At 40.6% G+C, this 57883-nt stretch overlaps 2 protein-coding genes across 8 annotated transcripts; one reads left to right on the top strand and one right to left on the bottom strand.

Annotated features, from left to right (window-relative positions):
- Window positions 1–5788: 5788 nt before the first annotated feature.
- Window positions 5789–10840, bottom strand: sys1 (Sys1 golgi trafficking protein). 2 transcript variants are annotated; one of them, XM_012962964.3, is made up of 4 exons: window positions 10704–10840; window positions 8547–8688; window positions 8286–8327; window positions 5789–6872 (listed from the first exon to the last, which is right to left on the bottom strand). In XM_012962964.3, the coding sequence occupies exon 4, from the start codon at window positions 6819–6821 to the stop codon at window positions 6351–6353; it is 471 nt and encodes a 156-aa protein (XP_012818418.1). In that variant the 5' UTR covers window positions 6822–6872; window positions 8286–8327; window positions 8547–8688; window positions 10704–10840; the 3' UTR covers window positions 5789–6350. The 2 variants fall into 2 exon arrangements, with proteins under 2 accessions (XP_012818418.1, NP_001016050.1); NM_001016050.2 differs by lacking the exon at window positions 8547–8688 and having other exon boundaries at window positions 6033–6872; window positions 10704–10772.
- A 260-nt stretch (window positions 10841–11100) lies between these two features.
- aftph (aftiphilin) lies at window positions 11101–46037 on the top strand. Of its 6 annotated transcripts, none has more exons than XM_012962670.3 (10): window positions 11101–11526; window positions 24740–26511; window positions 28048–28196; window positions 28323–28452; window positions 30499–30555; window positions 31743–31865; window positions 32954–33014; window positions 36233–36316; window positions 43079–43202; window positions 44845–46037. In XM_012962670.3, exons 2-10 carry the CDS (start codon window positions 24775–24777, stop codon window positions 44987–44989), a joined length of 2610 nt encoding a protein of 869 aa, XP_012818124.1. In that variant the 5' UTR covers window positions 11101–11526; window positions 24740–24774; the 3' UTR covers window positions 44990–46037. The 6 variants fall into 6 exon arrangements, with proteins under 6 accessions (XP_012818124.1, XP_012818129.1, XP_012818127.1 ...); NM_001374739.1 differs by having other exon boundaries at window positions 11324–11526; window positions 28326–28452; window positions 44845–46030; XM_012962675.3 differs by lacking the exon at window positions 36233–36316 and having other exon boundaries at window positions 28326–28452.
- Window positions 46038–57883: the final 11846 nt, after the last annotated feature.

The following is a 57883-nucleotide window of genomic DNA, read 5'->3' as shown; positions in this document are numbered from 1 at the left end:
CTCGTTTCACATTCATAATATGGACTTAACACTGGCCGAAACTAGGGGTTGGCATGTAAAGAGGTACAGTGGATATTAAAAGTCTACACTGAAATCTTTTAGGTGGAGGGAAGAAAACCAAAAAAACTAAAATAATGTGGTTGCATAAGTGTGCACACCCTTAAACTAATACTTTGTTGAAGCACCTTTTGATTTTATTACACTCAGCCTTTTTGGGTATGAGTCTATCAGCATGGCACATTTTGACTTTGCAAGATTTGCCCACTTTTCTTTGCAGAAACACTCCAAATCTGTCAGATTGTGAGGGCATCTCCTGGGCACAGCCCTCTTCAGATCAACCCACAGATTTTCAATCAGATTCAGGTCTGGGCTCTGACTGGGCCATTCCAAAACTTTAATCTTCTTCCGGTGAAGCCATTCCTTTGTTGATTTGGATGTATGTTTTGGGTCGTTGTCATGCTGAAAGATGAAGTTCTTCCTCATGTTCAGCTTTCTAGCAGAAGCCTGAAGGTTTTGTGCCAATATTGACTGGTATTTGGAACTGTTCATAATTCCCTCTATCTTAACTAAGACCCCAGTTCCAGCTGAAGAAAAACCGCCCCAAAGCATTATGCTGCCACTGCCATGCTTCACTGTGGGTATGGTGTTCTTTTGGTGGTGTGCAGTATTGTTTTTGCGCCAAACATATTTTTTGGAATTATGGCCAAAAAGTTCAACCGTGGTTTCATCAGACCATAACTCCTTTCCCCACATGCTTTTGGGAGACTTCAGATGTGTTTTTGCAAAATGTAGCCTGGCTTGGATGTTTTTCTTCGTAAGAAAAGGCTTTCGTCTTGCCACCCTACCCCATAGCCCAGACATATGAAGAATACGGGAGATTGTTGTCACATGTACCACACAGCCAGTACTTGCCAGATATTCCTGCAGCTCCTTTAATGTTGCTGTAGGCCTCTTGGTAGCCTCCCTGACCAGTTTTCTTCTCGTCTTTTCATCAATTTTGGAGGGAGGTCCAGTTCTTGGTAATGTCACCGTTGTGCCATATTTTCTCCACTTGATGATGACTGTCTTTACTGTGTTCCATGGTATATCTAATGCCTTGGAAACTCTTTTGTACCCTTCTCCTGACTGATATCTTTTAACAATGAGATCCCTCTGATGCTTTGGAAGCTCTCTGGTGACCATGGCTTTTGCTGTGGGATGCGACTAAATAATGTAAGGAAAGACCAACTAGCAGCTGAACTTTATTTGGGGTTAATCAGAGGCACTTTAAATGATGGCAGGTGTATGCCGACTCCTATTTAACATGATTTTGAATGTGATTGCTTAATTCTGAACACAGCTACATACTCAGTTAGAAGAGGGTGTGCACACTTATGCAACCACATTATTTTAGTTTTTTTGGTTTTCTTCCCTCCACCTATAAGATTTCAGTTTGTTTTTCAATTGAGTGGTACAGTTTATAGGTCACATTAAAGGTGGGAAAATGTTCTGAAATGATTTATCTTTGTCTCATTTTCATACAGCACAGGAATCTGACATTTTATCAGGGGTGTGTAGATTTTTTAAATCCACTGTATGTGCCCAGCAACCCCCCCTTCTATTGCTCCCTAGGCACGTGCCTCTCCTGCCTACCCCTAGTTCTGGCCCTGTCTGTAGATGGGCAACCCTGGAGAGACAAATAATGGCTCTTTTGGGGCCCTGGAACTTTTAACCAGAGTAAATGTGGTGAGGCAAACAGGTTAGAGGTCAGGGCTATTGCCGAGAGTAGTGGTCAGAAAACAGACCAAATCCACCATTCAAGTGAATGAGAAGCTGCAGTCACTTTAAATTTTGCAAAAAAAAAAAAAAAAAGTGGAGAATGTGCCCATTGATCCATGAATGTATGTAGCATATATATGTGTAAACCTTCAGTTTATATACCTGTGCAATTATCCTCATATAATCTCTTTTAAGATGGAGATACCAAACTTCCATACTTTCCATTCCCCTGTACTTGCTATGTGTCTGTAGAGAAAGACAAGCAGACTGAGCAATGGGCTATAATCCAGCACTGTCATCAGCTCAGTAAATCCGTCGTGTTTCTAATTATGGTAGGCATTGCTCTGTCACTGCTATTATTTTATGAGAATTACTGGTGTCTGTAATTCCTCCCAGAGAGTCATTCTGTGGCTACTAAAGCAAATATTTTTTTGTTCTTGGCTCTGAATTCATAGGTGGAAGACACCTGATGAAGAATTAAAGTGAAACTCTTGATACACCTCTAAGCAGCCTGTCATTTCATTCATTTGAAAGGCAAGCTGCACAAAGTGTAAATAACAATAATCTCTGCCTCTGTTAAGGCCACACTCCGATCCATACCTGGGAGTGTTAGTGATGTGGCCGCAGGGCAAGCTGATAAACAAGTCTGTATATCTTTTTGGAAAACTATTGGGGGCTGTTATGGATTTTTATTTGGGCCAGAGCCAAAGTACTGCTGTACCATTAGCTACACACAGCAGCCTTAGAACAAAAGTAAAGTAGTTTAGTTACAGAAGCAACATTAGTTTTTAGCTAAAAGACAAGACACAAGGGGCATAATTCTATTGACACAACCAGTTACTGCTCTTAACCCTTTAGCTTGGCTCCTGAGATGCTGCTGGACCACAACTCCCAGAATGCTTTCACACACGGCTGTATGTTGAAGAATACTAGTTTTAGTCCTGCAATATCAAGGTTAGAAGAGCAGTTTCTATTGAATTAACTTTTAGTATGTTATAAAAAGGCAACTTTGTAACTTTACTTAATTGGCCATTTTAATAGTTTTTAAATTATTGGCCAGGTTGTAACTCTTTCCAGCTTTCAAAGGCAGCCATAAAACTATTGCTTTGTGAGGCTCCAATTTTGTTATTTTTATTATTAAATGGTGCATATAAAGTGCCAGTGCATTCTGCAGTACTTCTCTTTCTATTCAGGTCCTGTCCTATTCATATTAGTCTATTAGTCAAACCAATGGCTGTTTGCAAGGGGAAGGATATTTTAGAACTTAAAGTGACCGTATACACCTAAAAACACCTTTGCTAAAAAAAAAAAGAACTTGTGTTGAAATTACATTCTGCCTATTGTTTTAATTTTACAAATCCCCATTTTCCTATTTTTTGCCATTATAAAGGACTAATTTGAAAGGTGGATTGTCTACCAACCTCCACTTCCTTTTTAAACAGGGCAATTTGTTCAAAGCTCCCTATAAACAAACAAACCTCTCCTGCAGCAGCCTATGAACAGCTTATTATCATGGGGCTTCTCAGTGGACTGGTAATTCATTTCATTAGCTCCTTTGAAGTTCTTTGGGGCCTGAAGTGACAGGAAGTGTTAATGTGAAACTGCCTTCATATTCTTGTTCAGTGCAGAAAACCTAGGTATTTCTTATTTAAAACAATAGGCAAAAAAGTATGTTTAGCACATGCCCTATTTATTCAGCTCATGTTTTAAAGGGTTGTATACTGTCCCTTACATTTCAACTATGGCTTTAAGGCACACAGACAGGTGTTTAAATATCTTAGGGGAGTCCATGAAAAACCTTGGAAGTGCCTCCTACAGACACACTGGTTTCAGGGGAACATCCAAAGCCAGTGGTGTACAGTGTTTCAGTTGCTGTGCTTCAATTGGGGAGTATAAGGGTGGTGGGGAATATTCTGCCAGTGGCATGCATAGCTCGTGAGGAATGGTTAGATTGTTGTGGTTGAGCCCGAAAGTCACAATACACACTTGCTACACTGGTTACAGAATGACATACAAATATTTGTGATGCAGCCTTCTACGCAAAGGCTTCCCAACAAGGCTTTTCTGTTGCTGGCTTCTTATCATAGCATGAAACCGAGGCTAAAATAATCACTTCAGGCAAGATGTCACACTTTTACATAGAACCAGCCTTTCAGTAGCTTATTGTGTCCCTCTTACAATACATGAATACAAAGTTATGAGGACAAAACTTACTGGACAGAGGCATCCTCTATTAACCCCTAACGCACAATCTGAAGTTCAAGCATTGGCAGGCACCAATCCCCTATCTTTATCCAGGTACCACTATCATACTAGACATGCTTTGCAAAGCACAGACCTAAATTCAATGCTGTAAAATTTTTATTCACATTTTGATCCACCGGGAACTTTTTGATTCTAATCCCTGGCGAATCAAAACACATATTTAGAATTTACTTTGCAAAACGTAAACTCTATATAATACATACACACACTGCAAATAAACTGAGAAGGAATGATCTATTCACCCAATATACTCTGCCCCCATTGCTCATTATTTTTAAAGTAAAACAAATTAAGGACAAACATAAATTAGGTGGCTTTTATAATTAATCAAAATGCCAGCTACCACAAAATATAGTTTATATATATATATATATATATATATATATATATTATATAAACCTAAAATCCTAGCTGACCCTTTTATTATACTGCAGTTTATGATTTAGAGTGGTATTATGCTGAAGGCCTGCACACTAAACTAAAGAGCCATATATTTACATTGCACGGTTGCCTGAGATGAAATATGCCAGACTAGGCACTGTCTTCCTTTTAAAATAATCTGTAACAAATTAACATGCATTTTCAAAATCACAGTGCTCTCCCTGACATCTGCATTGGCCAATACAGCAATTCTGGAATCAAATACATAAGGGAGCTTTCTGCATCCCCTTCTCTGGTGGGAAGGCCATCTCACATAGTTAGTTTTAAGCAAATAATCCTAATTTATAATCTTTTTTTTAATCTCTATAATAAAACAGTAGCTTGTACTTGATGTAAACTAAGCTGTGCAGATCCATACTGGTGGCAAAACAATTCTTTTGGGTTTATTTCATATTTAAATAATTTTTTAGCAGACTTATGGTATGGTGACCCAAATAAAAGAAAGATCCCTTATTGAGAAAAACCCAGGCTCCCGAAGGAACTTTAGATAATACATACACATTATGCCCCCAAAATTTTACAATGAAAATACTATAAGGAAAAGGTGCATGATTTTTTTTTTAAAGTGCAAACTAAGTGAGTATTATAAATAAAAGCCTACTGGGCATTTTCATTTCCTTGTGTTTGACCTTTTAAATAAAAAGCTGGTGTCAGTACCCAAAGACAGAATTTTTTTACTATACGATTCCTCCGCAAATCTTGTTCCACCCTTTCGGAGAAGCAAATAATTAACAGACCACTACAGAGATCCCCAAGCTGTAGAGATCCAAACGTTAATGGAAAATGTATATTGAAAGGAAAATATATCCTATTTAGAAATATTTTTCTATGAAGTTCAGTAAAGCATGTGGACATAGAATATTTAAAAGAAGGATTATTTATCAGAGCTGCAATATTGCCTCCTTACAATAAGGCTTTATCCCCAAGCTCCAGTGAAACAGATACCCAATGAATATAATGAAAAATGGCAGTATGTTTGCCTATATGGAGTCATAAGCGTTGAATGACGCACCCCACACACAGTGGACCCTCTTTTATTCTCCTCCTGCATTCTGTAAGCAGGCAGAGAAAAGCAGATCCTCTGTAATGCACTCTTTCCTGCAGCTAAACTGGCTGGCATGGCTTTGGCCTGCATGTATCTTCACTAAGCGGACATGGGCAGGGAAATGCAAAAACCATGCATTATTTTTTCCCAATACCTGCTTAGTGTAGCAACTCACATGCTGGCATGTGGTGTGCCATTGCCCTTATTGTAACCTGTATTTCAGGGCTAGCTGGAGAGCCACAATTTAGGGGTCCATACACATATGTAGGTACACATGCACACAGTCAAACACATATTTACTTTCTGAAATGATTCAAAGTGCAAGAAAAGGAATAAAAAGTAAAGCTTCCACCCCCAAATTATCCCCACATGGGTAAAAATTCAGTTCTCTTTTCCCATCCTGATTCCGCTTTATTTAATTTTTTTAAAATCCCTGCAAATTAGGTGTGCATTGGCTCATCTATATTTCTGTCACTGCCAGATATGAAACATGTCTTAGTTCAATAAATTAGCTTAAACAGAAATATATTAATCCTTTAAGGAAATATATAGACCAAAATGAATATTTCTGTAAATGGGTGGAAAAATATAAGAGGCATACAGAAACAAAGTCTGTAACTGTGTGTGCAAAGTAAGCAGGGAACACTCAGGAACCTGTGTCGTACTGACATGCCCTTTGGGCAGCTGCCATTAGCAACCCTCCCTGCACATCTAGAGCTAAAAAACTCCAGACACCAGTTTAAAAAGCCGACGATGTCAACCAATGGAAAAAAATGTAAGAATACTGAAGTACTGAAGATTTTGGAGAGGTATGCTGTAAACGTCCAGTGGGTTAAAAAGTCTACACATTGGATTTGGGTGCTGAATTAAGAGGAATCTCGCGGAGTTCAGTTCGCATGCACAGATACTCCCCTATCACTGCCATTAAAGCAATGCAGACAACGTTAAGAAGCCACCAGGTGAATGAACTGGGGAGCTGGGAGGTATAAATCCAACAACCAAACAGGTGGAACAGGTGGACTGTTACAGTAAAGTCCAAGCATTGCTTTCCTCTGCGGATAAAGTACAATAGACCCAGAGCACATGTCAACGAATTCAGGATAAAAGCCATCATAGAGACACGCCCGGGAACTGATGAGAATCCCAAAATTCCACAATTAAATATCTGGTCAAGGGAAGGGCTGTAGTGAACGACCAAGTCCAGCACTGCAATCCAAAGTCCTAAGCAGCTGTAGTAGATTAATTGCATTAATAAAATCTGGGAGATGATAAGGACTGGATCCCATATGTAGCTTCGGAATTGTCCAGCCATCTTTAATGTACACACAAACACTGTGAAATTTGTTCACAGGAGCAAGCCTTTCTGTGGGTGAATAAAAAGGAGAGGCATCTATTAGTATACTGTAAGCATACCAGTTTTCTACTGACACACATATATATATATATTTTACAGAATGCATCAGTGCAGGGTCAGACAGGACAGTCTGCACTTGGAGCCTTACTATCTACATATTTGTATTTACACTTAAGCATTCTCTGCACACACTGCAATCAAACAGTGCTTGAAGTGGTCAGAATATATAACAAATAAGAATATGTGCTTGGCTACAAAACAATAACTATTAAAGTTAGCATGTCTCTTTTGTGGATTCATCCTTATTTTACTTAGAAAGAAAAGCAATAAAAACTATAAAATGCTATTAAAACCCATTATGGTGCATTTCCTTACTGAATACGCCTCTGTATAAAGGATTCCAACTGCCCAAGAATTATAACTTTTGCTAACTGTCCCTTTCCTCCTGAGGGATGTAGGATATATAAGGCAGCTTTAAGCAACAATTATATGTTTTATTTATTGCTTTCAGTCGCATCTGTCAAAGTGTTTCATAAGGAGCAAGGCAAAAGCTCAAAGCACCTTTAAGCACATATCCCCTTTAAGATCTATCTAACACTATGTGGCTGCAGGGCATGTGCTAAACCATGATGTTCCATACAGAGATTTATGGCTTTACTAGTTTGGTGAGCAACTATCTGCAGAAAATTGTTAAAAAGAATAAAATGTTCTTGTTTGGCTTTATCCAATCCCATCCCCCAGCTGCTGTGAGGATCCTGATGATGCTCCTAAATCTTTATTGAAAACTCAAGGACAGGGCAGTAAAATAACAATGTTAAACCTATGTCCAAATAGCTGGCTATTACGCATGTAATTTCATCATTTGTTGATAAGCACAAGTGCACAAGTGGTACAATCCTGCTTGTGAGGCCAAAATCAGGTTCCTAAAATCTTGCCTGAAAAAAATGCAGCACGTACCCATGACTTTCATGTAATACCATACATATGAATGGGGATGCATCAGTAGCTGTTGAGTTCAGATCCTACACACCATGTGTTCTGCTGACAAGAACAAGTGGTATTGTTCAAGCTGCAAGCAGCAGCAGTTCTCTATACTGAAACTCCAGGGCCCAAAGGCCCTAACAATCACGTAAGTCAGAGGCTCCACTGATAGAGGCTTTCCCCTATCCATATTGGTGATTTAGCTACATATGGGATCCAGTCCTTATCATCTCCCAGATCACCAATATGGATAGGGAAAGCCTTCTAAGGGGTTTTTATACAATACTGGCTTATATCGATCAAAAACATGCATTCTATTTATAAACATTTTGGAATTGGGTTAAAAAGTAAGTTATCAAATCATGATACAACTGACACGGGTATTGCTTGAATATTTAAATTTATAAAAAAAAAATAAAATGTAATATGTTCACTTATTACCTCAGAATATCAGCATTTCCTTAAATGTAATGTATTGTAATCCTGAAAGAAAAAAACACTATGTTTAGTGCACACCAATAAATTAAAATAAATAAAGCCATATTAAACTGCATTTGTAGAGTGGGGTTTCACATTCAGATCACTGATGAGAAATCTGTACCCAAGTAGAACCTATATATTCTTAAAGGAGAAGGAAAGTCACAATTGTTGGGGGGGGGGGGTACAAAAATGTAGGCACCCCAAGTGACTGTATTCACTTACCTGACACTATTCCTGTGACCGCCAAGGAGCGATCCTCTTACTGCTTCTTCATTCTTTGCACAAGTATCAGGTAAGTGAATATAAAAATGATGAAGACAGCAGCACACCGGTTATTTGGCAACATTTCGGGCTTCAACCCAGTCTATTAGTACAAATACAATCCAGTGTTAAGGTAAGTGAATACAATCACTAAGGGGTCCCTAGCATTTGGCAATCTCCAGCCATTAAGACTTTCCTTCTCCTTTAACAAAAACTAGCTCAGGAGTTGTTAAGCAAAGATTAGCAAAGTGTGGGGCTGATTCCAGACGAGCCCCACCTAGACTAGGGTTTATTTGCAATGCTGACTTGCTCTCCTAGCCATTCCTTACAAGTTAGGGCAGAAGTTGCTTTGAACCCATATTTGTTGTCCCAGATGTTTGCAGAGGAATGATCTTTAAAATAAAAGCAATTACCGTATATACTCGAGTATAAGCCGAGTTTTTCAGCACTAAAAATGTGCTTAAAAAGTGAACCTCGGCTTATACTCGCGCTTATACTCGCATATATACGGTAGATGTATTTGCTGTGAAATGCGAGCCTAACGTGCGCGTGGCTTCTTACGTGCAGCATTGTTGACAAGCAGCGGCTGTATCGGTGCGCATCGGCGTGGCATCTTACATGGCATGTACGTGCGGCATTGTTCACAATGGGCTTCTCTTCACAGGTATGCTCATCGCCAGGGCACCGATGCGATGCGCATCGGCGGCGGCATCTTACATGGTGGCATCTTATGTGGCGCTTCATGGGGTAGGGGATAAATGAATATTGCGGCCATGAGCTGTGTAACGGTGCGCTGTGTGTGGATTGTGAAAGGCGGCACAGAGAGGATGGGGGGGGGGCTCAGTGTCCCGTCCCCTCCTTCTCTATACACAGACAAATAGGATTCCTAGCCATTTAGTTTAAATCTGTCAAACTGATCTATTGGCCCAATAGAGTTTATAGGCCAATTAATATATGATTAAAAAAAGCAGCATGAGCCTGGAAATGCCTTCAATATTTCAAAACAGGAATTGTGCCTGTGTCACAGTGAGCAGTGCTAATAATGGATGAGGCATATATCTAATGAACAGGTTGGAGTGCCACAGAAAGCAGTAGGTGTGTGGCACGGCGGCCTTTGAAGTGGGAGACCCAGGCTGGAGATTGTGTACTAGATGCTGCCAAGCACTTTCTCACACAACCCAAAGTAAATTTTAAAGGAATACTGTCATGATTTTTATGGTATACTTTTAGTTCTAAATTACACTGTTTACATAGCAAATAAAATTGTGTTCTTGAACCAACAAATGTATATATACTGGGAGCTGCTATCTTGATGCTTTCACATTGTTCTGCTAATTGGCTGCTGGGATGGAGGTGATATCACTTCAACTTGCAGTAGCGGCTGCATTTCCCTCGGCTTATACTCGAGTCAATACGTTTTTCCAGTTTTCTTAGGTAAAATTAGGTATCTCGGCTTATATTCGGATCGGCTTATACTCGAGTATATACGGTAATAGTCCAAATGTAAGCAATTTTGAACTACTTTTTAATGTTTTGGCTGTTTAGGTCGCTGAGCCCATTAAATAAAAAAGAAAAATGGACTGAAACCAGCGTTGTATTTCTTTCTTTTCCCTGCAGTCCCTCCATTATTTCTGTTCCATTGTAACTACATAGTTACTACATCATTGCTTGGGTAATAAGCTCTAGCAACCAGCAGTTTTTAATTTCAAGACCAAGCGATGCAGAACAAACACAAATGTAAAGGATGAAGACCAAATCAATGCTAAGTAACTTGTCCCAGAACACTGCAATAAAGGGTGAAGTGCCATTTATCTCAAGGTTGGCCTGCTTGCCAGACAGCCCTAACACATACTCAGGGGTCACACAGTTAACTAAGGGCCACGGCCAGCCCTGCTTGCTCTGCTACATTTAGCCTGGAATCAAGTGTGTATGTAATAATATGATACGCAGTGGGAAGTACAGAGAGCAATTCAGGTTGGACAGACACCACCGGGCAAGTTGTCGGTAACCGAGATGTTTAACCTGTAGCTGGGCTACAACCCGCCTCCTCCAACATCCCGGAAGTTGCCGCTTAATGACAACCGGTACTTATGAACTGAATGAGAAATTAGCCCTCACCGCATCGTAACTACTCTCCAGGCCGCTCCGCAAACACAGCTTCCGAACCAACTCCATTACCAGTTCCAGCGTCTCCACTCTCCAGCCTTCGCCATCACAGCTGCTTAGGGATGACGACACTTCCGGTGCAAGGCCGGAATGCCAATACACGCACAGGAAGTGACGTCAAAGAATGACTAGCATGCGTCACCTTTGTACACATTTATCGCGTGTAAGCGGCTTATGTCACGTCACCCAGCCTGCTGTACATTATACAGGCCGCAGCTGCTCTATGTGGCCTAACTCACAAGGGCTTTTATAGTGTAATAGGTCGTATGTTTAACTACAAATTGCTGCGGCAGTATGAATATCGGGGCACGGTGGGACTTGTAGTCCAGCAACTAGCAGCTTCACAGAAAGTATGAACTACATTGAATGTGAAGTCTGCTTCCTAATTACATTGGTAGATTGTGCCCGTTCCGATTTTGACGTACTGACCCTAGAGGAGGTTACGTATAACCTGGCACACACATTCTAACGATCGGAATTGACAGTGAGCTTTTCCGCCCTCATTTGCGGTGCACTTCCGCTGCCGCTTGCGCAGAGCTTTCTTACTCCTCTCGCTGCTGGCCGCGGTGTGAGTCGGGAAGGCGGATCCAGGGAGGGGGAGGAGGTTACAGTGTTTATGTGTATCTCGGTGCTTCCTCAAACCGGTATAACCTGGGGGATCCCGCCCTGAAGGGGTCTCACACGCACGGTGACATTACCTGAGCAGCTGGCGGCTGAGCTGGGACCGGCCATGAGCTGCACCGCCGAGCTCTGCGGCCCCGGGGAAGGCGACATGGTAAGTGGGAGGCGGTGTGACGTGGGGGATTGGCGAGTCCAGCGGAGACTGTCAACCTGTTGCTCACCAGCTGTTTAATGACTACAACTCCCAGCAGCCCCTCGTAGCTATCACAGAAGTAATACAGGTGTAGTACAATAGCAGTTAGAGCTAGCTTGTCAGACTTCGCTATACAGTGACAGGTGCTTACAGAAAGCTAGAGTGACCATGGCACCTCCAGCCTGAGGCCCTGCAACACCCCAGGGGTGGGACCCAGGTAACATGCAGCACTTCTAGCGAGAGCTGGCCTCACTGGCAATGTTACACCCTTATTGTATATTGGCTTGTGTTTGCTCAGCAAATGTCAAGTTGGCTTTGATATTGTCTGATTCCCCAGAACAAATACATTGACCTCCATTGTAAAGGTATGGGACCTGTTATCCAGAATGTTTGGGACCTGGAGTTTACCAGATAAGGGCTCTTTCCCTAATATGGATCATCATATTTTAGTCTAAAGTCCTCTAACAGGGATTAATTATATCTTAGTTATGATCAAGCATGAGCTTTTGTCTTATTATTACAGAGGAAAAGGAAATCATTTTTAAAAATATTTGATTAAAATGGAGTCTAGGGAGACAGCCTTTCCTCTGTAATTCTACGCTTCCTGGATAACAGATTTTCCAATAACGAATCGCAAACCTGCAGGGTAAGCCATATTTCTGTATATAGTGCATTTTTCAGCGTCCTTTCTTTTCTTCATACACTTATATGTACTGGCATGAATGTACATTTTTATATATATTTTGTATATGAAATGTTTGGGGGTCAGAGAAATTAGATAATTAGTAACAAAGAATCTGGATGTGCTGCTCTTTAATTATTAGTAATCTGATATGAAAATGGAATGCATTGTGAGCTGGAATTCTACTGCTCAGCTGTACCAACTGTATAATACTGAGGCTAAATGCTAATAATGTAGATTGAATGCTTATATTATAATGGATTGTTATCACATTCTTCCATATACATATCGTGAAACATATAGAGGGGAGGTTGTTTGACATGCTTAGTGACCATATTGCTTTTTGGGACAAGTTCAACAGCACAATATACACTTAGAAGTGGTTATTTTGGCATGAGAGACTTTATTATTTACATTTGTATGTTATTCCCATTGACAGGGTGGCTGCCATTGCATATCATTTGTATTGACACTTATTTATATTACACCAACATATTACACGGTGCTGTACTACAAATGGGCGTATATTAAATGTTGCCGTTAATTTAGTACGCCCACTGGATCTGATTTGTTGGCATACAGCAAATTCAGACACATTTTAGCACTTCTTGCAGGATTGGGATTTGGCAGAATCCTTAGTTCTTATCCCAACCAAATTCTAATTATTGAAGTCATGTGACTTTTAGGCAATGGGCAACTTTTTTTTGAAGATTTCACAGTATATACAGAGGATCAGGTTTGTTGAAAAGATTCACAGCATAGTTTTGTAAAATAAACCGGTGGTTGATAACCAATTTTTGTGTTCTGAGTCTCTTTATTGATGAAGTGCTTATGGGTAGGCTGGATTCTTTCCTTTTTGGATTCTGAAAGGTTTTTTTTTTTTTTTACTGATCATATTGTCCTCACACTTGAATGTGCAAATTAGAGTGTAGATTTGGATTAGTATTTAGCCAAGTACTTGGTGTAGGATTCTACATTTGGTGCATGTTTGGGTGTAGGATTCTACATTTGGTGCATGTTTGGTTGTGATTATATAAGTGTATGTTCTGATTTGGAATATTTCTGATCTGTATATTCTGCATATGCTACTGTATATACTCGAGTATAAGCCGAGTTTTTCAGCACCAAAAATGTGTTGAAAAAGTCACCCTCGGCTTATACTCGAGTATATGGATTTAAAGATGTCACTCGCACCCCCCATGCTCCTGTGCCCACGTGTGAGCGCTAGCACAATTTCATTGGAATGGAAGCGCATACAGCGCTACTATTATGGGAGCGGACACAATTCATGCTGTGGGCTTCATTCAGGGACGGCTACATTCATGTGCTGGGGAGCACACACAACATGGCTTCATAGGATGTGAGTGGTCACTGCACAAATGCGATTGATGGCTTTTCCATGGCTGCATAAGGCCCCTGTGAACCTGCACAAACTGTAAGTCTACCAAACAAGTCCAGTTGCTTTAAATTTATTTATACTAGATGTAAGTCTACCCTGATGCACTCTCACAAATAGAATCTTTGCTGTCAGTTGTGCTGGGAGACATGCTGCAATGCAATGGGAGGGCACACAGCAGGATGACAAGTACTTGATACTTAGTATGGCAGCTTCCTTAGCCTTCCCAAACTTGCCTGACAGTTAAAAAAAAAACTTAGCAGTAGCCGCTGCATTTCCCACCCATGGCCCTCTAATCTATACCTGGCTTGCTTGTTGCAGGTGCCTAGGTGTGTATCCTTAGTCTAAGTACTGTGACGTTATTTAAATACTACATCCATTGTACTGGTTAGCAGTTTGCCAAGAACTGTATAATGTAATCCCTAACTTCCTCCAAACATACTCTGTATGTCTAATATCTTGCCCCCTGGCATTTAATAGGCCTTGGGATTTCTGGCAAATCTGTCAGAACTACTCAATTGTTACTTTTCAGCACTCCCATACCCAAGTAAATTTGCAATATTTTAACTGTTGCCAAACCGCTTGATCTGTTGTGTTTAATGCACCCTTGGGTCATACATATGTATTAATTGCCCCAAAAAAGTCATTTTTTTCTGGACATTTTCATTTTCTGATGTTACTCACTCTTTAATTCTTTTCACTAAAATTAGTTACTTTAAAGGGGTGGTTCACCTTTGTTACAGTTTGGAAATATAAATTGATAGTTGTTCACCTTTGAGTTAACTTTTAGTGTGATGTAAAGAGTGCTATTCTGAGAGTTTGCAGTTGGTCTTTTTTTTTTCATTTGTAGTTTATTAGATATTGGGTCCAAATTACCTTAGCGACCAGGGAGTGGTTTAAATGAGAGACATATAGATATATAAATAGTAACAATAAAACTGTAGCCATTTCTGCTATTCATTGATCTGGTTGGAAGTAGTGATCTGTGGCTGCACTTCCTCCACTCCTTACTCCACTGCTTGTAATTCTGAAATGGACAGTACAGCCAGGGTGTTGGTGATTTGGGCAGAGAGGAGACACCTAAAGGTGGCCATGCATGTTAAAATAACACTTTCCTGCAACCATTGTTTGACGAGATGACTAAAGGTCCCCATACACGGGCCGATTTATAGCTGCTGGTATCGGTCCCTTGGACCAATTTGGCAGCTTGTCGGCCCGTGCAGGGGCAGAACCGAGGGGCCTGGCCGACCAATATCTGGCCTGAAAATGGGCAGATATCGATCGGCCAGGTTAGAAAATCCAGTCGGATCGGGGACTGCATTGGCTCGTTGATGCGGTCCCTGAACCAACTGCCCCATTGCCGCGTGCAGAATTAGATCGTTTGGCCCCAGGGCCAAACGATCGAATTCGCCTACATGCCTCCCCGATATCGCCACCCGTAGGTGGGGATATTGGGTGAAGATCCGCTCGCTTGGCGACATCGCCAAGCGAGCAGATCTGCCCGTGTATGGCCAGCTTTATATCCAAGGCTTTTGCTGATATCTGTCGCCTTCTCAACCCACCACACACCTACCGAATATTACATGAAATCTCTTTCGTACAGTAATATTGGTGTGTGTATGGGCCCCTTAAGCATCTATGCAGCACTGCCTTTGCAGGTAGCTATTTTGAAAATGATTCTTTCAAATGAAACTAAATTGCAAGTATGATTTAAATGACTGTATTTATATTTCCAAACTGTAATAAAGTGTAACCACCCCTTTAACTTATATGCATATCATATCAACAGAGCCAGTATTACACAAGGCATTACCTACCCTCTCTTAAAAAGTTACATTAGTATAGCGCTACAAGAGAGTCTTTGGTGCATGTCTTTCAGTGTATGGTGTGTCACATGCACCCTCAGTTTTTAATTATTGCTTTTACTCAGAAACACAGTTGGTTTTGCTTTTATTTTAAAATTAATGATTGGCCAGTAGAATGTTCTTTTAATCACATCTCAAGACAGAATAGAATTTGAGTTTGTCTGAGAATGCCATTACATTGGGAAGCAGCCAGCTTTTAAGGGAACACAAATGTGACAAAGCTAGAAGCTACAGTCTACACATTTGAAGGGGCCAGAGACTAAAAATAGCTTATATATATTGATATGTAAAACTTTCCAGATGTTAAGTAACCACCCCAATAAACCCTGTCATGTTTAGCAGTTCTAACAATAGTGAATATTATTTTTTGAGATCTCAGTTAGTCTGGGAGAGGAAGTGTGGTGAGGTAGGCTGCGAAGCAGTGAACTAAAGGAGGAACACACTCAAGAGGTTGCAGAGAGATGGAACAGTCTTAGGGGAACTGGGTGGTGGTGGCAGAAGGGCCAGGCAGTATTGCCCTTGGTGCCATTGGCATTAAAGAAACAGTGACACCAAAACTGGTATGGTTTAAAGTAATTACAATATAATGTACTTCTGCCCTGCACTAATAAAAACTGTGTTTGCCTCAGGAAGATTACTATAGTTGATATAAACAAAGCTTCTGTGTTGCCATGGGGGCAGCTATTCGAACTGAAATAGGGCTAAAAGGTTACATAGCACATAATACTTGTAACGGTGGGGACTGTTACATTGTCCCCACTCTTCTTTTTGGGATCTGTTTTCATCTAGATGGGCTTTCTAAAAACCTCTTGCCTCTGGATTTTTTTCACCTTTATAAAACTTAACCTGCGCTCTTCTACCCTGTTGTGTAAACTGGTCTCTTACAGTGTCACTGGAATGACGTAACACTTGTATCTTAGGGCTCTGGCACACGGGGAGATTAGTCGCCCGCGACAAAACTCCCTGTTTGCGGGCGACTAATCTCCCCGAGTTGCCTTCCCCTGCCATCCCACCGGCGATGGCAGGGGATGGCACACCCGGCGGCGCAATTTCGCGCAAATCGCCGAAAAAGCCTCGCGAGGCACAATCGCACCGCCGCGTGTGCCATCCCACCGGCGACTTACATTTTCGCCGGTGGGATGGCAGGGGAAGGCAACTCGGGGAGATTAGTCGCCCGCGAACAGGGAGTTTTGTCGCGGGCAACTAATCTCCCCGTGTACCAGAGCCCTTAAGCCAAAAAGAGATGATAGGGCTGATTTGCTAACATAGATGGCAATTTGCACTAGTGCCTGTGCCAGTACATAATTTGTACATAAGGTATGGAGTTACAAATTACGGAAAGACCCCTTATCTGGATAACCCCAGGTCCCGAGCATTCTGGATAACGGGTCCCATACCTGTATTATTCAATTTATAATCAAGTCCTGATGTTTTTTAAGCAGAAGTTATTGGCCAATAAATTCACACTAAGGATCCATGTGAACATGTGGCTTTTAGCAGTTTGTTTTGTTTTAAAGCAGAATTTCTTCTTTTAAATTTTGCATAGGCATGTAAAGGGTTGATATATATTATCCCTTGCAGTCTTTGTTTATGAGAGCTTTTTTTTAATCAGGTGGAAATTTGCAGTTGGTAGGAGGTAACTGAGCTTTCTCCATGAAATATTCAATAGGACTTGTATTTGCTCTTCATTGTCTTTCTCTTTGGAAAACTATAGTAACAGTTCCTTTACAAGAGACTGATGCATTATAATGTACCATAGTCCCCTCTGTTTTTTTACTCCATTCTAACCTAGGCCATACAAACATTCTTCAGCTTATTGGCTCCCTTCTTTAACATTTTATTTATTCAGTATCATACCAATGTGGAGGCAGCTAATTAGTTTGTTGACTCTTGGTTAATAAGGCTTGATGTATGAGTACTGGGCAAAAAATGCCTTCAGTTTATGGCCAGGGCAGCAGCCAACTTTGTATATACTGAGATGGCTGCTCTGTATATCCCTGGTGGGTGGCAAATGCCAAGGCAGGACAGTAGGACATCAATCTCTGACGTTTAGTTACATACTGTTGATGTTGCATTATTTTCAGACCTGTTATTTCATCTGCAAGGCCAATATAGGCTGATCCAATGGTTTGTCTACTGTACAAATATATTGATCATATTATGAACCAGCCCATCAGGTCAGCACTGCTTTCATGGGCCTGTGCAATCCTCATTCAGTGTTATTTTGCAGCAACCCTGATTAATATCTGCTGGAGACCCAACTATATATCGTGGGGAAGGCTGCTGTTTTGGCTCCATGCATTAGCTGATAAGCTGCTGACCTAGCCAGGAGTGGCCAACTTTGCTTACAATACTGGCACATGTCTAGTCACCTGTCATTGAGCACATTGGGTGGATTGTGGCCCAAAAATGCTATGTGTAAACCCTGAGGTGGTTGAGGGCAATCCAGCAGTTTATCTACTGGCATTTTTCTAATGGCTGTGTGACATTAGCTTTTGACCTTTTACCTTCTGTAGTGAAATATACATTTGTGCATAAATCTGGTCGTAGGGCCCATGTGCTGCAGCAACTTCTGCACCTCCACTAGTTTGCTCTTGTATGTAGCTTTCCAATAGCAAAACAACTCTAATTGCTATATGGCCTCAGGTTTGTAGATTTGTGCATTTTAAAGCATAACGTGTGGTGAAGAACAGTGCCGGTCGTTGAAGCTTGCTGCAAGAGACAATAAAAAAAGATAACAGTAGCCACGTATATGAAAAAGAAAATTGTATACCTTATGCTATTTTAGTATTAAAATTGCAGTTCTGCACGACCTTGCCATGTATGTTGTGAAGGTGAACCTTTGGGTCTCCAGCAGGGGATATAAGTGAGTATGGGTATGCATTTACAAACACACGGCTGACATTTATCAATCTCGCAACTAAAAACCTCACAGTAATATGTTCCTGCTTTGCACATTGTTTAGAAGTTTTATTGGCCCATTGTACAGGGTAGGTTATTCTACTAATGTTTTTGAAGCTCAGCTTTCACTTAGGGCCACAGGTTTTTAGCTGGATTAAGATCAGGGCTGTGGATGGCTATACTAGGACAGTAACCTTTAGACACGGAGCCACTCCAAAGTTACTTTGACCTTGGTTTAGAAGCATTTTGCCCAAGTTTCTTTAGAAGAATGAAACAGGTTCTCTTGCAGTATTTTTGCCACTGTAGGAATGGGTCATCTGTATGATCTCTTCATACTACGGCCATGTTTGTGTTGGTGGTAATAAAGAAGGCCAGAAAAGCATGTCTGGGTTTTAAGTTTTAGTGGCCCACTAGCTAGTGCTTTTTGGACACGTTAAAAGCAATATTTGTGGTGCAAATCTAACACTTCAGCACCACTAAAATTCACTTATTCATTTATCATTCACTACTGTGAACAATAAGCAGTCTCTGCAAGGACATACTAAATATGTTGGAGCAGAATAAATAAAGAATAATCTGAGTGTCTAATGAATATAACAGGTCCTGGCTCTGTATCCCTGTTGCAAGCGTTTTGACTAAAAGGGATTGTTCATGTTAACGTTTAGTATATTCTAGAATGGCAAATTCTTAGCAACATTTCAATTGGTCTTCATTATTTATTTTTATAGTTTTTTAATTATTTGGCGGCTTCTTCAAATAGGGGTCACTGACCCCATAAACTATTGCTCGGTGAGGCTACAATTTTATTGGTATTGTCATTTTTTATTACTTCTTTTTATTCAGGTGCTCTCCTGTTCATATTCTAGTCTTTCATTCTAGCCAGTGCCTGGAAGCTGGAGCTGGGGTAACTTGAGCAACCAGATAGCTGCCAAAATTCTAAACTGGAGAGCTGCTGAAAAGAAAGCGATTATAGTTTAAGAACTAAAAACAATAAAAATGAAGACCTGTTGAAAATTGTCTCAGAACATCTACATCATACTAAACGTTAATTTAAAGGTAAACAACCCATTTAATACCAGTGAGTATTTACTTGTACACTTGCCATGCAGTGCACCACAGTGTATTGAGCCTCAAAAGGAAAATGGCAAAACCGTGCCGTCAGGCTGCCTGCAACATGAGCTGCTGTTTTCCACCTGCCTTATTCATGTAGCTGTGCATGATAGCCTCGTTGTCTCACGTGTATGCTGCACCTTCACTCCCATGGCTGCTTTGGGCAGAGGCTCCTAACTGCTTACTGTGCACCCTTGGTTACAAGAAGAATGTTACTCATTTATAGACTATGAAATCAGAAGAAGCTCTTTCTTTTTCAGGTGATTTCTCTTTTATTACAGTTTTTTTACATGATTTAATAGGAACTATTAAGTATTCAAAAAGAAGGAAGGAAGACGGTATTTCCCTACAGGAGGATACTGAACTGGTGTTAAGATTTTTATTTAGAAAACCTTCTAAATTATATACAGTATGTTTCTTTCCGTTTCTTGACTAAAATATTAAATTTAGTAGCGTTACAATATAGCCAGTTTGGGACCTGACCTGATTTTTCAGACAAGGGGTTTTTCCATTATTATTTTATCTTTATGGGAGATGAGCTTTCTAGATATCTGGTTTACATATAAGAGATCCAGAGTGTGTGTTTGTGTGTGTGTGTGGGGGGGGGGTATTCTGTGCATGGGCATTCGGAAAAGTAGTAACTTAGTATATATTTCAAGGTGTTTTGTCATTTAAAGGACTAATTCACCTTTCAAACAATTCAGTTCAGTTTTAATGAGCTGCTTCTTGGAAACATGAGAGGGTGGTGGAAAATTAAACTTTAATAACACACAAAATCAATTTTTTTGTACCTGTTTCCAGCAGAAAACATTGTTGGTCAGTGAAACATTAACTGCCCCTCTCTCGGGTAACCAATCCTTATGTACTACAATGACAAGCGCTCACTCTGTGTTTATGAGCCCACAGGGCAACCTTGGGCTTCCTCACTCTATGGGTTTAAGAGCCCACGGGGCAACCTTGGGCTTACTCACTCTATGGGTTTAAGAGCCCACGGGGCAACCATGGGCTTACTCACTCTATGGGTTTAAAGGAACAGTAACACCAAAAAATGAAAGAGCTTTAAAGTAATAAAAATATAATGCACTGTTGCCCTGCACTGGTAAAACTGGTGTGTTTGCTACAGTAACACTACTATAATTTATATAATAAGCTGCTGGGTAGCCACGGGGGCAGCCATTCAAGCTGGAAAAAAGGAGAAAAGGCACAGGTTACATGCCAGATAACAGATAAGCTCTGTAGAATACAATAGTGTTTTATCTGTTATCTGCTATGTGCCTGTGCCTTTTCTCCTTTGAATGGCTGCCCCCATGGCTACACAGCAGCTTATTTATATAAATTATAGTAGACTTTCTGAAGTAAACACACAACTTTTACCAGTGCAGGGCAGCAGCACATTATATTTTAGTTAGATTTATACACTTTCATTTTTTGGTGTTACTGTTCCTTTAAGAGCCTACAGGGCAACCATGGGCTTAATCACTATGGGCTTATGAGCCCACGGGGCAACCATGGGCTTACTCACTCTATGGGCCCATGGTTGCCCCATGGGCTTTCTCACTCTATGACCAACTGCTTAGTTGGGTCATTTCTGCATCTACGTGCACGTATACTGAAGATTTTGACTAGTTAAAGGAAGAGAGAAAATTTGAATTTCTTTAGACACCATGCTTTTTACCTGGGGAGTTCTTTTTTAGCTAAAGTGCAGAAATATCATTTCATAGCAGAATATTTGAATTTTCCCCTTCCTGTAACAAATAATGTGTAGCTGGTTTGCATTTTTGCAAAGCTATAACACCCAAGATTAGCAGCTTTATGTAAAAAACGCAAGAATTTACAAGTGAGTCATTTGTACCCTGTGGGTGGATTTGCTCCAGTGCAGCAGCTCACAACAAACACTCAGCATTTTGCATGGTAGCAGTAAAGTTTGAACTGTAGATACAGAACATTTTTATTTGATCCCTTTCACTTATGGACCCACTTTTAATGAGTTACTGAGCCCCACCTCATTTTAGATTATTGAAAGCATTAAATTTGTGACATGTAAGCATGTCTACTGGAACTAAAGAGTTAATGGAGAATTTTATTTCCATCTGTAAGTGCAGGGCCTCTGGGGTTTGTTCATTGTGAACTTCTTATAAATGTTTTTACGTATGACCTTGAAGCTGGCATTAAAGGCAGTGTCTCTGTTGTCTGGCGCCATGTGATTGGACAAGGTAATAAGCTCAGAGCAGAATGGTTCTTATCTACAGAATAATTAAAAAAAAAAAAGAAAAAAGATTGGCCAGGTAAATGTCACATTTACCACTAAATGCAAGAGAAATCTGTATACAAAGGACAACGTTGGCTCCAGTTTTCTGAAAACAATACATGCATTATTAGATCCTAGTTTAATATATACAGATGTAAACACTTTCATTGATGCAAGATCAGTTTGCAGTTCATAGTACTATGAATCTATACCGTGCCCACCATAGAATCCAGAATCCCAGAATCCATCAATTTAGTGTAGCACAAAGTAGTATGTGGTTGTATGACCCTGCCAGCTTGAGCCTAAATCTCCCTGTAGGTCACAGGCAGACTGTCATGGTCAGCCTCGGCTTATACTAGAGTATATAAGGTAATCCCCCCCCACCCCGTGCGAGCGGTCGTGCCGCCTGCAGCTACAGGCGCGGGGGCGGCTGGCTTTCCCTGGCTTAGATTTGCCACACGATTCCCTGGATGGGGCAAGAGGGAGCAGGTTACAGATGAGCCTCCAAGGATTGGAAGCAATGAGGCATATGCTGAAGATTTACTCAATTTCTTTAAAGAGAAACAAAGGTAAGGGAGAGTCGTAGTAAACAGTCTTTTATGAGGATTATCTTCAGCATCTGTAGGCAAATGTCATCTCCTCCTGAGCCTTTCTGGTTCATAGAAGTTAAGAAGTCAATTGTCATGGATGTGACCACTTTACACTCAGCCCAATCTGTCCTACTCTTTTGTTTTTAAGGCCATTTCTCTCTAGTAGAAGATTATTCATTGTGCATACACTGGTTGTGATGAGGGGCTAAAAGTTATATCTGACTAAGAATTGTATTAAATGGTGCTGTATGTGCTTTTGATGAGAATAAATCAAATTAAGAACACATAATTGAAGTAGTTCTGGAACGCCTGTCTTGAATGATATACAGGGAGATGCACAATTGTGGCAAAGTTCTCCAAACAATTTAAAAAATTCATCTTCTGTGAGGGTGGCTGCGTGAGGGTTTCCATAGGGGGCATGGGGGGGTTGAAGAGAGCCATGGTTGCTGTCAGGCTTTGATGCAGATCAAGCAGCCGACAGGACTGATGTGTATACTGGTATGTTTATATATGTCAGTTGGTTTCTTTTATTTGGCAAGAATAACCCCCCTGAACGTTCATAATTCCATACCTATGGTGTGCATTGGGGTCCCCTCTCCTGCTGCAAGGTCCAGACAGGAAATCCAAAAATAACCCCACTTACCAAAATAAATAGTGATTGTCTGTTCATCATACAGCAGCCCCTCTGGCATTTGCTGTAATCTACAGATTGGTGGTTGCCAAGGCTCTGCCCTATATGTATGCTTCTTTGCATGCCTGCTACCCAGTGCTGCTACAGAATATGTGTTGGGTGTTCTAGGCTGTTGTGCAGGGTGTATGGAAAAGGTTTCCCTTTTGTTTGCTGGGCTGTTGTGCATAGTAGGCCCCGGCAGTTGTGCTGGGAGACATGCTGCATTGCGATGGGAGCACACACAGCAGGATGGCAAGTACTTGATACTTAGTATGGCAGCTTCCTTAGCCTTCCCAAACTTGCCTGACAGTTAAAAAAAAACCAAACTTAGCAGTAGCTGCTGCATTTCCAACCCTAGGCTTATACTCGAGTCAATAAGTTTTTCCAGTTAAAATTAGGTACCTCGGCTTATATTCGGATCGGCTTATACTCGAGTATATACGGTATATAATATAAATACGTTTGTCCATTAACATATGGGCAGAAGCTCAGGTCTCCGCTCCAGATAATGTTGTTATATCTAAAGGTGGCCATACCCCTTAAGATCCGCTTGCTTGGCGCCAAGCGAGCAGATCTTCTCCCGATATCCCCCACCTAAGGGTAGATGATATCAGTCGAATCCAGGCTAATTCGATTGTTTGGCCCTGGGGCCAAACAATTGAATTATAATGACGGGTATAGGAAAAGTCGCTCCGGGGACCGCATCAATGAGCCGATGTGGTCTCCGACACGACTAGATTTTTAAACCTACCCGATCGAAATCTGGCTGATTTGAGGCCAGATATCGGTTGGGCAGTCCCATTGGTAGTGCTCATACACGGGCCGATTAGCTGCCGAATCGGTCTAAGGGAACCTTAACACTGATTTGTCAGAGAAATCTGAAAAAATGTAAAATGGTAGTTAACCTTGAAATTTTAGTTTGATGCTGACAGTGACAATTGCAGCCAGTCTTTATTGGTTACCCTGAAGAAGATCCCTCACGGGGTGGAACACACTAGAAAATTTATATGACAGTTGTTTCAAGCACACTGGGCAATTTATATTGTTTATAAATCACTTCAACTTTTTCTGTGAGTGTGGTGTGCAGTTCCCTTTTGTTGCTGCTTAATGGGTTACCCTCTGTGACATTACACCTCGCGATCAGTGCATTTTTTCAGAAAATTACAAATTTGTCATTTAGGAACATTTAGCATTTCCTTTAAAGCAGAGGATATGTGTGGACTGACAAAGTGGTCTATTCTTTTAATGGGTTAAGGGGTGGTTAGCTTATCGGGAGAATGATCCTCTCATTTGGCAGATTGTAACATATATGGCCACCTTACGGGCAGGGGTACACAGGGAGATTAGTCTCACTGCGACAAATCTCCCCGCAATGCCATCCCACTGGCATTAGAGAGGAAACTTCGGCAAATCACAGCGCGACTAATCTCCCGATCAACACTCAGGGCAGTGAAACACGGGGAGATTAGTTGCCGCGCCCATAGCCCCACCTGACCTAGCAGTTCAGCCATTTATAAACCTAAAAACATTTTATAATTATAAAATTATAGAATTATATTTAATGTTTTGCTGATGTGTATAATTTATTAGGCATTTGCATCTGCAAATGAGATAAATAGGTTATGAAGGGTGAAAAGGGTACAAAACGTTCCACTGGCTATGTATTCTATCATTCTGCATCATTCTAAACCTTGCATTTTTTTTTTCCGTAGGTGTAAACTGTTTTCACTAAGGAAGCTATTACACTATGGAGCCTGAAATTATCCGAATGTATTCATCTTCCCCTCCTCCTCTTGACTGTGTGGCAGACGATGATGACGAAGATGAGTTTGGAGAATTTGGGGGTTTCTCTGGAGTCAGTAACTCTGGAATGGGTTTTGGTGAATTTGAAACTGTTAATTGTTCCAAAACCCAAGAGGAGTTTATTTCAGCTAAACATGTTTTGCCTATTCAGGACTACTCTGACAGTTTGAACAACTTCACTAGCCTTACTGCTGTCAAAGACACTGATAACATCTTGGAGTCTGGTTCTAAGAAAGTACAACTTGGAGAAGTAGACACAGACGCAAGTTATGAAACAAATCTGTTCAATGTTGCTGCGTTTGATAATAAAGAAAACTCAGGAGAGAAAATAAAAAAGGCTGATTTGTATACGAACTCTGTAAGTCCAGCATCTTCTGGTGATGATACGGAGTTCACAAGCAGAAGCCTCGATCCACTAGATGTAACTTGTAATGGTGAGAAGCTGCACTGTGAAGAGAGCCTTACAAATGGCTTTGCAGCGAGTGATTTTGTTAATCCTCAGGGAATAGAAGATCTGGACAGCATTGATGAATCTAAGGGATTTAATACCGTTGCTGCTCATAGTGCTGATCCAAGCAGTAACTTTTTAACCAGTACTGGAGTGGACTTTGCAGATTTTTCCACGTTTTCAACAAAAGACTCCATACATTTAGGGGACACAGAGCTCAAGTCACATAAGGGTATAAATGAAGGGCAAGCTTTAAGTATTACAAGTAGTAGTCCATTAAGTAGTGTAGAGAATGGTAACCTACAAATAAAGGAAGTTGTTGCACATATCTCTGAAAATGGGGATGGAATTAATAGTTTAGCTCTTTCTAATTGCACTTCAGAAGGAGGCCTAACCGTGACCAACAGTGTTGCACCCCTTGACAATGTTGCTATTGCAACAGATATTAATACTGCTGAAAAAGTTCCAGTACCATTAGCAGCTACAGAAGAAACCATTGGCAAACTTGCAGACAGGGGAGTGAATGAAGAAGTGTTAGAAACCATTGATGACAATGGTTGTACTCCTCACAGTAATGCAGCAGGGAGCACAGAGAATGTTGAACATATACCCCAGAGCAACATAGATAATGGTGAGCATAGTTTGGCATTTGATAGTAGCATGTCTGAAGCTCCTTTTGCAAATTCACCTCCATGTCTAACAGACTTCAGTGACTCCAATAATACTTCTAATGGAATGTGGGATGATAAAGAAAATGATATGAGTGATGATTTTGGGGATTTTAACGAGACCAATGCAACCCCCTTCCAAGAGGAGATAAAACCAGTCGTTGACGAACAGTTGACTTTTTCAGGCCTTAGTGTTAAATGTTCTGAGGCAGATAAAGAGGAGGAGTTCAGTGAGTTTGAAGACTTTGGTTCACTGGCAAAAGATGATGAGTCAAAAAATTTGCCAGACTTTGATGATTTTGCAGACTTTAGCTCAGCCAGTAATCTTAAGCCTCATTCTGGCTGGAATGCTTTCGAGGGTGACCACTCAGAAGGGCCTTCATGGGCAGTGTTTGCGGATGAAAAAGATTCTTCACCTCCAGACTCTGAGACCTGGCCTTCATATAGGACAGACATACCATCTGGCTCTGAAGACCATGACGTAAAAACAGAAAACATCAATTTACCTGTATTTCAAGAGTCTGGTTTATCTTCTGTTAGTGATCAATCAACAGATGCCTGTCAGGTGATACAAATATTCCTTTACACTTCACTAAATGATAATTTGAATGAAAATCATGGTAATCATTAAAAGCCTTAAGATCTATGTTTAATTATGCAGCAGGGGTGGCTGTAACCAGACATCTGGTTGTTTGGAAAGCTGTTAGGCTTGCAAGCGTACTGCTGTATCTTATGCATATATTGCTGGCATCCAAAAATGTCTAGTCCAGTTTTTTCTCTTGGCATCAGATTATGGTGACTGGCTGCAATCAGAGTATAAACTCTACAGGCAGGTGCTCATTTCATGTACTTGTACAACCACTTCCACAGACTTCTAAAATGCATAAGGGCTCTGGCACATGGGGAGATTAGTTGCCCGCGGCAAAACTCCCTGTTCGCGGGTGACTAATCTCCCCGAGTTGCCTTCCCCCTGCCATCCCACCGGCGAACATGTAAGTCTCGCAAATCTTTTTCGGCGATTTCCCGAAATCACCTCGCCGCATCTGCCATCCCAGATCTGCCATCATCAGATCCGCCACACACCGTCAGGGCTGAAAAAGCAGATAAGGAGGTAGAAGCAATAGGATTTCTACCTCCTTCTGCCGATTCAGCCCTTACGGCATATTTTGGTCAGGCGCCTTCTATGGCGCCCGATCAAAATTTTCTAACCTGGCCGATCGGCGAGTCGTCCGATATCAGCAGCTTCCTGCGATATCGGTCGACTCGCCGACATGCCATACACGCACCGAATATAGGACGAAACAAGGTTTCCCACAATAGTATCGGTGCGTGTATGGCCAGCTTTAGGTGCCAGTAACAAAAACTCGTAGGAATTTATATACAATTAAGGCTAATACCAACAGGCGGATTCTCAGCCTGTGGATAAATGCAGACTAACAATCAGCCCCTCTGCTCGCATCAGCCCTCTCATTTGTCTGCACCCTGAGCCAGTGCATTGGCCATGATACAGGCAATTAATCATTTCTATTATGTATATACATAAGCTCCTCTGTGGCAGTGTAGGCAAGCCATTCAGTTTCTGCAGGACTGTCACATGTTATTTCCCTAGCAGATAGCAAATAACCTATTTTGAGTAAGGGGTTAAGAAGTTCAAATGCCATGGATAGCTCCCTATACACCCAATAGGGTGAAAACTTTACATATAGGACAAACAGATATAATGTATAAAAGTATATTCTAACATTGTTGGTGTTATTGGTTATTAAAGGAGAAGCAAGGTAAACAATCATTGGGCTTAAAGGTAGGCATCCCCCAATGATTGTATTTATTTACCTGATACCTCAGGCCGGTGCCCCTATCAGCAGAAAACTGCACTGGCCTGGGGTTTTTCCAGCTAGCACAACTGAGCGTTTCTCTTTCTCTTTTCTGCTTCTTTTTTTCTTTGTGCTGGGTTCTGGAGCGACCCCTGAATCTCATTTAATAGTATTGCATTCTTAACTTGTCATGAGTAGGCATAGGATTAAAAAGATAAACTATTAAGTTCAGTCACGGTACAGATACTATATGACAATCCTAATTCATTTTTTTTTCCCTTTCATAGCAATCATTACAGAATTGTCTTGAGCGAGTTATCCAGGTTTGTTTTCCTCTTCCTCCTCTCTTTCTGGAAGAAGAAAATATATCATGCTTGGATCGCTGGCTTAAAGCCGAGGCACATGAAGAAGCTGCAAAACCCATGCCAAGCATAAGGTAAGAAAACACGCTACTGGATTTATTATTGCACTGTTGGAATGGCTTGCTATATTTGAGTTTGTAGAGAATTTAGACTTTCTAGAGCTGCTGCTTAAAAGATCTTTAATGTTTTTCTGTCCCAAGCAGAGAAGTGCTGGACATCTGGACTGAGCTGCAAAAGATCCATGATGCTTATGGACTAAAGTACCAGTGGGGTGGCTCTCACAGCAACAAGAAGCTCCTTAGCTCGCTTGGAATTGACACAAGGAACATAGTATGTTTTTTACTACACATTTGTTTTCATTTAAGGCTTGAAAGCACACAGAGCATTGGCTCCGCTGCTCTTAGCCTGCCTTTTTTCTGGCAGAGAGAAGTGGGTCAACTCCATTCCCCAGCTCAGATGATATGCACTTAAAGGGCATGGAAAGGCAAAGTCACTTGGGGGTGCCAAAATGTTAGGCACCCCCAAGTGACTTTAATCGCCTACCTTTTACCCCGGGCTGGTGCCCCTGTTGGGAGAGAACAGCACCAGCCCGGGGTAGCTGCGAGCGCTTCCTTCTTCCTGTATCGCCACGCGCATGCACAGTAGAGTGAAAAGCCGAACTTTAACAGAGAAGTCTGGTTTTCACTCTACCGCGCATGCGCTTGACTCACAGTCACGGCTTAACGCAACAGGAAGGAGGAAGCGCATCGCCCCAGGGGCCCCGGGCTGGTGCTGTTTTCTCCTAACAGGGGCACCAGCCCGGGGTACAACGTAAGCGATTGAAGTCACTTGGAGGTGCCTAACATTTTGGCACCCCCAATTGACTTAGCCTTTCCTTCTCCTTCTCTTCTGTTCCTTTGAACAGAAGTCGGTCTGAAAATACAGACTTTCACTCCACTGTTTGTGCCTGCAGGACAGGAAGTAGAATTGCAATTTACTTTTATTTTCAGGTTGTACCCTGTTCAAGGCAAGAAATAACAAAAAGCATACATATTTCCTAATTGGAACAACAGGCATAATAGTATAGGATAAGCTAGCCCTAGTCACTGAACTCCTGTTGAAAAGGTGCTGTACTGCCCATTACAATTACTGGAGACACTTTATTTACAACTGCACAGAAAAATTTATGAGAATGTTTTATTATTAGCATTAAAATTTCCCACATATTCCAGCAGTGCTTTTCAGACATTATACATCATACTTATCAGCCCCAGCACTAGAAGAGCTTACTGTCTAAGGTCCCTGTTGTAGTCACACATACACACTAATTGTCTTCTGATGAAATCAACCATAAACTGCCTGTATGTTTTTGTATTGTGGGTGGAAACTGTAGTACCTGGAGAAAACCCCAACAAGTGCACAGGGAGAATATAAATGTATAATCTTAATTTACAGGCAGTTTGTGGATGTTTTACAGCTATTTTTAATTAAATGAGATGGAATACTACTAATTCTGTGTACAATCTCATGGTGTATGCTGGGAAGGGTTGTGGTACCTCATGGTTGATACAGTACAATAACACATGCCCTAGGGTATGGCCAACCAGTTGCCCACTTAGACTGTTTATACTGCAAGGTGCAGATTCATTTTACAGAACTGTCAGTAAAGTTATCAAGTCATTATTGCAAATGAAAACATAGCAACAGCATTGCAACTCCCAGTAGATATCAGAATAGCACTAAGTTGTAAGAAATCCAAATCGGGCTACATGGGAGTAGGAGAAACAATAGGTTACTTGAAAGCAGTTCTAATGTGTAGCACTGGCTCCTTCTGAAAGCTCAGACTCAGGCACAAGGCACTGAGATGGAGCCTACACACTAATATTGCAGCACAAAAAAATACATTTTTGTTTCCAGAGTAAATTGGAAGAGTGAATTATTTGCAATGTAAACAGTGTAATTTAGAAATAAAAAGTATACCATAAAAATTGTGACAGTACCGCTTTAAAGAAAATGTAAAAGCTACTGTTTTTTAAGCTGTATAAGTCTACATAGATAAAGAACACACACCAAGCAATGGAGCAGGCCACAGAGCAGTTCCAAATAATATACCAGAGCAGTTGCTAAATCATTTGCAGTGAAAGACTGCTAGAGTGGGATTTCTTCTATTTAACATCAGCAATCTGTAGACACTGCAACACTGTCCAAGGGGCATTTTTTACAGGTGTGTAAAGTTGTGGTGGGATGGTTACCAAGAAGGGTTCTTCAGGGGAAGATGTGGGGGAAAAACTTCTGATGGATTTGCATATGTAGAAATATAATTCTGGCACCAAAATAAATGAATAAACGCAATTGAATGTGCTAATCTGCATACAAGTAATTAAGATGTTTCTATAGCTTTTTACAGGCAACAAAAAGCAGCCAGTCATTGTACCCATGTATGCAGCCAGCCTGGTAAGCTCTCTATATATCCTATAAGCATACACTTGTAGTTGCATGCATCTTTCACTCAAAAAAAATTTACATGCCAGAAAAAACCATGAATCACTTCTCATTGAGCCTATAAGTAGAAGTGCAGTGAGCAGGCCTCAGGTGCAGTATAGAAAATCATGGAAAGTAGTTTAAGATTCAAAATATAATGTCATGTTGTATTATGTATTAAACTTGTTTGCCACTGCTTAGTGCAAACAATTTAGAACAGCATCACTCTTTTTCTTTTGGAAAATAAAATGACTTTATTGCACACTCACGGCATTACAGCAACTTTTTAGGCCTTGTGTAGCCTTTTATCAAGCTTGATAAAGAGCCACACAAGGCCTGAAACATTGCTGTAATGCCCTAAGAGTCAGAAAAGAAATCTGGGTGGAGCTTTACGCTAGGCTAGGATGTAGTGGAGAGAGCTAAAGTTGAGCTGCTCGTGCTACAGAATTTACATGGAACTGATTGCAGGGAGAAAGGTATGTTTATCTGGGAACAGTATATAGCTTGCTGAATCCCTGTTCATTTTTTTTTTGTAAGGTTTTCTTGGTTTTTTACAAACAAACCAAAATAAAATTGGGGTAGGAAAAGGTAGAAGAAGGATAGAAAGAGGATGGTTGGATCCCTGTTCTTTAAAGAATACCCGCACCTGATTGTCATCCCATTGACTGAAAACACCAGACTCTGATTTCACCTTCAAATTATATGATAATACTAAGGATTCACTTATTTTTGCCACACGCAGAAATTATAATTGGCTCATTTTGTTCAATAAATACATGATGAAATATAATCATTTTTGTTTAATTTGTTTAACTTAGTAACCAAAAAGCATTGTTGTTGCGTGTTGCATTCTATTAAGGCCCTCCCCTATTTAGTTGCCTGTGACTATGACCCTAAAAATCCAATAGCAATACTAATTTTCCAGCTAGAAAGCTGCTGGATGATCTTTAATTTAAAAGCCAGAGCAAACTACTGCATAAGGTTTTTGAATAGCATTATGTTTAATTAGGCTAGCTTCCCCTTTTAAAATGCTGTCAAACCACAAGTTTGATATGTAGGATAACATAAAAAAGTACCTTAGTTTTTATTAAATACCTTTTTTTTTTTTTTTTTACTGTAAAATCATTATTCTAACAAAATTGTGTGCTGTGCTTGTGCAGGGTATGCTAGAACCAACGAAGGAGCCATTGAAGCCTTTATCTGCTGCTGAAAAGATTGCATCAATAGGGCAATCTTCTCCTGTTCCTCCAGAAGAAATTATTTGTACTACTGATCAAATGCAGGTAAGCAGTAATTGCACACAGTTTAACTGAAAGAAAGTGTAATTCTTAGCAGCTGTTCAGCAAACATTAAGGGTAATGTCCCACGCAGAGATTAGTCGCCTGTGATACATTTCTGCTACTGCAGGCAACTTAATCTCCCTGAAAAGCCTTTTCACTGGCAATAAAGAGAATCGCCAGTGGAAAGGCCTACAAATTGCTTTGGTTTTCCAAAATTGCACAAAGTTGCCGGCAGGGAGAAGCTCTGCGTGACTTTGGAAAACTGAATTGATGTGTAGGCCTTTCCACCTGTGATTCTATCTATTACTGGTGGAAAGGCTTTTCTGGGGGATTAGTTGCGTGTATTAGCAGATTTATCACAGGCAAATCTTTTTGTGGGACATTACTCTAAAGGGGTTGTAAAGACCACCATCTACGTTGAAGTATTTTAAAAACCCCTTAAAATCTGCAACTTTGCATTAGAGACTTTATTCAGTATATTTCCAGCTTCAGTGTCTGCTATGCTGTCTTCTCTTTGCTCCAGGAGCCAGTCGGATACAAGTATACATGGCACTAACCAAATGCACTTGTTTATGATTTGCTCCTAATCCAGAGAGAAAACAGAATTGCTAATCCTAATGAGTCTGCATCATCTTTCAGTCCTATTCAGCGTGGCATACATCTCATGCAGTTTGGGTGCAGACTGCTTCAAGCGCTCACGCTCCTTATAGGTCATATGTGTTGCCATTCATTGGACTGCATCGGCGCTTGAAGCTTGCTGTACCCAAACTGTGTGAAGTATGCTAGGCTGAAGAGGACTGAGAAATGGTGTAGAAAATCTCCTGCATCAGAACAATCTCAGAAATACTTATTGCAGTTAACTGGAAAATAGCTTGTTAAGTATCTCCTGAGCCCTATATTTTTGGTTATTAATATATATTGCAGAATGCTTCTTTTAGTGCAGAGAATGGAATAAATATGTACTTTTTATTATGAAGGTAAACTGCCTCTTTCATGAAAGACTACATGGAAATGTGGGCATTTAGCAAGCAGTGGAGAACCAAGGTAATAGGCTAGAGGTGTAATTAATGTTCTTTCCTTGACTTCTGTAGGAATCCCTCCCACCTGTCCAGTTCGACTGGAGTAGCAGCGGCCTTACCAACCCTCTAGATGGTACGTCTCTCCGTAGACCTGCTAGCACCAGAGATAGACATAAGAAACCTCCAGAGTTCAAACAAACATCTGTTTGCTGACCTTTCCTTTATCTTTTTAGTGTTACCTTTGAATCTACAGGCTTTTTTTTCCTCCTTTCCTTTTTGGCACAATACAGCTTATAAAAGAGCCAATACATACTAATGTTCAGTATGAGCCCATTAAATAGATCTCGTCCTGACTAGAGAGGAAAGCTAATAATGTGCACTTTTTCACATCACTCACTTAGCCCCATCTGCTGTTTGTGGGTGGGAAAAGACCAGTTTATTACCCAGTATATTTATTTACTGTTTTTGGGAGTAATGGCACCACAGAGGTTGGACTCACAGTATTAAGCTCACTATTCCTTCTTGCTCTTGAGGTGAAGCTGGTATTAAATCGGCCCCTCTTTCCTACCTCACTATGTCTGCAGTCACGGTGGTGTAACAACATATAACAAGATTTTGTGAGATTGTGCACAAGTGTATAGTGGAAAAATAATAGCAAGCTATATAATGGTCTTCTTTTATAAGTGTGGGATCTGTCATCCAGAATTCTTGGGACTTTGGTTTCTTGGATCACCATACCTTAAATCTACAATTAAGAAATTTATATTGTTTAGCACAATATGTATTTATGCAGCTTAGTCACTATCAAATGCAATATACTGTTTTATTACTATAGAGAAAAAACAAATCATTTAAAATATCTTGTGGATAACTGATTTCCCAGGAATGGATCCCATGCTTGTATTTAAAGTTATAAGAGCACACATTTTCTACAACTATTTATGAGCTCATATTAAGGCAAATTGAAGCAAATGTTTTTTTTGTTTCCCTGACCTTTTACTGTCTTGGGCTTATGGTGCACTGATTTTCTCCAGGTGGATACATCGGGATTTTCTCAGCATATTTTCTCGGCATATTTACTCCACAAGTAAGAACACACAGTGTGCCATAAATGGCCTAACACAGTACAATGTCAAGGGAAACCATCAAAACATCTAAGATGCTCCAGTGGGCTGATTTTAAGCTTGTTTCATGTTTATTTATGTTCATGTTATCAGAGTATTTCATCTATTATCATGTACAATGTGTAAGGTTTCGTTTTTAGTTCATTTTATTGCTTTTTGTTTTTGCACCGTTAAAATCAATAATGACTCACTTGAAATTTGATATGTGGTTTGGTCAGTATTCTATGTTAAAAACTATTATTTTGGTTATATTTATTTTCTTTTTACTTTATCCATTCCAGAGCCAGGTAGGTTTTACAAGTTTGACTTCTTTTCATTTTGTTCTTCCCCAAGTATTAACCTCTGAAGTTTTATTTTTCTTCTTGCACTAGGATATTATATTGTTATATTGGCCATATCTATTCACTTTACATTGATGATGCCCGCATCTGTTACACACTGGATTCTATATTGGCCTGCAGATACATATACTTATCCCTTAACCCTGCTAATAAATGTAGATTTACTGTATTTGCTAGTCTTGCATACCAACATTAATAGTTTAGTGTTATTTTAATTAGAAACCACATACATACACACGCACACGCACATATGCACACGCATACATAACTATGTAGGATTAAGGAAGGCAAGCCTGGATGGTTTGATATGTTGTTGTCTGATGATGTGCTTCTTTAGCCCATCTTGTTTCGAAATTGTGGTTGCTTTTCTTAATGGGGAACAGTTTTATGTATTTATCTGTATGTGGTATGTGCTACCAATGCCATTTCATTTATGTATATAAAAGAAATGTTTTATTTCTATTATTGTTAATGCTCTAGTTTTATAACTCACTGGTTAGTAGAAGCACTTTCAGTTAAAAAAAAAAAGAAAAGCCCCCCTTCCCTACCCATAAATTCATTAATGGAAACCTGTTCCCCAGATTTGGTCAAAGTATAACCTTTTTCATTCTCATCCTTTCACAGGGGCGTCCCACACTTGCATCCCCAGAACATGTATGTGCTGTAATTTTTTTGCTGCCTGAAAAGCATACAGGCAGTTTAGCCCTGAGTAGTAGAGCAAACATCTGGATGAGGGATGAAAAAAAGACCTGTATTTCAATGTTTGCCACTCAGGGACTAAAGTTTGGACTTTACAGTAGAGACGGATAGGAGATAGTGACTGGGGGCAGAATCAGACAGAGCAGTTTGTTGCAAGAGAATGCATATAGAGACCTAGATGCTAGACAGGTGGTTATGCCCTGGAAGTCCTCCCAACATTAACAGATTTTTGGTATGACCAGTCCTTTTAATGGATTCAGCAGAGACAAAAGAAGAAATCTCTTAATTATGGAGATTTAACTCTATGGGGCTGATTTACTAACCCACGAATCCGACCCGAATTGGAAAAGTTCCGACTTGAAAACGAACATTTTGCGACTTTTTCGTATGTTTTGCGATTTTTTCGGATTCTTTACGAATTTTTCGTTACCAATACGATTTTTGCGTAAAAACGCGAGTTTTTCGTATCCATTACGAAAGTTGCGTAAAAAGTTGCGCATTTTTCGTAGCGTTAAAACTTACGCGAAAAGTTGCGCATTTTTCGCGTAAGTTTTAACGCTACGAAAAATGCGCAACTTTTTACGCAACTTTCGTAATGGATACGAAAACTCGCGTTTTTACGCAAAAATCGTATTGGTAACGAAAAATTCGTAAAGAATCCGAAAAAATCGCAAAACATACGAAAAAATCGCAAAATACCGATCATTACGAAAAAAACGCAATCGGACTCCATTCGACCCGTTCGTGGGTAAGTAAATCAGCCCCTATATGTTTGGGATGATACAAGATGCATTTTTCTATTGCATTTTAGATTTAGCAGCACTTAACTAAAATTCTGAAGTTGCCACTTAAAAAAGTCGGAGTATTTTTATTTAACTCTTCAACTTTTAACTGTTTCCCATTAACAGCAGACTGTTCTAATTTCTTCTATATAACCATTGGCAAATATACATTGCTATCTACATGAGTATATTTGCTGAACTTATTTACTTTATATATCTTTGCTTTTGTTTAACCTTTCACAGTAAGAGTATTGTACGCTATTGAGTATTCTCTAACTCTGGTTTGTAAACTACTTGAAAAACATGCATGTTTAAGTGTGTGTCTTACTCCCTTTTTGCACACAAACTCCTTCTTTTGGCTAACCTTCTTTCGGCTGATTTCCACCATGGTCACTGAATTTCAAGCTAGCGGAGGTTCCACTGTCCTAAACCTCGATTTCTTTGGGCCCGTGGATGACAGTGGTTCTAATGCCGCCACCACAATCCCAGGTAGCTGAGTGTGTAATGGTTTGCTTAGAAGGCATGGACACTCTTTTATGGCTTTCCTATAAACAAGCAAATTTGCTGTGAGGCACTTTTAAGCAAGATTGTCTCTTATTTGTAATACTAATGTAAATCCATCATGTTTCGGGAACTTTTAGACAACTCCAAAAAGCTCCATTTATCAGAGCTGCATGAAATGCTATATTAGCTCTTTTTTTGTCTTGCCCAATGTTGTTTGTTTTTCTACTTTGTTAAAAGTAGATGCTTTTGCTGTAAAATGTTTGCAATGGCGAGCAATAATTGTTTACAGAAATGTTTTGCCAAATGCATTCCATCTGTTCCAAAAAAATATATTTTTATTGAACAATAAACCATGCTAACAAGTGCACCATAACTGTTATACTGTAATTTTTACTGGTGTGACACTAATTATTCAGTTGTCTACAATTCCATATATGTACAATATAACAATATTACAGGGAGTAGTAATGGAAGCAATGTCAAAATATTATCCGGTAAACAAATATTCAAACAAATGAATGACAAGAGCTGAAAGCACTTTCACATTTTCCAGGCCCCCATGTTTTTGTTACGGAACATTTAGCCAGTTTCACGTAAAGTTGAGTGTTATCGGTCACAAAGGATAACATCATAACCAATATAGACACATAAAATAGTTTCTGGATTGTTTTCTCAATCCTTTCATTTTGAGATAAAAATAACAAAGCAAACCCAAATGACATTTTTTCACATACTGAATGAATCCACGGTGTGGATTGTGTGTTGTCATGTCATTATTAAAAGGCAAAAGTGAAATAGCTTTCACAGGTTTGCTAAGGTTCCATGCAATGTACTTGTTTCTAGGAAAGTCATGCATTTGTCAGCTTGTTGATCATTTGGTTGTGGGTTTAATTACTTGTGTAAAAATGATTGGTAGCTAACACATTATCTTAAAGGGATACTGTCACCACAGTTTACACTCCTTCTTTAGAAATTCTACAATCAGTTATGTATTTTCTATAATATATTCTACTGTTAACTCATCAATTAAAAATTCGTCTGCTGCTGTTTATTTTGTTGTCACTACAGCGGAAGGGGGTTCAGAAAGAAGTAGACTGATTGATTGAGGTTTCACTCATCCATAAATGCATACATTTTCTAGATCTTCTAGATCTTTTTTCCCTCACAAGCCTAAGGACAGCACAGGAAAGATATGCTTGCACCCTGTAGGTACAATTATCTAATTCAATTTAAAGGGAGCCATAAAAACCTTCATACTTCTTTCATGTACCAGTGTTTTTTTTGCTGTGCAATCCATAACCATTTTTTCGGTTTTGCCTGGCTTGCCCTAGGGGGAAGCATTTAACTGCAGGGCACAATTGGGGAGAAGCAACATAGACTCCTCTGTGCCTGTGATTTGGCAGTCTTTGGGATGCACCCTTATAACTGAGACCTGTATTTTAAGGTTGCACTGGGCAGTTTTTGGTGTTTTACTTTCTGCAGTGCTTCTCTGCATGCTTCAGGAATGGCTGGTGGATGTAATAACTAACACAACTCCCAGCATAAAATAACACTGTGATCCCAGCATTAAATGACACAGTGACTCACAGCGCTTTTGACTTCTAGCATAAAATGACACTGTTATCTCAGTTGGAAGCTTAAGAGCCCTCAGATGGGCCTATCCGTCCGGTATCTGCCCAATAATTGGGCAGGTTTAAAAATCCCATCGGGCTGAGGAACACATTTACAGAGTCCTTGTCCTGATTGCCTGAATCCCATCAATGTGATCCAGTCATTTGGCCTGAGGGCCGAATGATCAGATCAATTCAATATAGCCCCTTCAGGGTGGGCATATTGGGGAAAGTCTGCTTGATTGGTGACCACTCCAAAATAGTGTATGTTTACCTTTAGAAAAGACTGTGTGGTTTACTGCTCTTGAGTGAAGTGTAGTAGTGTAGTGAGAAAATACCCAGTGCTCCTATTTCAAGGACATTAATTTTTCTTTATCTGGGTGATGGAGCTATGTTACATACCTTGGATACCTTAAAGAGCTGTATTCTGCCCCACACAAGTGTCCTCTGTTATAAGATGAAAACCTTTTGAGAATGTGGAAGGGCAGAGGTGGCAAGGTATCTTCCAGCCTTAGAATTTTGTCAGGCATGGACAGAGACTCCTACAGAATTCCTTCAGGCACTAAGATAACCCATAAGGATTAAAAGTAGGGTGTATTGTAGAATACTTCCCTTAGATTGAATGAGACAAGTAAATACTGAAATATTTGCCAAAAGTTTTGGAACCCTGTTTCTGTTAAAATCTAAGGAGCCAGAAATTGATCCTTTTGTGGTGCATACAGTAAATACTGCCACTTAAAGTCTCCTTGGAATGGAAGGATCCAGTTTATAGAAATACAGGCTACCCTAAGGAAAAGCCCTATAAAACAGCCACAACAGACTAAACCTGCTATAGCAATGACTTTTAGTACTGAGATCTCTTGGTAGGAACTGGCAGCTCTGGCCTCTATTGATGCACTAGCTACATTATCTTGCTTTGAAGAAGGAGAAGCTTATTGGACCTTAATTAAAACTTGTTGGAGAGAAAATGTATTGAAAAAACTGGAGTCATCCGCAAAAATAAAGTCTTCACGGTGATAGATCTTCATTCACATCAAGAATGGAAATGCAATACATTCTCTAGGGGGGGAATCTCTAGTAGTTACAGTGAAAAGCTAAGAACCTTTTCCAGATTGGCAGATTGACACATTACTTTTAGAATTCCAGGAGATCTAAAATAACAGCACTCTGAAAGGTGTGCCTTCCCTGTAGTGCAAATGAACTATCATTTTTCACTCCTGTTTTTTCCAAGTACATGCCAGTATAGTAGTGTGTACACTTTATGGCGGGATATGTGCTTGTACAGCACTTCAGGATATCATATGCAGCTTTTGGCACATCAGAATTAAACCTCCAAATGTTATTTGCGGTAATACTAAAGGGAAAGCTGTCTCAAAGACACTAGGCAGGTGGATTAAACAAGCTGTATCAACTGCATACCAAGTGACAGAGAAAGCAAAGGTTTCTCATTTTATTTAACCAGAGTATTGTTGACCTCCTGGGCTGAGTGGATACATGATGGTCTGTAATTTTGCTAACCACTACAAACAAGAAATTCAGCATCTGGATTTCATGAAGGTGGCTCTAAAGTCTGAGTTAGTTTAATCCCACCTATTCATACTGCTTTCTAAACGCTCTGCCGGAAGGGACATCAGGGAAGGACAGTTTATACTTGCTATAAATGTTTATCCTTCATTCCTGAATGCAGCACAAGTATTTCCCACAGTTAATACTTCTTGCTAGATATTAAACCTTGGAAGCAGCGTGTGTTGGTCTCTTTATTGCTTGCTACAATACTGATGTTTTTAGGGTTTATATGGTGGAACTCTCTTGAACTGGAATTTTCTAATCTTGCCTACAGGGAGAGAGCCTCTCTCATGTCTATGCTGCCTTCAGGGCTGAGGGAAAGGGAATTTATCAGTATAAATGCACTTTTGTCAGTGTTACAGTCACAATATATGGCATTGTGGTCAGGCTTAAAAAAGTTTTATTATGATGACAGTATCCCTTTAACTTAATAATAAGGAATATTTAAACATTAAGAAATATGTTATGTTTTCTTCAGTTTCTGAGGTCTTGAGCTGCATTTTGACATCTTTGGTGATGGAACCCCTTCAAAAGATTTCTATTAGTTAGAATTTGTATCTGCAAAGTTTAATTTAGACTGTTGTTATCGGCGCCAGTTCTGTATGTATCTGCTAGATTGCCTGTGCTGCTATAAATATTGCTAGAGCAAAACCCACATTACAGGTTCAGCCTATTGCCTAATTCTAAATATATAATAAATATAAAACCTTTTTTAGAAATCTGTCTGACTGTGTACACAGTCAGCTTTGTATTGAGCAAACAGACTATCTGGATGCAAACATTATTACCCCCTTGAGCAATATCTATATAAAAACATATAGACATATAAGCAGGATAAGAAATATAGTCTACACATCAGTAGACATTACATTCAACTGGAGTTATGTAATAAAGCTTGTTGTAAAGTTTGCACCAGGTTAATTAATCCATAGCAACCAATTGGATCAACTGGCCTGGTGACCGACTGATGCTGCTTGCTGACCGGTTACTGTAGGTGTCTAAAATGTTGCAACATGTATTACATTACTTCCAACTTATCATTCTACAAAGTTCACAGAAGATATTGGCAGACAATATTCTGCACAGGGAGCTCCCCTTTCATATTTGTGGGATGAGATGAACTTCAGTTAAAAAAAAAAGTCACCCCCTTTGACCAGGTTTTCAGAAAAAGAAATGGCGTATTAATAAATTAATACATTTTACTTGGCAAAGTATGCATTAGGATTTTTATAAAAATGCATAACTGGTATTAGGCATCATAAAGGGGACATAATGGCACTAGACATAAAACACACAAATTAAGATTGATTTATTTATTTTTTTAATCTGTACTGTTTAGTTTCAGTATTTCTCTCCTTCCAAAACAGTTTTTTTTTATTATCAGTGTTGTGTGGTACTTTCTAGATAATTTATGTCCCCTTTAGCAATGCCAGTTAGTGCAAATGTGAGAAATAGAGCTCTGTCCATCAGCACAATAGAAGCTGAGCCTTCTTTCCCATTGGAGCTGTGGGGCAGTTGCACATTTCCATGCTTTTAAGTTAAATTACACATAGTGCTGCTTTTTAAAAACTGAAGTAAGAATGATAACATGATTCTATCCAAAGCAAGATGTTATTGCTAAGGAAGTTTTGGCATGGAGTGTATGTATTCATTGTGCCATTGTTTATTGCAAGTCATGTGAATGGGGTGCTGCTGAGTGTTCATGATATTTCTTTAAATATCTGAGTGATAGTATTTATATAGCACATCAGTAAATAAGGTAAATCACTTTAAAAGTTGTTTCTGAACAATTTTTTTGGAATATGTGATCTGTACAGAATCCTGCACCTTTCATTCTATTGTATGTATAAAGCATGCCAGGGAGGGAGGCACTGATCAACTCAAGAACTTACAGTTTGGCAGAAAATTTCAAGTGTTCTTTTTTGTTTGGCCAACTTTACATGGTTAGACTCCCCTTCTGCAGTAGTTTAACTGCACATTGAGCAAAGGGTTTCTGCACCGCGCATATTATCTCAAGGACTTGGCATCTGAATACTAAATATCATCAGTCCTTGTGTGAGATTGTGGCATTATACCACAGGAATTCCACCAGTCACATGTTTGTAACACCAACCTACTTATAATCCATTCAGCTGTTCATTAGTCACAATCCAAGCCTTTACAGAGGCACTTTCCATAGGAAAAATAGCAGACACTGTTAGAACCCTGGGAATCACCATCATTCCTTTTCCACTGGGTGTGACACTGCTCTTGTAGTACCCACTGGAACATAACTAGTGCTTTGCTCCACGTTAGCATGAATATCACAGGCTTTGTGCTGGACTGTGTGAGTCCATTATTTGGGCTTTGATACATGGAGGTTAATTCTGATAGTAAAGACCTTTGAGAAGTCTCTGGTGCTCCAAAATTAATATCTGCCAAATGAACAATGTATGTTCTGTTAGATGTCCAACACGTTCCAACATTTTTATTTACAAAGCCTATATATTTAAAAGCAACATTTAAAAAAAAAATATTTTCAGAATATATACCTGTATTTATAGTGTTATTTTATTTCTGTGGTTTTCTTTTAGAATTTTGTCATGTAGGGTTGTTTTTTCCATGAATGTAAACAATACCCCAGTTAAAAGCTAAATAAGGCCAAACAGAATGCAAATGGCATGACTTAAACTATTAGCCTTCTTTTCCCAAAGAAAATTCCAATGTTAATGGATATTAAAGGGTATTTACATCAATTAAATACTGTAATTAAATAATTAAATCCATGATAGAAAAAAAGTGGTTAGTGTCCCTTTAGGGCTGTGACAGACGGTGAGATTAGTCGCGGCGCAACAAATCTCCCCGATATGCCACCCCACCGGCTAGAATGTAAATCGCCGGTGCGATGGCATACATGGCGACAAAATCGCCGAAGTTTCCTCTCAAGGCAACTTCATCGATTTTGGCAAATCGCTGTGCCGCGTATGCCATCCCACCAGCGATTTACATTCTAGCTGGTGGGATGGCAAATCAGGGAGATTAGTCGCCTGCGACAAGGGAGATTTGTTGCATGGCGACTAATCTTCCGTCTGTCAGAGCCCTTAGGGACTGAATCTACAATTTAAATGTGTTTTGGCCAAGTTGGCAGCCCACCTAAATGTCTCAGATGTTTAAAGAAGTGTGTGTTCTGCCTCTATGTGATGTGTGTGAGCAGTAACATGGTGCTCCCTCTGCGTGAGGTGTGTGAGCAGTAACATGGCGCTCCCTCTGCGTGAGGTGTGTGAGCAGTAACATGGCGCTCCCTCTGCGTGAGGTGTGTGAGCAGTAACATGGCGCTCCCTCTGCGTGAGGTGTGTGAGCAGTAACATGGCGCTCCCTCTGCGTGAGGTGTGTGAGCAGTAACATGGCGCTCCCTCTGCGTGAGGTGTGTGAGCAGTAACATGGCGCTCCCTCTGCGTGAGGTGTGTGAGCAGTAACATGGCGCTCCCTCTGCGTGAGGTGTGTGAGCAGTAACATGGCGCTCCCTCTATGTGATGTGTGTGAGCAGTAACATGGCGCTTGGCGATTACTGATTATAATTTTATACCATAAGGTGTGGATCCAGAGTTATATGAATTGACAACATCAAAACTGGAAAGTGTTGGCGTCGGCAACAGAGTAACAGATGCATTTGCAAGGCTCATGTCCACGGCAGAGACCACAAGCACATCCGCAAGGTAAATGGATTGTTCCAACCTAGTGGCAATACTCAGGGCCTCAGCGGCATTATACCGCGTGCTTCCTACCTGATTCATTACACCCTACTGACCCTATATCATAGCCATGCTTAGTTTTATAGTCAGGGAACAGACAGCTGACAAATAGCTGCATCCTCCTCCCTCCCAGTCTATGAAATACACTCAGTCTGTGCATGATGATGCAAATGTTGCCCTTATACTGTGCACCACCCTGGCATCCCTGCCTGTATTTCACAGTAATAAATGTGGGCTACCCCTACCTTAAAGAGAGAAATCTTACACCAGGGAATTGCCAATTGTCAGTAATGGAATTATGTGGGACCCCTTTGTGCTGTAAGGGGAATCACTGGCTGTATGTGGGGTACATTTCCTACATAGCAGTTGAGGATTGCCAGCACACTGTGCCACTGCATCTTGTGATATTACCAGTGTTCCTATTGGCAAGCAATGATAGCTTCCTTCCAAGCAGCACAGCAAGTTACAGTTGGACCAATCCACATCCAAGCATGTGACACACAGAACAATTTTTAAACTTCATCTAAATTCTTACCCAGATATAAAATATTAGATACGGTTCTGTGTTTATAAAGTTCCTATGTTTCACCTTCAGGTTAGCTTTTAGTATGTTCTACTAGGCCTATTCTTAGAAACCTTTTAGTTGTTCTTCATTTTTTGTTATTTATAGTGTAATTATTTGCCTTCCTCGTTTGGCTCTTTCCATATTTCAAATGGGGGTCACTGACCCCAGCAACCAAAAAACTATTGCTCTTTGAGGCTAAAATTTTATTGTCATTGTTATTTTTTATACTTATCTTTCTATTTAGGCCTTCCTTATATTTCTTTATATTTCAAATTTACTGCCTGGTTGCTAGTTTAACTTGAGCCCTAGCAACCAGATAACTGCTGAAATTCCAGGCTGGAGAGTTGCTGAGCAAGGAGCTAAATAATTCAAAAATTACAAATGATAAAACATGAAGAACAATTGCAAATTGTCTCAGAATAGAACTCTCAGTTTTGGGACCTGTTATTCAGAATTCTCAGGACCTAGGGGTTTCTGGATAAGGTATCTTTCCATAATTTGGATCTCCAAACCATGTCTATTGAAAAACCATTTAAACATGAAATAAACCCCATAGGATTGTTTTGCCTAAATGTTCATTTATAGGTTATAAGTCCCCTTTAAGCTGTTTCTTTGGTTTAGCCTTCCTGAACTTGCCTGCCCCAAAATTCACTTTCTGTTAAATGCCCCCCTTGCCCCAGCAGTGCATACAGGGGGAAACCTTTGCCTTTCATGGAATCGTTGCCCTTTCTTTAAGTAGCACTGCATTATTATAAATATATTGGCAATGTTGGATCAACTATGTATGAAAACCTTTTATACTTGGGTTACAATTATACAATTAGGCCTCAGTGGGCACAAATTGAGATCAGTCGGGACTGGCAGGCCCATATATGTCCCAGTAATCATGGGAAACCAGTTGGTATGTGTCTCACCAACGAAGCTCTTATTTGCACCATTGCTGTTCTTTGCTGGCTTGTTCTCCTCTCAGTCATTGTTCTGTCCTGTTTCTGTGTGCGACAAGAGTAACGCACCATTGTTTTCTGTGCTCCCTCCCTGCAGGAAGCCTCGGCGGGATGAGAACCTAAGTGAGGAGGCCGCTAAGGTCATTGCCAGCCTCCCCGATTTATCCTTCATGCATGCCAAGGTGTTAATGTTTCCTGCCACGCTGACACCTTCCTCAAGTGCTCCAGTCAAGGCTGAGTGAGAGGAGGAGAATGTCGGCACGGGAGGATTTTCCAGAACCATTTGGATGTTTTATATCCAAACTTTTTAAGAGATTTAAAATAAATCAATAAAAAGCGTTGTTGCTTTTTCCTAAAAAATGAAATATTCAGAGGAAATGTTGGAGAGCAGCACTAAAGGGTATATACATTTTCATGTATACTTAAACACTGAATTCTACGTTTCTATACGAAATCAAACGAGCATTTGTATATAATGGCAAAGGGTGAACTTTTTTTTTTTTCGATGTTAGGTAAATACACTGATTGATTCTTTCTTATAAAATGAAAAACAGACAAAATGTGAACCTAGCCACCATACATTCACTGCCTGTGCCGTCTCACATCTAACGGATGCTTTGCAAGCTCTCCCCGGCTCTATTGATGTTAATGTACTGTTACATTTGCAGCGTCCAGTGTTTTGTGTGTTAATTTAACAGGTATGGAGCATAGGGGTCTAAAGAGTGGGACCCTCCCACTGCAAAAGGGACATGCCTTGCATTGAATGCCAGTGCATTATGGGAGCAGCAGGGGGCTTTGTGGGTAGGACATATACATATGTTTTGTTTCTTTTGCTGCTGTATTTTATTATTCAGAGCATATCTTACCCACCCCCCACACCGTGTCTCTGTCCTGTTCTGTTTCTGTGTTAAAAATGAAGATCCTTATAGTGATCAGTTGATTAGGGGGGTTCTAAACTGATTGTGGGTATAGCCAGCTTGATTTTGGGTGAAGAGGGACCAAACTAATATGAATGTCTTTGCAAGGAATACTCCTGTTTTGTGTCTGTTGTACCACTATCTTTCTGATTTGCACAGTGTAAAGAAGCATAATCATAGGTCGCTATGGTTTTAGGCTGTACATACGTACGGAAGAATTTGGGATGTGTTCGTCTGGGGAAAATTCCTATGGAAAAAATATATTTGATCTGTAACGACAAGGTCTAAGCGCATGCCCAGGTTCTTTTCAAATGTAAGCGTGTACATTTTCTTTTAGCTTACACACAAATAAAATTATTTTAAAAACATCTGACCTTTGTGTGGCTTCTTGTAATGGCAGCCAGCCTTCATTTGCTCACATTATTCTACTGTCATTTTTAGTTTTCCTTAAAGGACAAGGAAAGTCAAAAGCTATTAAGCACACTATTAAATAGTACTACTATTGCTGAGTAAAAACGCTATATTCCTGGCTTGCCTAATGAAAGATTTACAGAGAAACACATACTAGAACCTACACACTTGTTTCAGTGAACGGCGCCGCCATTTTGTCCAGCATGTCTGAATGGGCTGAAAAGTACAAGCCAGCCGGCTCACAACCCCCCCCCCCCCCCTGCTCCAATCACAGGAAAGGGTTAAATAATAGGGATCCCAGCAGCACCCCCCCCCCCTCGCTCCTAGCGCTCCTGACGGCTGCGTCGCCATGGCAACTAGATGCTCCTGCTGTGTGCGTAGTGTTTGTGCAGGAGTGAGGCATTATGGGAATCTTCTCTACTGCTCTGCGTTTTCTTCCTGTTTGGCTTCAGATCTTCTGAACAGGAGAAATATGGGGAGACTTAAGGGCACTACTGAGAGAACTGAAGGTATGCCTGCAGCTTGGGATTAACTCTTTATTAGCCTTTCCTTCTCCTTTAAAGGGGTAGTTCACTTATGACATAGAGAGTGCTTTTCTAAAAATAATTTGCAATTGGTCTTCTTTTTGTGTGTTTTTAAATTATTTAGCATTTTGTTTAGCAGGTTCTCAGTTTGGAATTTTTGCAGCTATCTGGTTGCTAGAGTGCAATTTAACTTGGCAACCAGGCAGGGGTTTGAAAGAGAAATAGGAATATGAATAGAGGAAGGCCTGAATAGAAATTTAAGTAATAAAAGAACAATAACAAAATTGTAGTCTCATGGAGCAATAGTTTTTTGGCTGCTGGGGTCATTTGAAAGCTAGAAAGAGGTTGAGGCGGAGGGCAAATAATTCAAAAACTATATAAAAAATTAAGACCAATTGAAAAGCTGCTAAGAATAGGCCATTCTATAACATACCAAAGTTACCCTGAAGGTGAACCATCCCTGTAAGTTTCCTTTGTTTTTCACACTTCTCTCTTTTCCTGGAGCCTTGGCTTGGATGTCCTTCTGTTATGGGGTATGGCCAGTGAAAGGTAATTATTTGCCAAGGCCATGGCAGCACTGCCACATTTAAAAACCCATATGTGCCATTGCCCTTTACATTTCCGTCCTTTTTTTTTTTCAACTAATATTAAACATGAATTTAATCAAGCAATAAGTGGGTTTCATACATTGGACATACAGAGTAACATATAAAGCAATCAATACCCGATACAAGAGGTGAAGAGGGCCCTGCCCAAAAGAGCTTACAATCTACAAGGAGAAAGGGTTGAGACACAAGGTGTGGGAATGGGCATGACCAGAGTTGTGAGAAGTGGGGCACAGGGTATTGCTAAGCTAGATTGGGGTAAGCTTCTCTAAATAAATGTGTTTTTAGAGATCTCTTGAAGGCAGAGAGATTGGGAGAAAGTCTGACAGTTTGTGGGAGCGAATTCCAGAGAAGGGGGGCAGCCCTTGCATAGTCTTGAATGCGAACGTGTGAGGAGGGAATGAGAGAGGAGTTGAGGAGCAGGTCAGTAGGGAGCGTAACAAGCGGGTTGGATGGTACCTAGAGATGAGTTCAGAGATGTAGGGTGGGGCAGAGTTATGGACTGCTTTAAATGTGAGGGTCAATAGTTTGAATTAGACTTGGCAACAGAGCTGACCCCCCCAGACCATCGTTGTCCTGTCCTTGAATTTTAGTTGGAACTATGGCACCTTTACCTTTTGCCCTTCTCTTCAAAGGGGAGCAGTTATATCCAAGTTGTCGGATGTGCACGGACGGGGGAAACTAGTGCTTGTCAAAGGGGCCATGGGGGGCTGTCTGTCCATCCATTAAAAACATAGCGGGGATGGATTATAAATGAGAGCGGGGCACAGGGATAGAATGGAAAAGTGAGAAGGAACAGAGGTGTGACACTGGTAGGGAGAGAAAAAAGGTACAAAGGAGAGAATACATAATGAACACTGGCAGGCACGGCAGCTGAAGGAGCTTGTATACTCCGTACCCCACAGTAAAATCGTTTTAGGGCCCCCAATAAGTATTTTTTCATAAACATATATTGACTCTTCCTATTGGTCAATTATTCACTGGGCCCCCTACATTTCCCAGGCCCCCATCGGGTGCAGGGGCTGCTATGTAATTAAGCCTTGAGCCTGGTTATTGCTTAACATCAGAGTATCTCTGAGGTCAGAATAGACATTTTAGAGCCAAGAGCAGTGAAATAGTAGACCTTACCATGCTTGGCCACTAGGTGGCGATACAACATCTGATTTGCACTAAGATACAACAAGCCGGTTATAACACAGACTTTGTGAGCAGTTACATGAGTGACATTACAGGGAACTGGTACTGGTAAAGCGCATGTTACTACACTTGCCCTGAGGTGACCTAACATAATAGACTGGACAATAATTATTTAAAGTTCTATTTGTGCTGATATACATCTGTGCAGTTGGTAGGTTTTACAAATATGACATTACCAAGAGCAGTGTTCCATTGGACACATATTCAACATATTAAAGGAACAGTAACACCAAAAAATTAAAGAGTTGTAGTAAAAATTAAAGTAAATGAAAATATAATATACTGTTGCCCTGCACTGGTAAAAGTTGTGTGTTTGCTACAGTAACACTACTATAGTTTATATATAATAAGCTGCTGTTTAGCCCCAGGGGCAGCCATTCAAGCTGGAAAAAAGGAGAAAAGGCACAGGTTACATAGCAGATAACAGATAAGTTCTGTAGAATACAATAGTGTTTTATCTGTTATCTGCTATGTGCCTGTGCCTTTTCTCCTTTGAATGGCTGCCCCCATGGCTACATAGCTGCATTCTTTATATAAACCATAGTAGTGTTTCTGAGGCAAACACACCAGTTGTACCAGTGCAGGGCAGCAGTACATTATATTGGAATTTCTTTTATACACTTGAATTTTTTGGTGTTACTGTTCCTTTAACCTACCTGCAAATGAGAGAGCTGCGGAAGCTGCGCTACACGGTCATTTATCACTTCCTATAACCTTGGTGCCACTGACGCACAGAAACCCAATTGAAAAATGATAAAATCAGTCTGAGGTTTGCAACCTGGAACATCTGATAATCTCATTGCCTTCAGCTTTCCTGTACTCCTGTCTCGGCAGTATCAATCACCTCCAATCAGAAGACTTAGATTGAAGCATTAACCTCCTCCCATATGGCAGATATCAGATTTCCCCTTGGATCAATAAATATATTGATAATATAAAGTAGTATGTGCCATTGGGTAATCCAGACAAGCCAAGGCACACATACCCGCTAGGCCCCATCAGCCAATTAATGGACGTCTTACTTCCACACTTCTTCCTGTTACAAATAGAGCTGCTTTATTTCCTGTCAGCTGATCTCTGAGGGAGCACACAGCCCATCAGGGGAAAGGATGTAAAAGGGCAATATTTACTATTATATATATGTTTAAGAATATGTTATTGAATGTTTAGTAACATTCTTTAATAAACAACCTAATATGAGGTCAGGACTGGGATCTAAAACATGCTCAAAACATTTCAACTACACAGAGGACCAAACCCGGGGCCGGGCCCCCCCCCCCCAGCCCTGTGGACGCGTGCATGCGCAAACAAGCACTCGCATAGGGCAGTGGAGTTGCTGGGGCCACTGCAGTGGGGGGGAAGGGTCTGGAACTAGAGGTAGGTGAAAGAAGAGGTACCTGGCGCTTACCCCCCCCCCCCACTGTTGCGCCCTAGGCAGGTGCCTCTTCTGCCTACCCCTAGTACCGGCCCTGCCCAAACCCGTACAGCCCCCACCAGCCCAATAAATAGTGACTGTCTATGGCATGTTACAGCAGCCCCTCTGGCATTTGCCAGAACCCACAGATTGCCAGTCCAGGTCTGACCACAGCACAAGATTTTGTGGGATGCTACAGAATTTGTTCCGCAATTCCCAGTTGTCAGTCAGACAAGCAAGATGCCCCTACAGCAGAAGAACACACTGCCCATACAGCTAATAACTGCAGTACAAAGTGCCGCAAAGCTGAATATAGAGCCAACAGGAGCCCAGCTTGATCCTGTGCCTGAAAGGAACCTGATTTGATCAGAGTGGGAGTTTTATATCTCTGATTTAATGGGAGGCTGGAAATTGGACAGATGTTATACATGCATGATAAAATCTTCTCTGGCATTCACTTGAGACAGGGATGCCTAGTTATATCATTGGCTTATGTGCCAATAAGAATTGCAACTAATTTTCTGCAGAGGTTGCACATCTGTGGGCCTGGGGGTGAGTGGGGCCTATTATACCCCACGTTTTAACATTAGCCCAATCAGTTCAGCTTATTTAAAAAAGGTGAAAACATCTGAACTTCCAGATATAAATGTATATTATTTTTACCCAAACATATCCAATGTCACAGACTGAAAGGAAACCATGATAGTCTACTGTATTTATGACTTACAAGAACCATATGCACACCCCATTTAGGCTGACAGAATGATCCAACCCCTGCATTGTTCTTTTGTGAAGTGATGGATTCTGCTATAAGTCTCTCTGCTTTGTAAAGAAAATGGTGTCTGTACAGTGTCGGAGAGGGCCCATGAGAAACCTCACCTCAAGAGAACCCACCCCTGATGCCAAGGTCGCCTGTACCTGTCATGAAACTGCTCCCATCACAAACCCACAGCTGATGTCCCCACCTCCTTAGCGAACCCGCAATCGAGGCCCCTAAGCCCCCGCAACCCTGCATACCTTCTATGTACCTCTTTCCATATTGGCATTCACACACAAAAAAAATATTCCCCATACCCGGCATATATTGTGCTAGGAATGGGGCCCAAGTGACCCGGTCCAACCCTGTATCTGTACATAACATATTCATGGCAAATATGATAGCACCCATTCATACTTCCTGTGTTCCTAGAATATAATGTTTGCTGCTAGAAGGTGCAGCAGCTAAACGCTTGGAGGATTTTGGGAGGACTTGAGGGAAAATTTTAAGGGGCAGTAATAGGTAGGGTTGGCATCATTCCCAGCTCCTTACTCCGGGCAGGGGGTGGGAGGCGATGTCACAGGGGACGGGGTGGAAGTGGGACAGTGATGTCATAGGGCAGGGCAGTGATGTCACTGGGCGGGGCTATGATGTGGAAATCGGCAATTGCCTGATCGCTGTGTCAATTTCAGAAAGTCCTCCCCAGTTTTCCTAATTTGGACAACTTGGCAGGCAGTTTTGACCAGGACAGGCCCTCTGAAAACCGGAGAGGTGGAAACTCCAGTCGTATGGTAACGTGGATTAAGAGCTAATGTAACCCATTATCACTCTATAGGGGAAAATGAAATTCCAGCCACTATTCCCCCATAATGAGTAATGTTTATATATCTTATATATATCAGAATTTTACTGACCCAAGAGTTGCAACTGCAAGGTCCATTGGTTGTCAGCAGGCCCGGATTTGTGGTGAGGCCACAAAGGCCCGGGCCTAGGGCGGCAGAAATTTAGGAGCAGCATGCCGGCATGGCCTCTCCCCACTGCTCCGTATGAGTTGAACTGTGCGCCAGCGAGAATCTGCAAGTGTGCGCTCATGGGGGGGGGGGGTGTGAGAGATCTCAGGCAGGGTTGCTGGGAGTTTAACTAAAACCAGTAGCACTTCTCCTTAATTTGGTGAAATGATTGTGCCACTTTACTAGAATCTATAAGTAGGAGACTATATAAACAACATTTTATAGTGATATATAAAAGACGTATAAAACACATGAGCGAGGGCAGCGTTCTGCCAACAAGAAGGACTCGGTTGTGATTTATAAACATATTTACAACTTTTTCAAGTATAAGATACAATGAATTAGGCTGTGGGGAAGGTGGCTAAGGAGACCATAAATCACATCGCACCTCTAATTAGTAATATGCTTGCTCCTTTGCTGTCATAAACAGCTTGTTTCATTTAATGGCAGCTTCCCACTGTTAGAATGCACAGCACAATCACCAGCCTTTTGTTTCTCATGGCTGTGACACCAGCAGTGCGAGTTTGGCTTTCTCTGCCCACATCATTGTGCAACACTGGCATGCACTGGGTTAAATGCAGTACTGATACACCCTAGCAGGATCTGCCACTGACAAGTTATTACATAGTTTTTCCACCAGGGACTTCCTATGGCCACTGAAATACACCTTCTGGACCCATCTCCTAACCCACTTACTGTTACCGTATATTTCAGGGGTGCATGTTCAAAGGTAAGGAAAGAGCAAGTTTTATATACATAAATAGCCCATCTGCTACACTAGCAGAACCGAATTTCCGTTTTAAAAACTGGAAATTCGACTCTTGAAGTTACCAGGAGGTGAATATAATATACGCTTGTATACTAACAGTCTGAATATAATATATGCTCATATTCTACTAAGTTGGAATACAATATAATATTATATATATATATATATATTGTTATATACAACTATATAGGCAATAATATATACCAAGCAACATGCATTGATATATTTCAAGTGTTTCTGCACCTGTGACCCCCCCCCCCCCCATATAACCTTTATTGCAAAAGGCTGAAAGCTGTTGTGGAAGTGCTTGTCAGGTGATTGTTGATTGGACGTCAACATGGACAACCAACAATACTGCACTTGTCTAAGTAAATTAGCTATTTTATCCTTGTGTGTATGGGCTCTACACAATATCTGACTGATCAGCCAACAGACCAAACAAGAAGATGCAAAGAAAGTCTGTATGCCTCTAGCCAATTTAAATGACTTGCTCAAGGTCACCTGGAGCTGATAGAGGAGTGCAGTGACTTAACCACTAGTCTTTCATATTTTCCATTTTCATTTACTTCAATTCTGATAAAGTAGTAGTCGCTCTCTGTGCCGGCATTGGGAGAGGTACTGCATGGTTGCCTTGACCTACTTCTTGTCAGGAAACAGCAGTTCTGGTATGTGCTATGACTGGAATCTGAGATGTAATTATAACAAAAACACTCATGGAAGGATCCTCTGTCTGAGTGATTTACAAGCTTTCTGTTGATTAAACCAATGCCTAATAGGCAGGAATGATATACAAACCATATAAATATCCAAATAGCTAAGAAAAATATAAAGTGATTTGTCACCTGTACATGATGTACAATATAGAACATGTTTGCCATGTAGAAAAATGATTACCCTAATAGCGTGAACAACGCAGGACATATGCCCTATGCACTAATCTGGGAGCGCTGCAAGTTAGTTTACCCTGAAACCTGGGAGGATCCAATGACTGTTACATTGGTTACATAGGTTTGGATTTAAATAATTTATAAAATGAATAGGCAAAACAAATGTTAATTCATTAGGTAGCAGTAGGTCAATATTGTTCTTTTAATGTCTCTCAGGCTGTCATCATGTACCAACATCATGTTCCCACTGACTCATGGGACCCATTGAATACGCTGCACTTTACACAAGAGGGTACCCCCATTCTGCCCCCCCCAAGCACGCATGCGTGAACGTTTGAACTCCCATACGGAGCAGTGGAGAGAGGTCCCCATTGGTCCATATGGGAGCAAAATTCCGCCCCTAAGTTTGTGCCACCCTAGGCCTGGGTAAAATTGCTTTTTAGCATAAAAGGCTGGATTTGTTTCATTATGCAGCTCTGTATATTTGTCTATGATGGCAGCTAGCAGGTGCCAGTTTGGAAAGCTGGCTATACATGTTCACAGGCCTGGATTTGTGGAGAAGCGACTAAGGCCTGGGCCTAGGGCGGCACAATTTTAGGGGTGGCATGTTCAGATTTTATGTCTCATACAATGAATGTTTGGATCACTTTGTTTTGTATGATTATATAGGCACACATAAAGCCAGCTATTAGAATGATTTAATAGAAAGAATTCCAATTTCTTTTCTTTTTTATAGTGCTATTCAGGCAAAATAAACTTTACTTGTGGGTATAGGCTGTCCCTGTTAGGAATCGTTAGGAAGCATGTGATTTATGAGGATGTGAACCATATAGCAGAGGGGATATGAATCCTTTCCAATAATCTATATTTTTTCATATACAGGTATGGGACCTGTTATCCAGAATGCTCGGGACCTGGGGCTTTCCGGATAAGGGATCTTTCCATAATTTGGATCTTCATAACTTAAGTCTGCTTAAAATCATTTAAATATTGAATAAACCCAATAGGATTGTTTTGCCTCCAATATGGATTCATTATATTTTAGTTGGGATCAAGTACAGGTACTGTTTTATTATTACAGAGAAAAGGGAATCATTTTTAAAAATGAGAATTATTTGCTTATAATAGAGTCTATGGGAGATGGCCTTTCCGTAATTTGTAACTTTCTGGATAATGGGTTTCTGGATAAGGGATCTCATACCGGTACTATACACTTGGCAAGTATATGGTAAGTAATGCATCTGTGTTTGCTGGTAACACCAACTATGCAACCCAATTAATTCCAGGATGTGGCAAAGATTCATGGTAGGAAAGGTAACTCTTCCACTTTACAAAGTGCTATTAATGCCCCAACTTATGCTGTGCAGGGGTCTCCAGTGCTGAAATGGGAAATTAGTGAGTGCAAAGAAGAGAGATGAAGGGTATAGAAGGTCCCAGTTATAAATACTGGCCAAGTTGGGGTTGCTTATGCTGGAGAGGATGTGCTTAAAGGAACAGTACTGCTTAATTCCCCCCCAAAAATATGATAGGTAAGGCTTACTTCCCTATGGAATTTTTAGAACTTCTTTTTTCAGAGTCTGCAGCTTAAATTTATGTTTCTGTTCCTTCGTACAGCTTTGGGGGTAATGATTTGAGCATATATTTAAGCTGCAGACACTGGAAAAAAAGCTTAGGTGCTTTAGGTCATAGGTGTCAAGCTGAATTCCAAAAGATTTTATAGATACTATATAGGGGGGCAATATAATAATTTTGCTAATGCTTTATTTACCAATGCTTTATTTATCTCCTTCCAGGAGACACGAGGGCCCCCATTCCGATTAGATATTCATTTAATATTCAGAAATGGTTTTTTACAGCGAGAGCTGTGAAGTTGTGGAATTATCTCTCTGAAGTGGTTGTACTGGCAGGTACATTACAGAGGTACAGCACGGGGTTTGAAGGAGTAAATGCTGGGTATCTCTTAGCAGGAAGTGGATCCAGGAACTGTTCTGAACATTGGAGTCAGATTGAAATTTTTTCCCCCTCTAAAGCTGGCCATACACGCACTGAAACCTCGTTTCGTACGATATTCGGTGCGTGTATGGCAAGTCGGCGAGTCGACCGGTATCACAGGAAGCTGCTGATATCGGTCGACTCGCCGATCGGCCAGGTTAAAAGATTTTGATCGGGCGCCATAGAAGGCGCCTGAGCAAAATCTGCCGTCAGGCTGAATCGGCAGAAGGGGGTAGAAATCCTATTGTTTCTACCTCCTTATCTGCCATTTCAGCCCTGATGGTTAGTGGCGGGTCTGACGATATTTAATGCGACCGATGGTCGCACGAAAGATCGCAGATCGCCACGTGTGTGGCCAACTTAAGGCAAGTTGGAGAGGTTTTTTTCTAGGTTACTTAGCAGGTAGGTAAGTTTTATTTAGACAAATGGCTTTTACATGATGGACGTGTGTCTTTTTCACCTGAATTACTATGTTACTATGTATGTTACTTTGCACTGTGTAGCAAGGTATAACATTATGGCTTACAGACCTAGGGGCCCATTTATCAAAGTACGATCACTTCCGAAAACAAAATTTTTTATTTTTTTCAAGTTTTCTTACTGTGCATATTTTTCACAACTTTTTCCTTAATTTGCTCGTACTTTGATGAATCAGCACCTAAGTGTTACCATTTGAACTACTTTTTACATCACAGATTCTTTGCCTTCTAATTATCTTCCACTAACTTTAATGGGTTATGTACCAGGTCTAAGATGGTGCAAAATATGTGTTAATATAGTGTGGTATAAAATCATTTTGTATTGAGGCTCCTAGGTTTACCTATGTGACTGTACCCGCAGCCACATATATGGAGAAAGATGCTGATATAGACTGTTTCTAAATATATGTACATGTATACTATGGGGATCTCTTATAATTAATTGCCTTATTCTTTCCTCTAACATTCAGAATGTAGATTTTTTTACACTGATGTTTAAATGAAGGGCACAAAACAAGGGGCAGAAGGCAGAGAAGGAAGGATAAGGAAAGTAACTCTTAAGGAAAAGAATGGTAATGGGTAATTAAATGAAACAGAAGGGTGTAGAGTAGAAGGGAGATGGAGGGGTGCGGGAGGGGGAGAGATTCAGCAAAGCAGGGTGTAGCCATAGCTGGATGGACAAATGCTCCATACGTTGGCCCAGGCAGGTCAGGCAGAGCTAAGTCCTGTAATAGAGAAGAGTGTTGTGCAGAATCAGATGCCAGTGCTTCCTAAATAGCTGATAATAATTTATTTAATAGGAACACAGCAAACTTAGGTCAAGTCAATAATCAAGCATTTATCAGAAATACATTACTCAGTACAGTCACTGTATTCATGTTCCAACAACAGCCCTTAATAGAGTAGACTACTAGGAATTACTCCTACCCAATGTTATACAAACCCCACAGGATGCTCATAAGATAATACTATCCACCTTGTGCTCCTTGATAACATGAACATTGTATCTAACCCTCATCCTATCTAGTCCTAGTTCACAGGGTTCAAGTGGTCCAACTTCAGCTCTTTTGAATGCCTTCTACTACAGGACTCTCCCTCCCCTGGCCTTTCCCACCACAGACTCAGGACTATATCATTCAACCCCAAAAAGGGGTTCTTTGTAACACCAGGGAGGTCACCTGACACTAGTGCCACTGTCCTAGGACTCCCACTCTACTACCGCAGGGAAAACACTATCTTGCCAGGCAAGTTCCATCTAATAACCCACTAAGGCTATTTTCACAGAGGCCATGTATAGTACATACATATGTTTGAACATCACTACAAAAATAATTTGTGGAAGTTAAAGTTACTGATATATTTCCAACTGATGCTGTGCTCTGTGGTTGGATGGGTTAGACTTAAAGATGTTTAATTAGCCTTGGTTGGGTCTATTGAGAAACTGCTCATTGCCCTCCATAACAAAAACAACAGGGATCATGAGTATATGGACTTTGGAAGCCAAGAGGGATTTTTTCAAGTAAATTCTTGTTATGGTAGTGTAGTCCTTTATCTGTCTGGGTTCATTTGGGACTGTAAGAAATACAAATGTCTTAGTAATGTTCCTGTAATATGAGTTCCATAATTCTAGGTTCCTGATATCTAGTATTTTACCTTGGCACCTTGGCTTCTGCTTCTACAAGAGAATTGTTCCTAACGCTTGGAAGACTAGTAGTGGCTCCTTGAAGCTTTCTTTGTTCTCTATTGTCTGACTTGTCCCATCTGAAACAAATGTATTTTTAGCCAGCAATTGGTAGTGACTCTATATCTAACACTAATCTTCCTGTGTCAGTTATGCCTATTTTATTGCTTTGGGCAGTACTAATTTGTGCTTTTCCGGGATGGGCTGATTGCCTCATGGTGGCACTAAGGAAACACTTCTAATCATTTGCCCTTTTATATCTTATTCAAATTTCATCCAGTCAAATTACGGTCTGTGTGTGCGTGCAGCCAGAGACCTACAGTATCGGACTCCAAACACTCCGCTTTATTGCTGTCTGCCCCCAGGAACATTATTATCATTGCGTATGAATTATCAACCCCTATTCTGCAAATGAATGAAAACTCCTACAAAGCTGGAAAATGAGTGAAGAAACTACAGGTTGGAAGCTTTTCTAATTTTCTAAGAAAGTTCT

The sequence above is a fragment of the Xenopus tropicalis genome, chromosome 5 (assembly GCF_000004195.4).
Source record: "Xenopus tropicalis strain Nigerian chromosome 5, UCB_Xtro_10.0, whole genome shotgun sequence".
Classification (NCBI taxonomy): domain Eukaryota; kingdom Metazoa; phylum Chordata; class Amphibia; order Anura; family Pipidae; genus Xenopus; species Xenopus tropicalis.
Note: the sequence above shows the minus strand (reverse complement) of the source record. Positions and strands in the feature narration are given on the sequence as shown.

Bases quoted from the DNA above. Each gene is read 5' to 3' on its own strand.
- sys1 (XM_012962964.3), bottom strand. From the start codon at position 6,821: ATGGCTGGACAATTCCGAAGCTACATATGGGATCCAGTCCTTATCATC.
- aftph (XM_012962670.3), top strand. From the start codon at position 24,775: ATGGAGCCTGAAATTATCCGAATGTATTCATCTTCCCCTCCTCCTCTT. The intron at 30,556-31,742 runs GTAAGCTCTCTA...GTGCTTGTGCAG, and splicing joins CCATGTATGCAGCCAGCCTG to GGTATGCTAGAACCAACGAA. The intron at 43,203-44,844 runs GTAAATGGATTG...CCCTCCCTGCAG, and splicing joins ACCACAAGCACATCCGCAAG to GAAGCCTCGGCGGGATGAGA.